The sequence below is a fragment of the Oratosquilla oratoria genome, chromosome 19 (assembly GCF_046742065.1).
Source record: "Oratosquilla oratoria isolate Oo_2021 chromosome 19, ASM4674206v1, whole genome shotgun sequence".
Taxonomy (NCBI): Eukaryota; Metazoa; Arthropoda; class Malacostraca; order Stomatopoda; family Squillidae; genus Oratosquilla; species Oratosquilla oratoria.
Window position 1 is genome coordinate 25980993 of NC_134795.1, and position 63947 is coordinate 26044939.

The 63947-nt window shown below is 39.5% G+C and overlaps 3 protein-coding genes across 4 annotated transcripts in view; 1 reads left to right on the top strand and 2 right to left on the bottom strand.

Moving 5' to 3' along the window:
* The window catches only part of scu (hydroxysteroid 17-beta dehydrogenase 10), a 13528-nt gene extending 2219 nt beyond the window's left edge, over positions 1-11309 (bottom strand). The window contains exons 1-2 of the mRNA XM_076202789.1: positions 11152-11309; positions 7582-7746 (exon numbers count right to left, since the gene is read on the bottom strand). Of these exons, the coding sequence (XP_076058904.1) occupies positions 7582-7746; positions 11152-11160 (174 nt within the window). The 5' untranslated portion in view covers positions 11161-11309. The remainder of the gene's footprint in view (positions 1-7581; positions 7747-11151) is intronic.
* An 11452-nt stretch (positions 11310-22761) lies between these two features.
* Positions 22762-28366, bottom strand: LOC143035811 (mitochondrial import inner membrane translocase subunit Tim22). Its single transcript, XM_076202795.1, has 5 exons — positions 28093-28366; positions 26290-26384; positions 25756-25851; positions 25533-25605; positions 22762-22914 (listed from the first exon to the last, which is right to left on the bottom strand). The coding sequence occupies exons 1-5, from the start codon at positions 28325-28327 to the stop codon at positions 22835-22837; spliced, it is 579 nt and encodes a 192-aa protein (XP_076058910.1). The 5' UTR covers positions 28328-28366; the 3' UTR covers positions 22762-22834.
* A 171-nt stretch (positions 28367-28537) lies between these two features.
* LOC143035809 (protein AATF-like) lies at positions 28538-52793 on the top strand. 2 transcript variants are annotated; one of them, XM_076202790.1, is made up of 9 exons: positions 28538-28830; positions 34888-35410; positions 39463-39647; positions 40087-40271; positions 41578-41648; positions 42127-42288; positions 44708-44900; positions 47440-47646; positions 52596-52793. In XM_076202790.1, exons 1-9 carry the CDS (start codon positions 28743-28745, stop codon positions 52725-52727), a joined length of 1746 nt encoding a protein of 581 aa, XP_076058905.1. In that variant the 5' UTR covers positions 28538-28742; the 3' UTR covers positions 52728-52793. The 2 variants fall into 2 exon arrangements, with proteins under 2 accessions (XP_076058905.1, XP_076058906.1); XM_076202791.1 differs by lacking the exon at positions 28538-28830 and adding an exon at positions 32444-32587.
* Positions 52794-63947: the final 11154 nt, after the last annotated feature.

A 63947-nucleotide genomic window follows, 5' to 3' on the forward strand; every position in this document is an offset into this window, starting at 1 on the left:
TGGCAGATAAATCACATGAGGAAAGACTAAAGCACTGGGTCTGCCAACTTTGAAGTATCAAAGAAAAAGAGGTGATATGATTACAGTATTCAGATCACTAATGGGGATAGATTGCATTGGGATTGGGGGGTGGTTCCATGATGCAGACACTGCAACAAACTAGATGTTGCGAGATACAAAGACGGGTCACTACGAGCATAGCTCCCCTTCCTGTATAATACAACTAGGTAAACACTAGGACCTTTACATTCCTCAGGGAGACTAGACTGCTAAGCCAGACAGTCTGAGGAACAACAACAACACCCATAATTGCAATAATATCCCAAATCAAGCCCTCTACACCACCTCTCCTGACATCACCTTCTGTTCCCCCTGTTTAACCCTAACAACTTCTTGGAAAGTGGTTGGAGCCCTCAGAACCAACCACTTTCCAATCATCACCAAAACACAATACACCCCAGTTGGCCAAAGACACACACACCAACTGCAAAAGAGCAAACTGAAAAACTTACACTGAAGTGACAGAACAACATTTTGAGACCCTGAACAGTACAGTAATCACATAGATACTGCTGTGCACACCTTCAATACAACCATAAAAAACACACTTAAATTTAATACCCCCACACCTATCCCTCAAAACAGACTAAATACAAGCACTTCACACTGATATCAATAACAAAATACATGAACAAAAAACACTTAAGTTGGTAAATATTTGTCAACACAATCAAGAAACATAAAAAAATGTACAAGACACTCAACACCATTACACTATACAACAGTATAGTGTTGCCTAGAAGAACACATCAGCTCATGGGAGTTACACCTCAAACAAGAAATATAAACGATTATGGAAATTACCTCAATGGCTTTAGGGAAGCTCTTAGATGTAACAGACCATACTGATAGCATGTATAGGTTAGGTCAGTATAAGAGAAGTGGCACATGTCCAATGAAAGTAAAGTTCAAATCATGACCCACGACAAAGTAATCAGTAAGTCTAGGCAGTTAGCTCACCTGCTCCCCATCCAATTGTTAGGTCTGGTGCCCTGTCAGTAAACCTCTCCAATCAGTTCTGTCCCAGTGAAATTCCTCAAGTCACTTCTTCCATGGTGGCTCCCCCCTGCTCAACAGCCTCCTTGATATTATCCAGCCACTTTTTTCTAGGTCTTCCAATGGCCCTTGGTCCTTCTGGTCTCCACATCAATGTTTTGTGTATGGTGTTGTCCTCCTCTCTCCTCATCACATGACCATAATATCTCAGCTGGGATCTCTCGATGATGTCAAGGATTGAGTCAACTCCCAGTCTTCTTCTGATATTTCCTTTCCAATCCTATCCCTTCGAGTGACATTATGAATAAGCCTGAGTATCCTCATCTCCATGGCCTGGATACGACTTCTGGTCTTTGTTGTTGTCGTCCATGTTTCGTAGCCATATAGGAGTGTTGGTCTTAAGATTGTGGTGTAAATTATCACTTTCACTTTAGATATTATTCTGGGGGTTATTAAAATTGGATACTGAAGACAGATTCTTTGCAGTCTTTTTCAACCTAGTTGTGATCTCTTCCTCAATGCTGTCTCCTTTTTCAATCACCGCTCCAAGGTACTTAAATTTGTGTTTGTTTCAAATGATGTTCATTTAAAGCAATTATGAACTCTTCATGTTGTCTGCTTACTACCATTACTGCACTCTTACCCAAGTTGATCTTCAGGCCACGGCTTGGTAAATAAGTTCACCAATCCTCAAGTTTAAACTCCAACTCCTTCAGTGACCACACCACCTCACAGATGTCATCAGCATATACAAGTGATGAACTGTTGTCTTCCATCTTTCTCATGGTGGAATCCATCAAAATCACAAAGAGCAAAGGAGACAGGATACTTCTTTGTCATACACCACTTGTTGTATCAAATCAGTGTTATCATATTGGGATGTAACTACACTTAGGCATATCTCATATGTAGCCTTGCTATTTCTAATTAGTTTGGGTGGGATACCACAGTGTGGATATGACAGCACTCTCCAAAGTTTTTGATGTGGTACCCTGTAAAAGCCTTTCTCTAAATCAATAAAGGCAACATATATGGTCTTAAGGGGATCAGTTGTTCCTATATGAGGTCTAAACCTATACTGAACTTGAAATTTGGGTTCTACAATTTCTCTCAATCTATGTTCAAGGACCCTTTCATGTTTTTAAAGAGTGGCAGAGAAGAGAGATTCCTCTATAGTTCTCACAGGAGTGCTTATCTCTTTTTTTTTTTTGTATATATGTACATATGCCAATGGCTTTTTCCCCCTTACAAGGGAGGTAGCCAAAAACAAATGCATAAAATCCACTCTGACCCATTCCATCTCCACATATTCCACTCAAAGGATTACAAAGGCGGAGCATACCGACAGGAGACCTTTTGATCCATATCTAGGTCGGATGTGAAAAAAAAATCATATTAATAATAAAATAATAAATAAAAACTATAATAATGTAAATAACAAATAAAATACATAAATAAATGCATAGGTATAGTTAAATAATAAACAAACAGGTAAATGGTAAATAATAATAAATTGACATATAACTAATAATAAATGAAAATCAGACAGACAAATGATAACAAAACAAAAACAAATAATATAAGATAAATTATAATCATTACAGCATCTTACTTAGGTATTTATCTAAATGATTCTTAAAGCTTCGAACTGAACTACGTTGCACTACCTGTGCAGGAAGTTTATTCCATTCATTAACTACACGGTTGGCAAAGATGTTTCTACCCACTTCCAAATTGAATCTATTTCTGGACAGTTTGAGACCATTGCTTCTTGTCTGATTCTCATTCAATGTGAAAATTTTGTCACTTTTGATGTTGTCAATTCCCTTTAAAATCTTAAAGACCTGTATCAAGTCACCTCTGAGTCTACGCTTTTTTTAGGGAGAACAGATTCATGTGTTTTAGTCGATTTTCGTATGATTTATTTTTGATATTTGGTATCAGTTTTGTGGCTCGCCGTTGTACTTTTTCCAGTCTGTCAATGTCTTTAATGAGATTCGGTGACCATACGGAAACAGCATATTCCAAATGTGGACGAACTAACGATTTATATAGCTTGTTAATGAGTGATGGACTTTTGAAATCAAAAGATCGCACAATCAGTCCCAGAATCTTATTTGCTTTCTCAGAGGCTGAAATACACTGCTTGGATGATTTGAGGTCGTTACTGATAATTACGCCGAGATCTTTTTCACTATCCACTTTTGTTAACAAATTTCCAAATAACTTGTAATCGTACTTACTGTTATTTTTACCTATGTGCATTGCCTTGCATTTACTTGTGTTAAATTTCATTAGCCACTTTTCAGACCATTGCTGTAATTTATCTAAATCTTCTTGAATATCTAATTGGTTTGAGTGATCATTTGCCACTCTGCACAGTTTTGTATCATCAGCAAATTTGGAAACAGTAGATTTTAATCCCATTCACCCCCTCTCTCCATCTTATCTTGGCTCTTCCTGGATGATGGGTCATCCCTGCATCTTGCCCACTCCCCTGGGTCAGAAGCAATGTAGCAAGACAGCACATCCATAGCAAGGCCACTTCATTTAATTGGTGACCCCCCCCTCTACATACCCTCCTGCAGAAAAAGAGAAGACAGAGAGAAATTCCTTTGGGTTGTATCAACATATCATTCACACATACTCTCTCATCCACCCCATCTCCCACCCACTCCCTTGCATCACAGCATCATCCATACACAACCATTATCCACTCACCCCTATCTTCTGTGTTCTCTCTTCCTCAATAGATATTCCACTCCTCAATGCCCCTTTTATTCCATCCATCTCATCCTTGGTTGCCCCTTGATGTTCATTCCTTCCACACCTCTTTTATTAATCTTTCTTTGTTTATTCTTTCCATATGTCCAAAGCATCCCAATACTCTTTCATCAACCCTATCTCCCAACTCCCTTTCCACCCGTTCTCCTCCTCACCTCATTGTTTCTCACTCTATCCTGCCTAGTAACCCCTACCATACTTCTCAGGCATTTCATCTCAAACACATTTAAATTTCTCCTCTCTTCCTCTTTTATGTTCCATGTTTCTACCCTATACAGTGCTGTCGGCACAATCACCTCTTCATACAATCTCCTTTTAGCATCTATTCCCAAATGTCTATTTCTCATTACACTTTTTAATCCTCCAAGGCATTTACTCACTTCTCTCAATCTACATTCTACCTCCACCTTCACTCCTCCCTTTCTTGTCACATTGCACCGAAGTATCTAAAGCTATCCACTTCCTCCAATCTCTCCCCCTAATACTCTCTTCCAATTTGCTGCCATATTCTTCCCTTGTACATCTCATCACCTTAGTTTTACCCACATTTATCTTCAACTTCCTTTTCTGCACACCTTCCCAAACTTTGTCACTAACTTCCTTAATCCCTCCCCTGATCCTGCTACAAGCGCAGTGTCACCAGCAAACAACAATTGGCTTATCTCCCATTTTTCTCCATTTTCTTTAACCATCTCCAATCCCCAACCCATTATCCCTGTGTTTACTTCTTGCAACACCCCATCTATGTATAAATTGAACAGCTGTGGTAACATAACACATCCCTGGCGAAGTCCCACCTTTACCTCAAACGACTCTGTTTCTAATTCTAACACAGGCTCTACTACTCTTGTAAAAACTCTTGACTGTTCTTAACAGCTTTCCTCCTATTCTGCATCAGGTCAGCCATCTCCTCGATCTTCCCATTCAAGGTTGAGACATTAGTGACTCCAAAGTTAAGTCCAATTCTCAGTCCAAAACCAACTCCAGGTGTGATCAACCTGTTCAATCCATTCCAAGGCCTTGTTATATGTTCACGAGCAAATAAGGTACACCCTATCAGCTTGCTAGGCCTGTCACAGGGGGCCCTTCTCTATTTATCCGGACTTGGAACTAGCATGAGGAGGAAGATTACCATACCCATGGCTTGGAAGTTAGCTTGAGAAAAGTTAAGAACTTGGATTAGGAAAGGCGCTAACAAAGAGGAATGAGCAGACATGAAGGCTTTTGGAGAAAGCCAAAAATTATAAAACGGAAGAAAAACAGCCTTTTTTCTTGGAAGAGTTGTCAATCAGAGGGTGAGGAATTGGTTTCTAAAATAAACAGGAAGGCAGTATTGCAAAGGAAACTTAGAGTAGCATAAGCTATTGTTAATGGTTTACTATCGGTTGGGTTGGGGATAAATGACTACTTAAGGATAAACAAGTCTGATATTTTGTGTCTAGTAGAGACAAAACCCCAAAAAAATTTACCTACAGCAGGGGAACAATACATACACCTCCTGTAGAAGAGACAAAGATATATTGGGTGAAGGAGTAATGTTTGGTGAGAAGTGACAAATCCAAGTGAAGGCAAGGCTGAGGCAATTCACCTAAATATTAATACTAAATGGCAAAATAAAAGATCCTTCATGGTGGCATATATCCCCCATAAGACAAGAGCTTAGAATGAAACTGAATATCAAGAAATGTTATTGGATACAGCTCGTTCCCTAAAGAAAAATTTTGGACAAAGTAACAATATAATCCTTACAGGAGATTTTAATTGCAATGAGGTCAACAGTGAGGAATGAGAAGAAAGTGGCAAAACAGGTTCCTTGGGAAATACCCAGTTAAGTATAGCAATGGAGAACACAATGACCTAATAGGTAAAGGAAGTGACCCTGGTAAGAGGAGATGACATTCCCAAGATTAGATCTGTTACTGACCAAAGAACCAGACATCATCAGCTCATTAAACTACCTTTGCCCCATAGGGAAAAGTGGCCATGGATACTCTATTCATTCAAGATATAAACTGCAAGGAATTCATGAGTACCATGGGAATATGGAAGAAATTAATGGGAAATCTTTCTTGGCATTTATAACTGGTGAGTACCGTATTTTCCGGCTTAAAATGCGCATCGGGTTATAATGCGCACCCATTCACTTCACTATCTCAGTACACAGATAACGCGCATGCCCGATCGCCATCTAGCGAGAGAATCGAGAACCAACTAAGAAAAAGTCGGAACTACATGTACCGGTATATGACTCATGTTGTGCGTTGGTCCCTTATTACTTTGTAGCTTAAATAGTTTGTAGGAAATATGATCTAAAAAAAGTTTATTGAAAGTAAAATATAACGAAAAGTTTCGGGATTTTTACAGAATGTTCATTTTATATCTTGAGGAAATAATTCGTCTTTACCATCTTTTAATTAATACTGAAACAAACTACAGACTGTTTCATTTTAGCTTTGAACCTGCAATGACAGTGGTGAAATAGGACAGTCTCTCATCGAGGTGACGTTTAGTTAATATAACTCCCGAAAGAGGGTGTTGTAGTCAGGTGTTTGACACGAGTTTATGAACGGCCGCAACGGAATTTGTACCATACCTAAAGTGAAGCAACAAAGCCAACATAAAAATTCAAACTAGGATGCTGTGAACATGGTCAAATATCATGAATATTGATCATGTTTCATGGTGTTTAGGCCTATTTAAACATGAAAAATAAGATTTGATAGATACCTATACCAAATATTTATATACGGTAGCCCATGCTGGCGTATTCTTTCGTGTCACCATGGCTGTTCTTCTTGTTCTCACGGAACGTCGCGGAGAAGTGTGCCGTCCCGACTTTGTGACGGCCAACATCGTCACGTTGTTGTGAAAAAAATTACACAGCCGCAGAATTTTTATCGTAGGCCGTAGATAATGCGCACCACCGGATAACGCGCACCCCCCATTTTTAGGCCCTTCCAACGGAAAAAAGTTGCGCACTATACGCCGGAAAATACGGTAAACAGACATGTGCCAAAGATTAGAGGAAGAAAGAAATAGAAACAGGATTGGTTTGACAAAAAGTGTGTGATTGCATAAAAGGCCAGGGGCATGCATGGCTTTGGGAAAATAAACGAAGAGCAACAAAACAAAAGAAGCTTCCAAACAAGCTAGGAATGACTATACATGGAGCAAGAAAGCAATTTTGAAAGAGGTGAAGTAGATAAATGGAAAGATAAACAAAAACTGTTTTACGTGTTTATAAATGGTAAATTGACACAGAGAAATAATTACCAAATTAATAGAGGGTGATGAAGTCTTTGAAGAAGCCTCAGCTCAGGCAGAAATAATGAATGAAAGTTTCCAATCACTCTTCACAAAAGGGAGCACTTTTTTTGAGGGGAGGAGAAAAAAAAAAAAAAACAAGTTTAGAAGATATAATTGTAGAAGTGAGGGAAGTGATCAATCTCTTGGAATCATTGGATGTGACAAAAGCTTCAGGACCTTACAGGATCTCAAAATGGATACTAAAGAATGTAGAGAACAACTAGTAGACATGTTCATTGAAAGAAGGCATAAAGTAATTTGATTGGAAAAAGGCAAATGTGGTACCAATTCACAAAGGTTAGAAATAAAGAGACACCACAAAATTGTAGGTCAGCATCACTTATGAGGCACTGTACATACCTTTGATTTTTATCATTATACTTAAGTTTTCTGTAATATCATGCAAAAATTATATAACTTCCAAAAAATACTAACATCAGTTGGTGAAAACACAGCATTGCTGCCCAGATTTTCAGCAACTTTAGCCCCTTCAGAAGAGGCAAGGTCACAGATAACCACTCGGCCACCCTGGGCAACAATTCTTTCAACTGTTGCTCGACCCAAACCTGAAGCTCCTCCAGTAACAAGGCTGACAACTCCCTGGAAAATTTTAATCAACGAGTTAGAGACAAATAAAATGGGTAATCTTCACATGGTAATTTTGAGGTGCTCAACATTCCCTCTTTTTCTCTGTATGTGGTGATACAAACCCAGCTGCAGGAACCAATGATAAGTACCTACAAGCAATGGTCCTGCAAGATGGACATCAGGGAGAACAAGTTCTCTGCTGCTGTTTTCACAACCCATCAACACCCTTAACAGCAAATGAAGGTAGCCTTGAGGGGCTGACACTGTCCATGACCAGGCCCATGATCTCTATCAAATGTGCATTCTCTCCATCTTTTCACACTAGGAGAGCTCCCATCTTCCTCTTACTACTACATGCCAGTGACAAAAAACTAATACTGTACATGGAAGAATCTCTTGCAAGTATCAATCTAAGAATGTTAAACATGGATCTTAAATCTGTGACTTTAGTACTAGGAGCAACATGAAGAATAAATTATTTGGTTTCACTACAGTAAGGAAGTGCTTAAAGTAATAGAGTAATAGAGCCTGTGTTAGAATTGGAAATGGAGAGAGCAAGTGATTTGAGGTAAAGATGGGACTGCATCAGGGATGTGTTATGTTGTCATGGCTGTTCAATGTGTATATGGATGGGGGTGGTGTGGGAAGTAAAGGCGACGATAATGGGAAAGGGACTGGAGATAGTTAAAGAAAATGAAGAAAAGTGGAAGGTGAGCCAGTTGTTGTTTGCTAATGACATTGCTCTAGTGGAAGGGTGAGAGGGGGATTGAGGGGGTTAGTGACAGAGTTTGGTAATGTATGCGATAGGAGAAAGTTGAAGGTAAATGTGGGTAAAAGTAAGGATATGAGATATACAAGGAGAGAGGATGGCACTGAGTTGGAAGCAAGTCTTAAAGGAGAAAGGCTGATGGAAGTGGATAGCTGTAGGCACTTGGTGTCACATGTGACAAGAAAAAGAGTGGAGGAAAAGGCAGATTACAGATTGAGAGAAGTAAGTAAATGCCTTGGTGGATTAAAAAGTGTCATGAGAAATAAGCATCTAGTTTACCTAGTTGTATTATACGGGAAGGGGAGCTATGCTCGTGGTGACTTGCTTTTGTATCTCGCAAGATCAAGTTTGTTCTTAAATTGTTGTATTGTATTGTATGAAGGAGTGAAATTGTTGATAGCTTTGTATTGGGCAGAGACTTGGAATTTAAGAGAGGTAGAGAGGAACAGTTTGAATGCATTTGTGATGAAGTGTCTGAGAAGTATGGTAGGGGTTAAAAGGTTGGATGGAGTGAGAAACGAGGAGGTGAGGTGGAGAGCAGGAGTGGAAAAGGAGATGGTAGATAGGGCTGATGAAAGTATTGGGATGGGTTGGACACAGAATGAATGAGTGAAGAAATATTAGTAATAGAGGTGTGGAAGGCAGAGGTATAGGGAGTGAATTGAAGGGGACAACTGAGGATGAGTTGGATGGAAGGGATGGAAGAGGCATTGAGCAAGAGGAGAATGTCTGTTGAGCAAGAAAATGAGAAGGCAGGAGATAGGGATGAGTGGAGAATAGCTGTGTATAGGTGATACTGGTACGCAAGGAAGACATGAAATGGGGAGTAGGAGATGCTTTGATCTGTGATCAATTTTGACCAGGTATATTTGTGCATACAACACATTCATAATCACGATCTGTGTTAGTAAAAATAACATAAAAGGAAAGGTCCTACATTGTTTTTGACATGCTGAGCTGATTTGTTGACCCATAAAACATTCTTATACCAAGTTGTATTTGAACTGGACCAACGGTTTGGATTTTATGGATAATTATATCTAAATTGACAACTTAATCATTGTCATGGCAACATGATTGGTGTTAGTAAGAATAGCATAAAAGGAAGGTCCTGCATTGTTTTTGACATGCTCAGGTGATTTGTTGACCCATAAATTTAAAACCTTCATATGCCAAGTTGTATTTAAATTGGACCAGTAATTTGGATTTTATGGATGATCATCTCTAAATTGACAACTTAATTGTTGCCATGGAAATGCAAATTTGGTATGATACAGATATCCCACATCGTTTTTTGACATGCCCAGGTGATTTGTTGACCCATAAAACCCATGAATTCCAAATTTCATTAAAATTGGACCAATGGTTTAGATTTTATGTGTATTTCTTTACCAAAATATTTACAAATTACCACCCTTAATTCTCCCTTTTTTATTTTAAACGAGTCAAGCCAGATTTTTAATCACAGAAAAAAATAAAAAATGAAAAAAGTATTTTGTTTGTAATGGAAAAGTCTTTTATATGCAACAAGAATTAAGGGGTTAAACGAAACCAGTCATGGTCTCACTACTTACCGACCAAAACCGGCCAAAACCAACCAAACCTGAACAAGGACGGTTTTTGCTCAAATGCACAATTTTGTATTAAAAATTAGCATATGGTTGCATTATTTTACCTATTTTCTTAAAAATGTGTGATTTCCATGTAATTTGATCAAAGAGAAGTTACGTTTTTATCCTCTGCAAAATTACCGACCACAGCTACGAATACCGTTCGTTTCACTAATTACCAAACAAAACTGATCAAATCCAAACAAGGACAGTTTTTGCTCAAATGCACAATTTTATAAAAAATAATTAGCATATGGTTGCAATATTTGACCCATTTTCTTCAAAATGTGTGATTTTCATGTAATTTGATCAAAGAGAAGATACATTTTTATCCTCTGCAAAATTACCGACCACAGCTACGAATACCGTCCGTCTCACTAATTTGTAGCTGTGGTCAGTAATTTTGCAGAGGATAAAAACGTAACTTCTCTTTGGTCAAATTACATGGAAATCACACATTTTAAAGAAAATAGGTCATATACTGCAACCATATGCTATTTTTTATATAAAATTGTGCATATGTGCAAAAACCGTTCTTGTTCGGGTTTGGTCGGTAATTAGCGAGACCAGATTGTTTCTCAAAAACCTGCCTTTTATGGCATATATATGCTGAATTTGGCTTGTCTGTCAGAGTTTTCTCAAGGCCTTGAAATTCTAATCTCATCTTGAATAGAAATTAACGACATGGCATACGGTGGAGCACTAATCATCTAATGAAACAATACCGAAAGCCAGCCCCCCAAAAAGAGTTGGTGTATTAAGAGTATAAATGTATTGTTTACAACTCCGTGAAAACAAATATTAATACCGGTATAAACTATAATTTACTCAGTATTCTCCAAATTGGAATCAATCTGAAATGCCATATTTCTTGTAATAGACCAAATTCACCGGTAGCGATTTATAAATAATTATAATCCCACCAGCAAAACTGCGAATATCTGATGCATATTTGCACCTTATTTATAAATAAACAGTTACAAAACGCGTATCACATTCTAAAAACATTAACTTTCATCTTATAACTCAATGTCTTACCTTCAGCATATCGAATTATTTAATTTTGCAGTTCCGTACTGATCCTGTCTTCCACTTAGCCAGTCCTTTAGCTCATTTGTTTAGTTGCTTGACTAGCATGTTTGTTTCGTACATCGTCACAAGTGATACAAAAATTCTCTATTTTTATGATTATGTGGCAACATTATCGTTACATCCATGATCCTGTTCACTGAATATTTTACTTTATAATAAGTACTTAGAATAAAACAGTACAACAGCAAGTGAAAAAATAGAAAAATATAGAATATCCAGTCGTTATGTAAATAAAAATATTCGAATTTATAGGTTGTGTAATAGATGAGATAATCTGTAGATAAATTAAAAGGAAGGTGAAGTACAATGACAATCGTCGGCAATACGACCTCAGTTTAGTGAATCGATGGCTGTATAATTAGGGTTAAGATTGAAATACAACAATTAAATATCAATCTGTATGAAATATGTATTCTAGAATGCTTAAGTATATGAAAGCATGTATAACAAATTATACAACTTTACTTTTTTCCAGTTAGATAGAGTGGTCTATCATTTTTTATATATTCGAAAACATTTTATAAAACATTGTGTAAGACTCGACGCTATAGGACTACCAATCGAGTTACCGATATATAATTTTCGTTACTAATCTTTTTTTATTCGTTACTAATCTTTTTTATTCTTTTCCCTGTGGTGGGGGAAAAGAATACTGCCACCAAGTTTCCCACTTGGATCGTAAGAGGCGAGAAGAAAGGGACGGGGAGAGGGACTAGGCATCCTTCTCCCTGTAGCCCCACGGGGCAGATTCCTAAAAAGAAAAGGAAAGGCATAAGGGGTGCTGGAGGGCCTCGGGCCAGCACCCTAAGGTTTGGGTCTTTTAATGTGCGTGGATGTGGTACAGATGAGAGTAAAAGGGAAGAGATAGGTAGTATGTTTGTGAGAAGAAAGATGGATGTGTTGGCTTTGAGTGAAACTAAGTTGAAAGGGAAGGGTGAGTGTAAGTTTGGGAGTGTAAGTGAAGAGATAGGTAAACAGGTAGTGGAGTGGAAGGAGGTTTCCTCAAGGATAATGTGGATGAAGGTGAAACTGGGAAAGGAGATGTGGTTCTTTGTAAGTGCATATGGGCCTGGCAGTGAGAAGAGCATGGAAGAAAGGGAGGCCTTTTGGATAGATTTAAATGAGTGCATAGAGGGTTTAGGAAGAAATGTCAATGTAATAGTACTGGGAGACCTTAATGCTAGGGTGGGAAATGGTCCAATCGATGGAGTGGTTGGGAAGTGTGGAGTTCCAGGAAAGAATCGTAGTGGAGAGTTGATGGTGGAAATGTGTCTAGGAAGAGAGTTGATGATAGCAAATACAGTGTTTCGGAAGAAAGTCAAGCATAAGTACACATGGGAGAGGGTGGTGGAGGGAAGGGTGGTAGATAGAGCGCTATTGGATTATGTAGTGGTAAATAGGATTATGATAGGAAGAGTTAAGGATGTACATGTGCTAAGGGGAGAGGGTGGGGGAATATCAGATCATTTTTTGGTGGAAGGTAAGCTGAGAGTGGAGGATAGATGGAGAAAGAGGAAAGGGACAAAAGGTAGGGAGGTTCTTAGAGTGAACTCCTTGAATGAAAAGGAAAAGGAGAAGGAGTACGAAAAGAAGCTGAAGGAGGAGTGGGAGGGAGTAAAGGATAGAGCAGAGATGGGTGTGGAGGAGGAATGGGGATGGTTCAAGGAGGGAGTCTTAAAGTGTGCAAGGATGGTGTGTGGAACAAGAAGGACAGGGGGAAATAGAAGAAAGGGTAGTGAATGGTGGGATGAGGAAACAAAGAAGGTTGTAGAAGAGAAGAAGCGAGCATTCACAGTTTGGTTACAAAAGAGGACGGGGGAGTCATATGAGACGTACAAAGAAAAGAAAAGAGAAGTAAAGCAAAAGGTAAAGGAGGCAAAGAGGAGAGCAGATGTGAAATGGGGTAGGAGTATGACAGAAAATTTTGAAAGTAATAAAAAGATGTTTTGGAAAGAAATTAAGAGAGGAAGAGGAGGCGAATCAAGTAGGGAAGAAAAGGTAAAAGGTACAGATGGAGAGATGATAATGGAAGAGATGGCAGTGAGGGGAAGATGGGCAGAATATTTTAGGGAGTTGCTAAATGTGAAGGAGGATAGGGAAGGAAAGATAGCTGCAGTGGGAAATGCGAAGAAAATGAGAGTGATGAGTGAGGAGAATGGAGGAGAAATAAGGAAGGATGAGGTGAAGGCAGTTGTAAAGATGATGAAAGCAGGTAAGACACCTGGTCTGGATGGATGCCATGCAGAATGTCTGAAAAAGGGAGGTTCAGTGATGGTGGACTGGTTGGTGAGGTTATTTAATGTTTGCTGGAGAGAGGGTAGAGTACCGGAGGACTGGAGAAGTGCCTGTATAGTTCCTCTTTACAAGGGAAAAGGGGACAAGTGTGTAGGGAAGGCTTATGGGAGGATCTTAATTGAGAGGATTAGGAGAGGAACAGAAGGAGTAATTGGTGAGGAACAGTGTGGATTTAGGACAGGTAGAGGTTGTGTAGATCAGATCTTTGTGGTAAGACAGATATGTGAGAAAGCTATAGGAAAGGGGAAGGATGTTTTTTGGGCTTTTATGGATCTGGAAAAGGCTTATGATAGGGTAGACAGAAAGGCACTGTGGGAGGTTATGCAGATTTATGGGATAGGAGGAAAGCTTTTGGGAGCTGTCAAGAGTTTTTATGAGAGTAGTAGAGCATGTGTTAGGATTAGAAATGGAGAGAGTGAGTGGTTTGAAGTAAAGGTGGGACTTCGTCAAGGATGCGTTATGTCGCCCTGGCTGTTCAACTTATACATGGATGGGGTGGTGCGAGAGGTGAATGCTAGGGTAGTGGGTCAGGGATTGGAGATGGTTAAAGAAAATGGAGAAAAGTGGGAGGTGAGCCAGCTGTTGTTTGCGGACGACACTGCGCTTGTGGCAGGGTCAGAGGAGGGATTGAGGAAGCTGGTGGCAGAGTTTGGGAGAGTATGTGATAGAAGAAAGCTAAAGATAAATGTGGGTAAAAGTAAGGTGATGAGATGTACAAGGGGTGAAAGTGGCAGTAGACTGGAAGTGAACATTAAGGGAGAGCGACTGGAGGAAGTGGATAGTTTTAGATACTTGGGTGCAAGTGTAGCAGGAAAAGGTGGAGTGAAGGTGGAGGTAGAATGTAGATTGAGAGAAGCGAGTAAATGCCTTGGTGGTTTAAAGAGTGTAATGAGGAATAGACATTTGGGAATGGATGCGAAGAGGAGACTGTATGAAGGAGTGATTGTGCAAACAGCACTGTATGGGGCAGAAACGTGGAACATAAGAGAAGAAGAGAGAAGGAGTTTGAATGTGTTTGAGATGAGGTGTCTGAGATAGGGTTGATGAAAGAATATTAGGATGGTTTGGACACATGGAAAGAATGAGTGCAGAAAGACTAGTAAAAGAGGTATGGAAGGCAGATGTGGAGGGAGTGAACATGATGGGATGTCCTAGGATGAGGTAGATGGATGGGGTGACGGGGGCTTTGGGGAAGAGGGGAATGTCTGTTGAGGAAGGACGGGAGAGGACAGAAGATGGGGGTGAATGGAAAATGGTTGTATATGGAAGATGTTGTGATGCTTGTGTTGTGATGCATGAGGTAGAATGGGCGGGGGGGGCGGGTGAGGTAGTATGTGTGAGGTGTCTGAGAAGTATGGTGGGGGTTACTAGGCTAGATAGAGTGAGAAATGAGGAGGTGAGGAGGAGAACAGGGGTGAAAAAGGAGCTGGGAGATAGGGTTGATGAAAGAATATTAGGATGGTTTGGACACATGGAAAGAATGAGTGAAGAAAGACTAGTAAAAGAGGTATGGAAGGCAGATGTGGAGGGAGTGAACATGAGGGGACGTCCTAGGATGAGGTGGATGGATGGGGTGAAGGGGGCTTTGGGGAAGAGGGGAATGTCTGTTGAGGAAGGAAGGGAGAGGACGGAAGACAGAGGTGAGTGGAGAATGGTTGTATATGGATGATGTTGTGACTGCATGAGGAGGAATGGGCGGGGGGGTGGGGGTGGGGTAGTATGTGTGAGTAAATTTTGACGCAGCCCGAAGGGATTTCTCCCCGTCCTCGCCTTATATGCAAAGGGGGACGGAGAGGGGGGGTCGCCGATTAAATGAAGCGGCCTTGCTGTGGATGTGCTGTGTCTTGCGACACTGCTTCTGACCCAGGGCGGTGGGCAGGGTGCAGGGATGACCCGTCATCCAGGAGGTGCTCAGATGAGAGGGAGGGTGGGAGGGGTGTGGAGTGTATTTAGGGATGAAATGGGTGGGAGTGTTTTTATGCCTTTCCCTTTTTGGCTACCTCCCTTGGAAGGGGGAAAAAGCCTTGGTATATGTATGTATGTATGTAATCTTTTTTATTTACCATCTGGTGACTTCTCCATCTTGAGTATTGGTTCTGGTGTATCACCCGTGTCTAATTCCCATGTATGGGGATTATCTATTATATGTATTGTGCAACATTTTCACTTCAGTTAAAGTGAAGTTGTACCTACCATAGATATTTGGCAACGAGAGGTCAAAGTTGGTCACTAGGCGTTCGGCGCAACGTCGGACCCCTTTTAGGCAGTTCGACACATGATTTGAAACTGACCAGAAGTGTTAATGATTCGTGATTGGGGAGTGATGTGAAATTTACCTCAATCACAGACCTCGTATAAAACCAATGGTGTGAAGTGTAAATGCGACTAAGCGTGTACTAAACCAAAGTGGGGTGCGGGACTACTCAACACCGCCAACTTAACACCGCCAACTCAACACCGGGAGAGGTCACCGATAAAGTTATTCCTTATTTACAGCTCATGATTATTATTATTTTTTTGCTTGTATGTATATATGTATAAATAAGTTTATTTAGAACCGTATATATTTGTATGTGTATATATAATGTGTATACTCTAACCGGTATATGTATGTACATATATAATGTGTATGTTCGAACCAGTATATGTGTGTGTATATATATAATGTACATATTTGTGTAAATGCATCTTCATACATAATTAAATGTATGTTCCTGTGTTTGAATGTATGGTTAAATGTATTCTTATATGCGTTTCTATATGCATGTAATATATATATATATATATATATATATATATATATATATACGCATACATATGTATGTATGTAGATACATTACACACGCACACACAATATATTTTTATGCGACGTTTTTGTTTGAAATTTCCTGGCCAGGAGAGGCTAATCAAGATGCATATATCAAAGGAGGATACCGTAAGTTAATCCTAAGGTTAAAAGAGACAAACAAATAGAGATTGAGATAATCTGCCCAGATTTATTTTGAAAGTATTTTTTTTACTTAATAAATGGCAATTTTTCTGAAATGGCAATCTTAACACTGGCTGTTTTCCTTGGGGAAATATTCCCAATGGTAATTTCCCCACTGGGAGTTTTCCTAGAACCCATCTTAAAAGTTAAATCAAACTAAAGTATATTATATTAAGAGTACTTTTTTATTTTGTATTTTAAAGGAAATAGAAACTTTAGATACTTAACTAAGTAATTTATTTGTTATATAACATTATTTGAAACATTAAAGATTAATAAATAAATACTTGGCTTGAATCTTAAAGAAAACTGCTACAATTTAAAAACATAACTTTTTAAAATTAAATATAAGCTATTTACAAAGGATACATTTTCAACATAAGTCTGAAAGGTAATGAAGGAATTTAATTAAAATTGTATGCAATTCCCCTCAAATATTCTGTGGGGGCTCGTTCGGAAAAAGTGTAAACAATATGCCGAATTCTATCATCTGCCTTCATATACTTCTTCAGTTTAGGAGGGGGTGGATGTCCCCCAATCAACCGATCTTCCATTTGTAATGTCCTTTCGTACACATTCCACATTTCAGGGGGGAGGAGTGGAGGTCTTCTGCCGTTTCCACGTCGATTTGGTCTTCCAATATAGTTATCTTCGAACCAATTCAGCAATGTTGCAAGTTCCTCATTTATGTCCACAGAGAGGGCATCAACATAAGTATCAATATGAGCGAGAGGAACAAATGCTAAACTTAATATCATCTTGGCTCTTAGGGCAAAGCTAGCGTCGTTGTTATACATAGAAGTGTAACCCATGGCAGTTATCTTTCTGTGCATATTTGGTGATAAATGGAAAAAACATCCTTTTATTTCAACTTCTGGAAAGACTTCTTTCATCGCTGTAAAGGCTGCGTGCTCAAAGTCGCAAATAATAGATGTTGGGCTTAGTGTGGGCTCGAGATCTTTCAGCATTTCAAACATCTTTGAATAAGTTGATCGCTGCTTATTTGGCAAAAGAGCATAGATAATTTTAATTACACCATTGAATTTCTTTGCAAGAATAATGTAAACCTGTGAAAATAATCTTGGTGCTATTTTAAAAGTTCCATCGCCATACCAAGTATCAGACGATTGTAAATGTTGCAACCAACTTTCTCTTCCAAAAAGCAGAATTCTGTGTAATCCAGGACCACTATCTCCAATCAGGAAATTTTCTTCTCTCCCTTCTTCTGGAATGTAAATCTTGTACTGGTGTGGCAACTCTAATTCTTGAAGATCTACAGGAGTCGGAGGGGGGGCACTTACGGCTCTCCTTTTGCGTTTAATCGTTTTTCTCATAGCTGAAGCATCAGGTAATGATCCAAGTGTAACTTGTGAAACATTAGTTAATATTTCACTTATTACTACACTTGGTTTTTCAAATTGTGTCTACGGCGCGTCTTTTCAAGGCTGTGTAAGCTTTAGCCACTTCTACATTGGATACAGATGAATTATGGGAATGCTTGTTTACTTCCTTGATAACAGACCCAAATTGTGTATGAATCCTTGCATTGCACCTAGAACCTTGATCACAACGCCAAAATTTTATATTATTATCTATTTTACTAAACTTATCAAACACAAACATATGTCCTTCGTATGCAAATTTCTCTTTTCCTCTTTGACTAAGTATTTCCATTTTGGGTGTGATGAAAAAATTATATATATATTTTTTCACAAATATCTTTCAAAATTTCTAAGTCGTAGACCGATGTAAAGAGATGGACAACCAACACTGGTATTGAGCTATGCTTGCTTCGTGTTACTACTGTGGCAAAGTTGGTCAATTTATATGACAAAAGAAGGAACGTGGCAAAGTGTCAGGTGTGGCGGGCTGTCACAGCGGGTGGACAGCGATTTGTCAGATTCAGAACCCGAGACCACAACGTCGAATTCCGTCTCCTCCCCCGTGGTCTCGGGTTCTGAATCTGACAAATCGCTTTCCCCTTCTTCTTCGCTATTTTGTTCACCACTTTCTTCATCTTCACTTGCACTGTATTCCGACAAAGAAACGGGCTGTCCTATTATCGGTTCGAACTGGTAAGGCTTTACAATGCGATGTTCGGCGATATCAAACTCCTCTTCCTCTTCTTCTTCCACCATACATACTATCCTTCCGAATTGGAATGCACAATGAGCCATTTTTGCGAACAAATTTGGATTAAAAACGAACATGAAGATGAATAACTCGATTGGAATGACTGAGCTGAAGTACAGCGTGTGTCTCTTTGTCCGATTGTTTGGCAACTGTGACGTCACCGCCGGTTCACCTAGCGGCGATTACTGGTACTAATTACAAATCGACTAGAACATCTCGACTTCGGAAAAGTGGTATGTGAGGCGAAATTAAAAGTGAATTTTCTGAATAAATTCTTCTGTAACAGGTAAAAACTTTATTTGTATGCTTTAAAAAAGTACTTTTTCGAGCAATACGATGATTTTTAGCGAATGGTATATCTGTTGATATCTGACCTTTAAATGAGGACGACTACGATGAGAAATTAGCTAGCCATTTAAAGTTTGTGGAAGAAATCAAGGACTTACAAGTGCAAGCAGACAAATACGTCACATGCCAGAGGACGTAACCAAAGCCCTCTCGACCTGCAAGTCCCAACCATCTAGGTGTTAGAGCTAAACTCCCCGACATCAAATTAGTAGAATTCCATGGAAATAATTTATTCTGGAACCAGTTCAATTCATTTTGCTGTAAATTCAGAAAAATCTGCATTTTCCCTAGTCTATTGTATATATATCTTGTTATTCTTCGTACATATTTTAAGAATAAATATAATCTTGTATAATATTAGTATTATTTACTTCAAAACACGACTGCTACCAGAATTTCAGCAATATTATTCAAATTAAAAGACCTGGACTTATAGGAAGTGACTCAACAGTGGACAGGATGGATGTAACTGAAATATTGCAATGCTACATGTACATGTATAGGCCTATTCACTTATGCAGAGGTTGGTCATTCCCAATCGGCCCCTCGTCATTTATAAATCTGTCAGTTCAAGAGCATATGGATTCAGGCAGACCACTGAAAATCCTATGTGCTGGGTGATGCATTGGCATCCGTTTGGGTCAAGACTTTCCTTCTTTTCTTGGATTGCGCTGTAATAATTTTAGCAAGGCCATGTAATGGGAAATGGGGGGTGGGGATAACTACTTCTTCTGCAAGATACAGGTTACCTGGAATGAAGTAAGAAGCTGAGCAAATGTTAGAATATTTGTAAAGAGGAGGAGCTCATCTATTACGGATGGAATCGGGCGGGACGTATGGCTCGACGCTACAACCAGGGAAACGGGCGACGGACGGCCGCTACGCAGGAAATGTAAGGACACCGTCCAGCCATATGCCGAATGTGGATGTCTGGCTGAGACCAAGACACGCGAGGGCACATCAATGTATCGGAGTTGGGCGCAGCTATAAAAGGGGTCAATTTGGCGCTGAAATGGGGGCTGCGTGAGATCGAAATCAGGAATGACTCGGCCACAGTAGCGGATGAACTCAGTGCTGACGGCTGAGAAGAGAGTACGAAAGGGGATGCAGAGGTCCTTGTGAAACGTCGTCTTGGGATCCTGAGGGCGTTCATAGACGAGTTTGGCATGAAGATGAGGGTGCGGATGCGCTAACTAGAGTGAAGAAAAGCTGGCTGAAAGTGCCGGAAGAACATGACGAGAAGTTTGAAGTGTGCGCTGCAGGGCCCCTCTGCGCGAAAGAGTTGCATGGAACTCATCATCTAGGTGTCGATAGGTCATTGTTCTTGGCAAGGAAAGTTGACCCAAATATATCGTAAGAAGAAGTCCGGCGGGCGGTGAGAGCGTGAGTCCGATGTCAGTCAATAGAGTCCGCACGCGGCGGGGGAACTTAGCGTAGGAGAAAACTGGAGGAGTTTGGTGGTTGATGTAACCCACTATCGGCGGGGCACGTACTAATCAATGATTACTGCGGCCCGGGACGCTTCGCCGTCTGGCGGAAGCTGAAGACGGAGACTGGAGAGGAGATTGCACGGGTAATGAATGAGATATTTCTGGAACGGGGCCCAATGGATGAAGAAGTCCTGATGGATAATAGCACCGCATTTCGGTCGGGGGTGCTGAAAGACATGTTGGACAAGTGGAGAACGAGACGCTTATTTCGGGCTGCTTACCGGCCGAGCGGAAATTAAATAGTAGAGCGGCACCATCGCACTATTAAGTCCACCGCCGAAAGTGAGCCAATACCACCCATAGAGGCAGTCTTCTGGTATAACATGTCCCCTAGGTCAGGCCAAGACGAATGCTCAGTTCCACAAAGAGCCTTATTTAAATATGATTGGAGACATCCCCGGGTAGGGCCGGGGTTACCAGCCAATACTGAAGTAGGCCCCTCCTCAGTACAGGTGGGGGAGATATGGGTGAGGCCAAAGGATGGTAAATGCACGTCACAGTGGACAAAAGGGATCGTGACGGATGTAAATTCGCGGAACAACATCTCTGTTGAGGGAATGCCGCGACATATCTTGGATCTTCGTCGTGTGGTGAGTGGCGGAGAAAATGAGGAAGAGAGTCACGACGTGGCGCTGAATGGGGGGGGTGGCGTCCCGGAGACCCCAGCGCGACAAGCGTCCTCCAAGATGGCTGCAGGACTACGAAGTAGGAAATGGAGGAGACGAAGCAAACGAAGAATGGGTTGATCTCGAGATCAAGGGGTGTGTGATGTGAATGTAGTGAATATGGTACAGACGGGGACGCGCGATTGGCACTCCCGGGGCGGGGTCAAAAGGTGCGCACAGTTGGTACCCCGGGGCGGGGATGTCCGTGCATGGGGGCCGGCCAGTGTCATCGGTGCCACCGGAGTGAGTGTGCGTCCTGAGCCCACATTGTTCCTCACCAATTACTCCCTCTGTTCCTCTCCCAATCCTCTCCATCAAAACCCTCCCATAAAATCTCTCACCACAGATGAATTTAGGATAAATCTGTCAATGTCTTTAATGAGATTTGGTGACCGTATGGAAACGGCATATTCCAAATGTGGATGAACTAATTATTTACATAGCTTGTTGATGAGAGATGGACTTTTGAAGTCAAAGGATCATGCAATCAGTCCTAGAATCTTATTTGCTTTCTCAGTCTGATATACACTGCTTAGATGATTTGAGATCGTTAACGATAATTACCCTGAGATCCTTCTCACTATCCACTTTTGTTAACGAATTTCCAAACAACTTGTAATCATACTTACTGTTATTTTTACCTATGTACATAACCTTGCATTTACTTATGTTAAATTTCATTAGCCACTTTTCAGACCATTGCTGTAATTTATCTAAATCCTCTTGAATATCTAATTGATTTAAGTGATCATTTGCCATTCCTTACAATTATGTATCATCAGCAAATTTGGAGACAATAGATTTTAGTCCCTGGTCTATATAATTTATATATACTATGAATAGAAGTGACCCAAGAACAGAACCCTGAGGAACTCCACTCATAAATTTTTTCCATCTAGAAGTTTTGCCATTTAAAACAACTCTGTTTTTGATCATTCAACCAATTTCTAGTTCAACTTAATAGGCTCCCACTTACTCTGTGTAAAGCTAATTTAGTAAGTAGCCTTTCATGGGGGATGGTATCAAAAGCTTTTGCAAAGTCTAGATATATTAAATCTATATTGTTTCTTTTGTTATAATTCAAGGTAGTGAGCCTCCCTGAGAAGAGTAATGGAATGATGTGGCAGCAGCAAAGTCTTACCAGGCCACTCCTGGAGCCTCAAGTTAAAATTGATAAAACTATACAAGCCAGTGAGATAGGGTTCCATACTAATACAAAAAAGATGCAATTCCATTTTTTTTTCTTAAAGAGATCTATGTGAAGCCCTAAGGACTGTTGCCAACTGCTGTGGAGCTATAAAACTTGAGGCAACAATTATCATGTTCACATGAACTTTGTGCTTTTAAATACTTCAAGAGGAACCAATGATAAGTAAATGCTGGTGATGGTCCTCCAAGAATACTGTTGGAGAGAATCAACTCTCAACTGCCTATCTTCAAGTGCATCAATAGCCTCACCCCTATCTGGAGATGCATAATCTCCTTGCTTTGTCACACATGGCCAGCTGACAACTGGTGACTGCTCCCCTCCTCCCCTTAGTCAGTAACAGAAAAAAGTCTAAAATTGTTTCCCTGTGAGATTTATGGGAGGACATGAAGACTGCAGGTTTCCAGTTAGTGAATATTGAAACAACAGTTACTATCCTCATTATATATTTTAGGAAATAAATCTATACACATTTTAAACAGAATAATACCTATAAAAATTGCTAGTGTCTCATGTAGTAATCTATAAGAAAAGAAAATACACCAAACCCAAATGCACCAAATACACCAGCCTTGACACCAGCTGAAAATAGAAAAAATAGTATATTAGTTTGCATAATCTTGATGGTAGATCTAAAACTCTTTCTACAAAGATAATTTATTCTATTCTATTTCAACATTAAACTGACACAATAAATTTCCATTATTTTTTTTTGTCTGCCTGCCTGTCTGTGTGTGTGTGTGTATATGAATCTCACCATGAAATGAGAGGGTGGTGGTGTTGTTATTGTTGTTCCCTACACTGTCTGACCGAGCAGTCCCTGTCTCCCTATGTAACACCATGGCTGAAGCTGGGTTTTCCCACAAATCCATTATAATGTGTATATTGTGTTGTTGGCGTGTGAGTCTGTGTACAATGCAGTCTTCCATAATGTGTTGTATAGTGTGGGGTGAAGTATTGCATCCTGGACAGTTATCTGCAATGCCATCCAACCTCTTCTGGTAGCTTAGAAGTGCTAGATGGTGGCCACATCACAGTCTGGCCAAGTGGACTCTGTCCTTATAGGGGAGAGAGGATTCAGGGGGATAGATATCAGGGGATCTGGCATACAGCAATGTGTTGTCTTTCAGTTTGTTGATGGAGCAGTGAGTGATGTGATTATGGATATGTTTCCGGAGGCTGGTGTCCAGTGGTTGTGGATGAAGAGAAGAGAATATTTGTGTGTGGTATAGGTATTAGGTGGTCTTGTTGCTATGGACTGTAGATCACCAACAATTCTATCCTTACAAGGGAGGTAGCCAAAAAGGAAAAGGCATAAAATCATTCCCACCCATTCCATCCCTGAATACACTCCACTCCCCTCCACCCTCCCTCTTATCTTATCTATAATATATTTTTTTTATACATGATGGTTTAATTAGTCTAAGGTGTAGTTTGGTCAATAGTCCTGTTTTCTATAGGAAGTTGTGGGGAAATAAGTGAGGTATTGATGTTTTGTTGCCCAGTATTTGGTGTTGGCATTGCTGTTGTCTTTTAGTTTGTTGATGGAGCAGTGAGTGATGTGATTATGGATATGTTTCCGGAGGCTGGTGTCCAGTGGTTGTGGATGAAGAGAAGAGAATATTTGTGTGTGGTATAGGTATTAGGTGGTCTTGTTGCTATGGACTGTAGATCACCAACAATTCTATCCTTACAAGGGAGGTAGCCAAAAAGGAAAAGGCATAAAATCATTCCCACCCATTCCATCCCTGAATACACTCCACTCCCCTCCACCCTCCCTCTTATCTTATCTATAATATATTTTTTTTATACATGATGGTTTAATTAGTCTAAGGTGTAGTTTGGTCAATAGTCCTGTTTTCTATAGGAAGTTGTGGGGAAATAAGTGAGGTATTGATGTTTTGTTGCCCAGTATTTGGTGTTGGCATTGCTGTTTGAGAGGGTATATGAAAGAGCAGGTAGTTGTAAATTCAAGTCTAGCAGTATGTGTGATATGCTGAGGGGAGCCTTACATTGGCAAATGTAAGGCTCCCTTCTTGTTACGAGGTGGTCCTGTGTGAGAAAGCAATGTCCTCTTCTAAGGCATACTTGCCACATATTTAGCATTACTGAGCAAAGAACTAAGTCACAGTCTGTTACTGGCAGTGGATTGGAGTCAATGAAGGGTGGATGGTATATTTTGAGCCACCCTATCATCTTCATTGCTGAGGATGCCTTCATAAAATGACAACTGAACAGGTTTGAAGTGGGTAAAAATCTGGATGAATGCTTGTATGGAACTTCATGAATCTGATATGATTAAATAGGATGCAAGGGGGATTCATGGATAATATTAAAGGTAAGCAAGCATAGTAAAGAGTTCAGCAGTGAAGACTGAAGCAATGGGGAGGGGGGATCCAGATCTTGTTTCAGTTGGGAACAATCTACAGTTTGAGCAGGAGTTATAGGTGCATATGTTGATGTTTACTGAGTGGGTAGACAGGTGGTTCTTCTTGGATGACTTCAGTTAGCATTTGATCTTGTGTTAAAGTGGCTAAGGTGAAGCAAGGGAGCACTGGAGAAAGTAGCCAGGAGGTTTGGTTTGGTACTGTTATGGGTAGGATTTTGTCATCAACTTCCAGTGTAGATAGGACTTCCATTCTTTTACCACATGGATGAGCATTACATAGACTTTTGTAAAATTCTTGATGAGTAGCTGAGATTTCAGTGGTGTGGGAGATTGAGTTTGTGCTCTTGATATGGAAGAAATATTTTTGTGATAAATGTGGTGGATATTCAAGGGAATGTCCACTTTAGGTGGGGAAGGGTAAATGAAGATGGGTTAGGAATAAATTTATTGTGGTCACAATGTCGGGATAATGAATTTATTTCCAACCCATCTTCCCTTACCCTTCCCCACCTTATATTTTATCATACTTAAGTCTCAAATTCATATACAGTTCCAACTTAGTCTTTATCTTTGATTTTCAATTAATATACTTATATTTGAATTCAAAAACAAAATATATTTGTAGTAAAAGACAGGACCCCACACATATAGCTCCTTTCCTATACATTATAATTAGGTAAATACTCAAGTATGTAAACCATCATGACCCATCCAGCACAACTTAAAAAAAAAAAAAAAAAAAAAAAAAAAAAAAAATGAGGTCACAAATCATTAACTGATATAGTGGGACAGGTGAAATATAATGACAAACCTCGAAGCCCAAGAATTCCACCAGTGATTCCACCAGCATAAGTTCCATTTTTCCAGTCTGTCTTTCCTCGATACTAGTAAAATAAAGACACAGAAAAGACCAGGTAATTTTAGGCATTAATATGCAATTCATCAAAATATTTTATGAACTCTTTACTATGAAATGAAGACAGGTTAAAGTAAAGAGTATATAAAAACATAACCAAATAAGATTTTGTACATACACTTTCAATAGCACATTCAACAGCTGAGAACATCAATCCTATGGTAGCAAAGTTTTTGCCATATGATAATGTTGATACTTTCAATTCTCTAAGTACCTGGAAATATAAAAGTTTACAATCATCATCATATCACATTTAAAATATAAATTAATGCAATGAGCATAATGGTGAATTTGTCATGTAGCTCATGTATTAATGGAAAAGAAATATAAAATTATAGAGCATTGGGTTCTTAAATCTAATCCTAGGGTTGCTCTACCCTGAAATTGTAAGGTCTTGAAATATATGTAATATTTGAATTAGGTAATTACTGTGCATAGCAAATACATTTCCACAAAATTTCTAATATCTGACAATTACAATAGTGATGCTTGAAGATATTAGGGAGGGCAACCCAACACTGTTTAAAAAAATGTGGGACATATTTCCTACTATGGTGGTCTTAAACCTTAGCTGACATATCTGTCATATTTCCACTTTTTTAAAATTGTATCAAATGTGAATCATAAGTAAATGCAAACATATAAGACACACCTCTCGAGCAGATTGAGTTGTTTGTTGTCCTGGCAGTGGTACTGTTGGAGACACACTAGCAGCAAACAACCCAATACCACCTCCAAGCACGAATCCTGTTGATATGGTTAAAAAAAATTCTAAGTAAAAATACTGTGCAGCAATATAGAAAAAAAAATTATTGTTCCCTGAAAGCTCAGTGATAGGATTGTTACAACTCAGAATCAGGTGTTTGAGAAGGGAAAATATGATAGTTTCATTATGAAGATATTACATGTTTTATGAAGATGGAAAATTTAATCAACCATTGTTTTGGGCTCTTTAGTAAGAAACTTGCGGCACCATGACAGTGGTTTCATATTCTTCCTTGGATCTATCTTATAAACAATCCACATATGCTTGCATCTCTTCTACCACCACCTTAACCTCTTTATCCCACCAACTTTCCTTTTGTTCACTCCCATCCTCCTCGTTCCACATATCATTTTTGCACATTGTGAGGAAAATTGTCCTCACTCCTCCTCCCTTCCCTGCCTCTGGCCCATCCCATGACTTTTGATCCAGGAGGCTCCCAATGGAATTGCTCATAGGGCCCAGCTATGTGAAAATCACATGCTGCTTGGCCACATGATTTGACCAAAGCTTCCTTGAGGCCCATGGGTGGGACAAAACCTCCTTGAGGAACTCATGTGCAGTACCAGTATCAGTCTCAGTGATGACTCAGCCAGAGCCTCACCTGACCATGTGATGATGAACACTGAACACTTTGAGAAACTCACAAGCAGTACCAGCTCCTTATACCCTATGTCTTCATGAGTCAGCAGTGTATAAGTGTTTTATGCCCAACTTCCCATGCATCACACTTTGACCTCACACCAATGAGGATCATGGGTCATGACCAGTTTGTGTACATAAAGACTGGACGAACATCAAAGATTCAGATCACCTCAAAGCACCACACTGTGAGCCTGGTTAGCTACCCTGTTGCTTTCTCACCTCTTTCCCCCTCCTCTGCAAGCAGATCAAGTTAGGACATGACTTGAAACACACAATTGTCACCTCCCTTGCTGTCTCTTCCCCTCCACCCTTTTCTTACACTAAAAGCGAGCCCTAACATTTAGTGCCCAATGTGGGGCAAGACTAGCCTAACATTTGGCTGCTAAAGGTTTGGCCCCCAACCCCTGGTAGGCATCTACATTTTGTTATACAGCCATGAAACAACTTCTTGAGAATAAAGTATGAGCCAAAGTAATTTCTTACAGTTTTCCTTCTCATACTATATCTTGTGCCAACATGACAAATGCCTGGCATGGTACATTCATAGTGTGTCTTCATTTGTGGCTGTCACCATGTGGCTTGTGTACACAAAGCTCCTACTCACAATTTTTGTGGCAACCCTTTTTTTTTTTTTGGTAGTGGCCAATGACCACAAAATGTTGCTTGTGTAAACCCAGCCTTACACTAACATTTACCTACCTCACCACACCATTCATGAACACAATGAACAGCCATGGTGACATGATACAGCCCTGATGCAGCCCCATCTTTACCTTAAACCACTTGCTCTCTCCATTCCCAATTCTAACACAGGTTCTACTATTGTAAAAACTCTAGACTGCCCTTAACAGCTTTCCCTCAATCTCACATATCTGCAATACCTCCTGTCTACCCTGTCATAAGCTTTTTCCAAATCCACAAAGTCAGACCCCCAAAAATCCTTCCCTTTTGCTAAAGCTTTCTCACAGATCTACCTAACCACAAAAATCTGATTCACACAATCCATACTTATCTATGTCAATAATACCAAAAATTCATTCACAGTACCTGCAGCACATGATAAACAAGCTTTAAAAGGGCAGCTTTCGAAGATAGCTTCAACCCGCTTCTCATCCATCGACTTGATTACTGTTGGGACAAAACTTTTGGGAATAATAATATTTTCACGCTGTCTGCGTTGATGGGTAACAAGAAATTTAGCTATTTCATCGAGCTCTTTTGCCGTAAACAATGTAGTTTGTGTACTAGTATCATTTCCCTGAGAGCTTATGTTTGTCTCCATGTTTTCTGGGTATGTTTACTACTTTACATCAACATGCAGACGAAAAGTTTTAATTTGGTAAATTTATTCCTCACTTATATATCAAATAGTCTTTGATCAATATATTGGTATATGTATAATTTTCAATAAAATAAATTAATAGGTAACTAAGAAATAAAATTCTCTAAATATTTGTTTTAATTTTCTCTTGTTATCAATACGAGGCTGAGAACATGTTTTTCTCATCGATGATCACTGTTTACTTTACACTTCGCACACTTGTTCTCAAAACAGGGACGTGTGTGTGAAACATAAAGTTCTATAAGTACTAATATTGGACTAATGAAAAGAAAATCTCTGACAAGAAAACTCACTTAAGCCTAACACAAGGCTCGCTATCTATTTGATACATTGTGTGTGATAGTAACACAGGAATATGAGCAGTTCTCTGAAGTCATACGTCGAGAAATATCTTCTCAATCCAGCAGGGAGTACTAATGTAGACGACGATGATGGAAATGAAGGTCAGTATAAGTATTTGGTATTTGGTAATGTCATGAGGTCGTTCTCATAGCTAGCTGCCAGACCTGATATGTACATTAGGTCCACTTGGTCTGATAAGTAGTTGGAGGTCCGATCATCATCATATTTATGAAAATCAAAATGTTTGCCAGTCACACAACTGCAATCTTACCTGTATATAATCGACTAACTCTAATCATTCTGAGCGTTTTGAACCTTATACTGTATAAAAATACCCTAAATAGAGATTTTGGGGTGAAATTTTAGTTGTGCACACCTATCATCCTATACAATACATCAATAGAAATTTACCGGTAATCAATTTTTAAATTACTTACTTTACTTACTTAGTGAAGTTCTGAGGTCGATCCTCACAGCCGTAGTGGACTACCGCTGCTGCCAGTCCAGTTGTCCTTCCTTGCGAGGGTCAGTTGGTCTGGTAGTGAGTTTTGAGAGAACCTACTGATGGCAATGTACAATGTAGCCTGGCACTGGAGGCTCGTCTGGTACCTTCTGCGGGAACCTGTCCAATGCATGTTTGAAGCTGTCCACCGAGCATTTAGTTTTCTCTCTCACCTCTTTTGGGAGGGCGTTGAAGATTTTTGAACCCTCATGTAGCTAGGTCAACATGAAAATGGAATTCCTGATATTTGAGCTGAAGTAGTTCTCATGGGATGCAAAAAGTCGCTATGAGTATAATGCAATTTGAATTATCCATCTAGCTGTCCTTGTTCTCGAGATATTGCATTTTGAATGGAATTAAATCGGGCCTATTTTGTCCCCGGAAATCGGGCCGAAACGTGCGGTCTGACGAATCGCCGATCGAACGTAAACAATGACGGTTTTTGCTGACAGGCACAATTTTATATAAAAATTTAGCATATGGTTGCATTATTTGACATATTTTCTTTAACCCCTTCCTTAAGATGTGTGATTTCCATGTAACTTGATCATAGAATTACGTTTTTATCCTCTGCAAAATTACCCACCACAGCTACGAATACCTTCAAATTACATGAAAATCACACATTTTAAAGAAAATAGTTTGAATAATTCAACTATATGCAAGCTATTACACTAATAACACAATAGTAACAAACTTAATAGTGTAATTTGATCCATACCACCATTGATCATAGATAGCGGGGAGGACGAATCGTATCTGTGGTCCGTAATATTACGGATAAAAACGTAACTTCTCTTTGATCAAATTACATGAAAATCACACATTTTAAAGAAAATAGTTCAAATAATTCAACTATAAGTCTATTACACTAATAACATAATAGTAAGAAACTTAATAGAGTGAAGTTTGATCAATACCACCATTGATAGATAAGATGGCGGGATGGATGTTGATGTTGTTATCCGATAATCCGACCCGATAGAAAAAAACTAATTAAAACCACCATTTTCTTAGTTCTACCATAACACGCTGCCTTTATTTTGATATTAGAATAATCCGCGATACTAGTAGTTTTTCTTTATTATGGTCAGTTGCCACAACCCTAAATTTGTTAGCTCATTTTTTACGTTGAAACATATACCAATTTTTTATTTACTGCTGAATGCAGGCTGCCATGTTTATCTTATGTTTTTATTGACCGACATGTAACTGATGATGTGAATGTTTGAAATTTACTACGATCATAGTAAATACACTCACACAACATTTTTATTAATTAAATTTCCCGCAGTATGTATATTTGGCCGTTTGAATGGCGTGCACATAAAATGACGCGCTATTGTGCTCGTCATCGACGGTGGCGCCTCTGGTGGTGTTTGACCTACCTACCTCATGACCTAGGCTGGATGCCAGTAAGGTCTTAAGCCTCTCTGGGGCTCTTGGTGGGAGAGTTTGTCTCACAAATTTGCGCCCATGCCTTACACTGTGGTATGGCTTGATTGTAGAGGGCATGATGGTCCGATAGATCAACATAATATGTGATTTTCTTGGCAGAAATCAATAACAAAAAAGTTGCTAAAGCCTATTTTCTAATGAACGAAGTCAGAGCAGTTGAATGATATGCCATGTGCTGATAGGTGCTGAGGTTGAAGAAATGAAAGGATAAATTAGTCTATTCTAACCTAAACTAACCTACCTAACCTAACCTAACTTAACCTCTTCACTCCGCGGCACATCGCATGTCTGGCAGCATTAGCGGGTCTCACTAATTGCCGAACAAAACCGATAAAAGCCGAACATACCAACAAAACCCAAACAAGGACGGTTTTTGCTCAAATGCACACTTCTATATATATATGGTTGCATTATTTGACTATTTTCTTCAAAATGTGTGATTTCTATGTAATATGATCAAAGAGAAGTTACGTTTTTATCCTCTGCAAAATTATCGAACACAGCTACGATTCGACCCAGCCCACTGTCTATGATCACTGGTGGTATGGATCAAACTACACTCTTTTAAGTTTCTTACTATTGTGATATTAGTGTAATAGACTGCATATAGTTGAATTATTTCAACAATTTTCTTTAAAATGTGTTACGTCATACTGGAGAGGCTAAAACATAACTTCTCTTTGGTTAAATTACATGAAAATCACACATTTTAAAGAAAATAGTTGAAATAATTCAACTATATGCAGTCTATTACACTAATAACACAACAGTAAGAAACTTAAAAGAGTGTAGTTTGATCCATACCACCAGTGATCATAGACGGCGGGCTGGGTCGAATCGTAGCTGTGTTCGGTAATTTTGCAGAGGATAAAAACGTAACTTCTCTTTGATCATATTACATGGAAATCACACATTTTAAAGAAAATAGTTCAAATAATGCAACCATATATATATAGAAGTGTGCATTTGAGCAAAAACCATCCTTGTTTGGGTTTTGTTGGTTCGGCTTTTATCGGTTTTGTTCGGTTTGTTTGGCAATTAGTGAAACCGGCATTAGCTGCCCGACGTGCGATGTTGCATCATAATAATCGCATTATAAAAGATAAAGTCACTACTCTATCGCTCGTTCTCTTTCACCCGTGAATTTTGATAACCATAGAAAATATGATGAAGCCAGGTTAGAGAGAATGAGGGTCACGCAGGTATGACTACAATATAATCAAGACGCCGACGTCGGCATCATCGCATACCCACTTGCTCCTCATGACGCCTACATAGGCGTCACCATATGGAAGTGGTTAACCTAACATACCTATTTTAATTAACCTATGTAACCTAACCAGTGTTTAGTAATTCGGTACCTCAAAGTCTAAAGATCATCTGGGTTGTCATCGACACTGATGCTGACGGCCTGATTATTATTGTACCTCAGGCAATGAACAGACGATGCCAGAACCCCATGATTTCTCATAAAGGTATTTGTTCAGTTGTGCACAACTACGCAATATATCATTAGAAAATGAAATATTAACTTTGTAAATTATAATACATGAACATAATATGCGATTTTCTTGGCGGAAATAAGAATAAAAAATACCTTGCTACAAGCCAATATACTAATGAATGAAGTCACTAGCATAGGGTTGGGATGCCATCTTGTCATTTGTCAAGTGTTTGTTGTCTGCCCAGTCTAGTTGAGGCATGGTGCACGCCCTTGGTACTTCCGCCAGGACCTCGCAAGGTATATATTCTTGAAGAAATGCTATGGAGCTGAAATCCATGCATTCCTTCAAGCTTTGAGAAACCTATATACCCCGCAATCAGAAGGAGTGATTGAATATGCTGTCAACATCCTTGACGATGATGACGACGATGATCCGGATGACCTTAAATCACAGGTACTGATTTACTAAATACACGATAGGTTAAGTTAGGTAAGAATAAACAAATTTATCATCCTTTCATTTCTTCGGCGTCAGCATCTATCAAAACAAACATGGCATACCATTCGTCCGGCGCGACTTCATTACTCACGAAATCTGTTTTAGCAACTTTTTTGTTTTTCATTTCTGCCAAGAAAATTGCATATTACATTTATATATTATAATTTACAAAATTAATGTATAATTTTCTATTGCTATATTGTGTAGTTATGCACAACTGAACATTTACCCTCATAGTCTAAGGAAGCCCTATTGTCTTTGTAGCAGCACTTATTAACATCACCTGGAGTAGGAGAATACATGGTCCACAACGTGTAAGCTGTCATCTGATAATGACTGGACTGACATGGCGTCCGTACCATATCCTAGCGGCTTTGTTTGTTAGTAAATTTGCTTGTAGCAAGGTTTTTTGTTTTTGTTTTTATTTCCACCATGAAAATTGCATTTTACATTCATGTATTATAATTTACAAAATTAATATTTAATTTTCTAATGGTATATCATGTAGGTGTGCACAACTAAAATAATACCATAGATTTTTAGAAGTGTGCACTCATGGATTATAGCAATAGAAAATTAGATATTTTGTAAATAATATATTACACCAATATAATAGATATTTTTCTTGGCAGAAATCAATAATGAAAAGTTGCTTAAAGGGGTACACTAATGAACAGAGCCATGACAACTGCTTGAGATCCATCTTTGTTTTGATAAATGTGGAGGGCAAAGAAATTGGTAAATTTTTAGAATTGCACACTTGTGTTATATAGTAATAGAAAATTAACCACTTCCATACGGTGACGCCTACGTAGGCGTCATGAGGAGTAAGTGGGTATGCGATGATGCCGACGTCGGCGTCTTGATTATATTTATTGTAGTCGTACCTACGTAACCTCCATTCTCTCTAAACTGGCTTCATCATATTTTCTATGGTTATCAAAATTCACAGGTGAAAGAGAACGAACGATTGAGCACTGACTTTATTTTTTTATAATGCGATTATTATGACGCAACATCGCACGTCGGGCAGCTAATGCTGCCAGATGTGTGATGTGCCCCGGAGTGAAGAGGTTAAGTAATAATTTTTTAAATTATAATACATCAAAGTAATATATGTTATTCTTGGCAGGAATCAATAATAGAAACAGTTGCTAATAGGAAAAAGCTAGAAACAAACAAACATAGCTGCTTTGACTACTTGAGATGCCATCATTGTTTTGGTAGAGGTGGAGGTCAAAGAAATTAAAGTATACCCAACCTACCTACCTAACCTAACCTGCATTTATTAATGTGGTACCAATAATTCTAGAGGTCATGAGGCTGTTGTTTTCTTCTCTGACCTCCAAATCTGTCAAAAGAAAGATGGCTTCTAAAGGAGTCAACACAACTTTGTTCGTTTCTGCATATCTTTTAGCAAATTTTTTTTTATATTTCCGCCACAACACATTTTTCCTCTTCTGGCTCTGGTCCTTAAGGGTGCCACATACATATTAGCTGCATGCTACTCATTAGATTTTACCATACAATAACATACAGCCAATATCTCAGACTGGGTATTGGTATTGATCTACCTTTCTGGTATTGATGTACCTTTCAGAAAATCTTTCATTCATTCAAAGAGTGTACTTGGTAGTCCTCCACTATGCTTCAGTTTCCATTGTAGTTAGTTATGAGATACTTTGTTGAAGTTCTTCTCTAAATGTAGGTACATACAATCCACCCAGCCCTCTCTATTGCAACACATAACTACTTTCAAATAACAGCTTAAGAGGTTGAACATATGATTTTCAAGATATGAGGCTGAATTGACTATCAAATTGTTCATCTTTTCAAGTTATGTAACCAATCTTTCACAATTCTTTCAATTTTACTATACAAATTGGTACAATGTTACCTCTACTTTTAATGAACTACAATTGCTTCCTGCATTTTAAGTGTCCCGTTTAAAATACCATTGGGCCCTGAAGCTTTTCTCACATCCAGTACTACCAAAAGCTTACTTCCTTCACTATTACATTTATATTCTCTAACTCTGTATTGTTCAGTAAGAAATACAGGATGTTAGTCAACAACTAGGAAGATACAAGACTCGCACACTTCTGATATCTGATTGTACCACCAGCACACAACACAATCCTTGTGTTTCCTTTGTATTTTTCACACTGAATTCCCTGGTGCTTAATAAGATTTATAGTAAGATTTGTTGACCTTGTTATATGTTCTTGTTGTACAACTTTCATTTTATTTTTCAGAAACCAGGGCTAAAGTTGTGGACAGCATTGCAAATGATGAAGGTCTTGGTACAAGTGGGGTGACCTTTAGCAAGTTACGAGCCAGAAATGCACCTCTCTTGGTAGATATAGACCCAAGATATAAAGGAAAAAAAGTGTCAAGAAAAGACCTTAAGAATGAAACTGAGGAAAATAGAATGGACTCTGATTTGATGAAGTATTATTTAGCACCAGATGACAGTGATAATGAGGGTGATGATACTGATAATGAGGGTGATGATGATGATGATAGTGGAGAAGATAGTGATTCTGAGGGTGAAAAACAAGATGATGATGCTGAGAGTAGTAGTGAAGTGGGAAATGAAGAAGAGGAATGTAATAATGAAATGAGGGGACCTACTTCAAGTGAAGGAAGACATGGAAAGGATTATGTTAGTGAAAGTGGAGAAGACACTGATGTCTCCGATGACGAGGATGAGGATGAAGACAATGATGTAATCCAACAAATGAAGGGACAGTTGGAAGGAAGTGATAGTGATGGCAGGTGAGTTATTCTTTTGTATTGTTATTATATGCCTTTTTCATTTTGGCTACCCCCTGTGTAAGGGGGAAAAAGCCTTTGGTATATGTATGTATGTATTGGTATGAAAAGAAGTTACCATACCCATGTATAGTTTGAATTTTTTATGTTAAAATTTTTTACTCAAAAAAATAGGACGGGTTCCCAACCAGTGGGTCGCATAGCCTTAGCAAGGGGTTCACAGATGTGCTAGAAGTTGCTTAGGATAATGTTGATTTCAACTTGTCAATTATAGCTTCTATGCTTGTATGTATATATTGGTTTTGCTTCAGTGCAGAAAAAAACACACAGTGGTCTAATGTCATTTGATGATGTTGTATGCATGCCTGTTAGTACAAGTCCCTATTTACCTAGTTTTATTTTATGGGAAGAGAGCTATGCTCATAGTGACCTGTCCTTGTATCTTTCAGCATCAGGTTTATTCTTAGATTCTTGTATAGTTTTTGCGCTCACTGTTTCCTCATCCAATTTATTCCAGATATCCACCACTGTGTGTGGAAAACTATTCTTTTTCAGATCTCTTCTATAACTATCCATTTTAAGTTTCTTTTCATGTCTTTTTGTTTTTCTTTTATCCCACTTTTTTTTTTTATTGAATCATCTCTATCAAGGACTTCCATCTCTTTCATAATTCTATAGATGGTCAGTAGATCTCTTTCTCTTCTCTGTTCCAGAGTTGGTAGTTCAAGTTTGGACAATCTTTGTTCATATGTCAGTTTGGAGAGTGTTGGTGCCATCTTTGTCATTGCTCTTTGAATTCTTTCTAATTTCTTTATATTTTTTTTAGTATTGGGTGTCCATAGTGTCACAGCATACTTGACTATGGTAGGCTTTCTAGTAATGATGAAAAGGTGGGGTTGCATTATACACCAGGTATATGAAAAATCCGCTTATTTACAAAAAATTGGGGGTCGCAGTATACACAAAGTTGGCTTATACATGAGTATATATAGTATTTAAAAGGATCATGTTGGTGAAATTGAAAATAAGTTATTGTAAAATTGAAAGTTGTAGTTAATGCTGCAGTATTAACTGCATATTATCATGCAGCCAGTGCTTTAGAAACTGTTTTAGGGAGCCCATATGGATTGGAGCCATACATCATTTGTCTGTGTTAAAGTAAAATCTCTACTCATAGATGAGTGATGCTACTTTTGTACTAAAACTGACCTTCATGCAGTTCCCTTGAAACTGTCCTATACCACTTTTATGGTTCTACCCCCTCTTATCCCCTGTGGTCTTTGGGTGGGTGGGGAGATCCTACTACCATGGTTCCTGTGCAAGTTGTAAAAGATGACAAAGTTGGACAGTGATGAGACTAGGGATCCTGCTCTCTTTTAGTTCATTTTATGAGAAGTGAAGGCATAAGTGGGTGTGGGAGAATTAACCAGAACCCTAAAATTTGGGTCATTAAATGTGCATAACTGTGGTACAGATGAGAATGAAAGGGAATAGATTAATAGTGTGCTTTGCAAGAAGGAAGATGGCATTAAAGTGTAACTGCTTTGAAAATTAAATGTCTAATTTTACCAGAAAATGTTTTTAGTACTTCCCAAAGTCAGTAATACTTAAATGAATCACACAAGAACTTTTTTTTTTTCACTGCAATTTTAAATTACTTATCCTCTCTCTAAAACAGTATCTGCTTCAGCCATTTTCATAAGACCTACATATGGTGCCATCTACTCCGCAGTGATGTCATGAGTTGTGTTCATTCTTCATGCATTGCCATTGTGTTTGATGAATAATGATCATGTCTAGTGCTGCAGGCTATTTGTAATAAAATTTAGGAATTTGTAGCAGGGTCAGGAGGGATTGAGGAAGTTAGTGATAGAGTTTGGGAAGGTGTGCAAAAGAAGGAAGTTGAAGATAAATGTTGGTAAAAGAAAGGTGATGAGATGTACAAGGGGAGAAAGTGGCAGCAGACTGGAAGTGAGTATTAAGGGAGAGAGACTGGAGGAAGTGGATAGTTTTAGATACTTGGATGTGAATGTAGTGGGAAAGGGAGTGAAGGTGGAGGTAGAATGTAGATTAAGAGAAACAAGTAAATGCCTTGGTGGATTAAAAAGTGTAATGAGAAATAGACTTTTGGGAGTGGATGCTAAGAGGAGATTGTATGAAGGAGTGATTGTGCCGACAGCACTATATGGGGCAGAAACATGGAACATAAGTGAGGAGGAGTTTGAATGTGTTTGAGATGAGGCTGAGAAGTATGATAGAGGCTACTAGGCTAGATAGAGTGAGAAAAGAGGAGGTGAGAAGAACAGGGGTGGAAAGAGAATTGGGAGATAGGATTGATAAAAGTATTGGGATGGTTTTGGACATATGGAAAGAATGAGTGAAGAAAGATTAGTAAAGAGGTGTGAAAGGCAGAAGTAGAAGGAATGAACATGAGGGGGCAACCAAGGATGAAATGGATGAATGGGGTAAAAGGGGCATCTTTGCACACCTTGAGACTCCCTCCTTGAACCATCTCCATTCCTTCTCCAGTCCTAGTTCTACTCTATCTTTTATTCCCTCCCACTCCTCTCTCAGCTTCTTGTACTCCTCCTTTTCTTTCTCATTTAAGCAGTTCACTTTAAGCACCTCCCTACCTTCTGTCCTTTTCCTCTTCCTCCATCCATCCTCCACTCTCAACCCACCTTCCACCAAAAAATGATCTGGTATTCCCCCACTCTCTCCCCTTAGAACATGTACATCCTTAACTCTTCCTACTCTTCTCCTGGTTACCACTATATAGTCCATTAACTCTCTGCCACCCTTCCATCCACCACCCTCTCCCATGTGTATTTATGCTCAACTTTCTTCCTAAACACCATATTTGCTATCATCAACTCTCTTTCTAGACACATCTCCACCATTAACTCTAAACTACAATTTTTTCCTGGAACTCCACACTTTCCAACCACCCTGTCTATTGGTTCATTTCCTACCCTAGTATGATGGTCTCCCAATACCACTACATTGATGTTCCTCCCTAAACCCTCTATGCACTCATTTAAATCTATCCAAAAAGCCTCCCTTTCCTATACACTCTTCTCACTGCTAGGCCCATATGCATTTACAAAAATCCACATCTCCCTTCCCAGTTTCACCTTCATCCACATTAACATTGAAGAAACCTCCTTCCACTCCACCACAGACTTATCTATCCCTTCACTTACCATAATAATTTAGCCATCCCTTCTCTCCCTCATCCTCTCTTCACTCCTGATACCCTCCCAACTATACTACCAATAGAAGGTAAGTACAGCATATTTTGGGTAGAGGTCATCTGGCTGAATCCCAAAATGATGGTATGCTGATATTGATGACTAAACAGTGACACCAGAAACTGCTGCAATGCTCTCCTGTAGGTGAATTAAGTCAGTTTATTGCTATACAGATGCTCCTCAACTTACGTTTTAGTTACGTTCCGAACGGCCAAACGTAAGTTGAAAATGAACGTAAGTTGTTACTGTACTATACATCCGTAAATTCTATTACCGTATCTTACAAAACACCCCTAAATCATTAATTATACACATAACATTGTAAAATGATAACATTAATTTCAAATAAATTAAATTCAAGCAACATAAATTGAGATGGTGGAGGAGGAGAGGAGGAGGAGGCAAGGCACTTTCAGTCTGTCGTTTGTGCAATGTAAACAATGGACGCAGCGTCATGCGTGAGTATCATTTGAACTATGGAGAGTGCGCTAAACTAAAAAGTTCACTCAAAAATTTTTTTTTTACAATTTTTTTTTTTTAGTCAGTTCAAACGTAAAATCGAAAAAAAGTAAAACGAATGAACGTAAGTAGAGGAGCGTCTGTATAGTGTAAAAAATCATAAAGGCACCCAAAGGGTTAATCAAGATGGAATGAATTTGTTGGTTAGTGGTTTGGTTAATCCTTGTCTTGGTTGGAGCTCAAATGAACAAGTTATAAAACTCAAGAGTTACATTGGGCAACTGGGAAAACTAATTATCTTTGTTATTGTCAGTAGTGATGTGTTGGCTTTCTTGTTATTTACAGCATTGATGATGAAGATTACAGCAGATATGCAGATAAGGATTATGAGGATGATGATGATGATGAAGATGAAGAAAATGAAGAGAAAAATAGTGAGAGTGAACAAGCTTCAGGTGGTATAAAGAAATTCAGTGACCATAACACTTCGGAAGAAATATTGAAAGGTCAAGCAATTCAGTCACAGTTAGGTCAGTTTATAAAGTGTTTTAAAACCTGTGCATTATTTAAATTTACCCCATTTGTACTTTTATATATTTATACATTTATTTAGAATACTTTGTAAAGGAATTTTTTTTTATACTTAAAAGTGCATTTATTTAATATACTTTGACTAGGGAGACCAGACTAGGTTATAGATAGCTACAGGTATGTGACCATATGGGTATCAGTGGCCGTTTCAAGAACCTCTGTCAATATTGATTGGGTAGTGTACAAAAACATATTAAGAAAACTAATGTGGGCTGAATTATATAAGACTTTAAGGGAAAATGCCATGTAATTATCTCATTCTTCATTTCAGTGTTTCTTAGAAAATTCTGCAGTATAGTGTATAACATCCAATACTATATTATTTTTTGTTGACAGCTGTCATTCCTCTTAAATTCACCCATTAATACATTTGACTAGGTCTACACGATTCACTATTTGAGTGCAGGATAAGCTTGCAAAAAGTACTACAGAGTGCAAATCAACTCCCTCAGCATGATACATATAATGCGTTCCTGAAACTGAAAGATGCTGAATACACCAACAATCTTACTTCATCTAGATCAGCATGCAAGAAATTGCTCACTACTTTGCTTGATCTTCAGGTGGGTATAAGGTATGCTATTGTATGAGAGAGACATTTATTAGTGTAAAAGAGATCAATCTATTGTCCTGATTCTCCCTTAGAAGAGATCAGCAGTCTTGAAGAAACTGGATTTACGAACCCATTCAACCTGTAAGACATTCATAAAAGATTTTGTGGAAACGTTTGCAATGAGTGGAGGAGATTGTAGCATGAAATGCTCTTTTTTCTTCTGTGTTGTGGTAACATCTAGAGCATTTAGTATCTTGCAAGGTTGATTCTGTGCTGATACTATTTTACAGAAGAAACAAAGCAAATCAAGCTCTCCTTCTTACACTCATTCCAGACAGCTCTACAAAATCTCTTCACTGAATGACTTATGGACTGGTGACTGTTGAGGTCTTTGCTTGCTATGTGGTAGTCAATGAGTGGTTGGAGTTGGTATGTATGTCTATGGGTATTCATGTGGCTAATACGTAGATGTCAATCAAAGTACTATCCCAACTTATTTCTTAGAGACCTGTACCCCTAGGAAATTGGCCAGGGCCACCAGTTCACCTCACAAGTCATCCATTGACAAGATTTTGTGATGTTAGCAGAAGCAATAAAAGGAATGTATGAAGGCAGTGGTGGTGCCAATTGTGTATGGATTGAGGATTGTAAGAGAGAAAGTCAATTTGAGGCATTGGAAATGAGGTACTTCAAGCTATGTGTGGAGTAACAAAATGTAAATTAAGCAATTTAAAGAATGGTAGGATTCATGAAGGGTCCAGGGTATAGGTGGGATTAGGAGAAAGTAGAACAGGCCAACCTAAGATGGCTTGGTTGTTATAAAACTAGACAGGGAGTAAGTATCTTCAAAATATGCACAAATTCGTGATACTGGGAGTGAAGGAAAAAGGAAAAGATAGGTGGATGGAGTACATAAGAGCTCATGGTCATTATGTTGAATAAGCAAAAATTTGAGTGACAGTGTAATGGAGAATGTGCAGACTAATGGAACAACCTGTTAAGAGGGGTGCTTTGATGATCAACTGGCAGTGTTACTAGGAAAGTGATTACAAAGGATTACAAAGGCGGAGCATGCCGACAGGAGACCTTTTGATCCATATCTAGGTCGGATGCAAAAAAAAAAAAAAAAAAAAGTTGCATGATTTAGCTGGGAAGGAGTGAAAGAGATGCATTTGATAGGAGTGAAAGAAGCAAGGATGTTCCTTTCCTATATTTAGCTACCTTGTTTTGGAGGCAATAGCTGATTGAATTAAAAAATATATATATATATATATTGTTTGTGTAAGTAATGTAGATTTTTTTCTCATACTAACTAGGAAAGTTTTATGAAGAGCTTGAAAATACAACAGGCTTCAGGCAAGAAGTTAGTAAAAGGACACAACAGTAGGTATGGTATCAGATCTTTACTTTAAATCAGCATTTCTCAACCAGGGTTCCCCTGAACCCTAAGGTTCCGCAAAAGGTCCCTAAGGGTTCCGTGAAAATAAGTGAGATAGGCTAATGTGCTTTTGAGTTTTTATTTGATTTCATATACGTAATATAATTGAACACACACGACATATTCTTGGTTAATGTAATATAGACATCATCATATTTAACCTATTATTACGATGAAAAAATGAGAAAGATATGGTATATGTGTTTGTTTTTTTGTGCAGGGGTTCTTTGAGATATGCAATTTATGTTAAAGGTTACACAAGGGTAAAAAGGTTGAGAAACACTGCTTTAAACATATATACACCATTTGGGTCAGGGCTTCTTTATTTTTTCCATAATAGATATGAACTACAAGATTCATGTGTTTATATATACAATAAGATTGATGATTTTTGAGGAACTAGAGTACATAGTTTAATTTTACACAGTGATGAAGAAATAACAAGCAGTGAAGATGAAGAAGAAAAGGTCCCAAGCTCAGAAGCCCAAAGTCAGGGTCAGAAAAGAAAATTCTCTTTGGAAGATTATGAAGATGTGCTAGCTAAGAGACAGGCAACACTACTGCCTTTCCGAGATGAAACCATCACTCAGTAAGTAGAATTGACTACATATACTAATGAAATAGATTGTAAATTTACCTGTAGATACTGTAAGACACATTATGATTAGTTGGAAGAGGCTGCATGAAGTAGATGGTATTTAAGTATTTAGGGGTGCATACAGCAGGAAATTGTAATATTTCCATCACTAGCACTGATTTATTGGCAACAAAAAGAAACTCTAATAACCATCTATAAACAGTTCATAAGAACCAACATAGACTATGCCTCCACAGCATGGTTTCCAGTAATCAGCAAATTGAACACAAACAATTTACAAACACTGCAAAATGGAGCTCTGAGAACACAGTTCTATGCCAAAATCCTAAACACCATAGACCCGTGACATTACATTTCACAAACACCACCAACAAAACAACAATAAAACAGAAAATATACCAACCTACCACACAAAATCTCCACACATACACACCCAGATAAACAAGGCCTTCAAGAAAGACTGTTAAACTCAATACTCCAACAACAGTCCCCAGATATAAGCCCAACAGAGAAAACCCTCACACACCTGACAAAGACTGCACTGTCATGGCTGTACTCAGGCCACCATCCAGCATTAAGACAGTACCTGCACAGAATAGGTCTAGCCACAGATTCAAACTGACCTATTTGCAACTACCATACTAAAGACACAGAATACTATGCCCCAAACACAAAATCTCGTCTTTAAGTGACTTATGGACCTGTTTGGGGTCTGTTGCCGGGTTCCTGGAGGCAGCAGGTCTTCTGCACAGAATAGGTCTAGCCATAGATTCAAACTGACCTATTTGCAACTACCATACAAAAGACACAGAATACTATACCCCAAACACAAAATCTCGTCTTTAAGTGACTTATGGACCTGTTTGGGGTCTGTTGCCGGGTTCCTGGAGGCAGCAGGTCTTCTGCAAGAAAGACCAAGGGTAATGGATTGATTGATTGATTGCAAGGAATGGAAAAGTCAGGGTGGAGGTAAATTGTAGATGAAAGCAAGTAAATGTTTTTATGGGAATGAAAAATGGCATGAATTACAGGCATCTGGGGATGGATGCAAAGAGGAAACTATATAAGGAGATGATAGTGCCTATGACACTATACTGAGCAGAGACTTGGAATGTAAGGAAGGCAAAAAGATGAAATTTAAATGTATGTGAGATGAAGGGTTGGAGAATTATGTTTGGGGTTGTGAGGATGGATAGGGTGAGAAATGAGGGGTTGAGATAGAGAGTGGGGGGTGGAGAGGTAGCTGACAGTTAGGGCTGATGAAAGAATACTGGGATGTGTTAGACAAATGGAAAGAATGAGTGAAGAAAGGCTAGTAAAATGAGTATGAAGGGCAGAGGTGAATGAAGTGAATTGAGGGGAAGACTAAGAATTGGATGGATGGATGGGGTGATGAGTAGAGAATTGTTGTGAATGGGTGATAAGCTGACATTGGATTCCTCCTCATCCCCTCTAATTACCTTGTTGATGGGTGAAGAGAGAAGGTCGCCATGTAATTGAAACACTGGGGGGTAAACCAGTTTGGGCTGTCGGGTCCAGTTGTCAGTGTCTTGCCACATTGCCTCTGACCCAAACAATGACTAGTGGTACCACGTAACCCATTACCTGCTGCATAGTCAGATTGTTGGCAACTACGAGTAAACCAGCTTCCCCACGGTCACCCACCATTGAGGGGGAAAAAGGAAACCATTAAAATGGCGCTGTTTGAGTCTGGCTATCCAACCTTATTATGGGTCACTAACTCAGATGTTTGCGGTTTGTGGCATCCTCGTAGGGCCTGGAGATTCCAGGAGGCTGAATGATGAGTAAAAGCAGCAATGACTGCAACAGCACTATAGGAAAGAGGCCAAACGCAGAGTATGGGATCCAATATATTTGATGTTTCGCCTAGCAGGGCTTCTTTTATATATATATATATATATATATATATATATATATATATATATATACATACATATATAATTTCTTTCCTTTCTAGCTTCTTTGAAAGAATTCAGCTTATTGAATATTTCAAAAGATAAGAGGGAGGGAAGGGGGTGGATGGGAGGGAAGTATGTTGGGGATGGAGTGGATGGGAGTTGTTTTTAAAACCTCCTTTTTTTTTCTCTTCTTCTTCTTCTTCTTCTCTTGTAAGGGAGTAAAAGCCTCTGGTATATGTATATAAAATTTGTATTTGAATTGATGAACTTTGGCAGTATTTTTGTCAGTTTTTCATACATCTTTTTGTACCATCGAAGCATATGCCTTTCATATAGAGAAAATTGCCCTCACTTTTTCCTTTTTGTACCCTCTAGGCTTTGTTATGGTACAGGGGATCCCCTATATACAAATTACAAAGACAAGTGAAGATATTTTGTGATTTTCTTGTACATTTCCTTTTAACATTTTACAACTTTAATCTTTCTTAAAGGTGGTATGAGAAAACAAAGCTGCTGTCCAGTCAGAAAGGTTCCAACAAATTCAGCGGTTTTGAAATGTCAGCTCTCCAGCAATTGCAGAATATTTTATTGAATAAGGAAAAGCTTGTTCAGCGCACGCAGTTGGTCGGAACAATGCGGGGAAATACCCAAAGAGTCTTGGGCACCAAAATTGAAGACACAGAGGTAAGAGTTTGCACACATCTGCTCTTCTCTTTGCCCCCTTTATTTTATGCTTTACTTCTCTTTTCTTTGTACCTCTCATATGATTCTCTCCTGTCATCCAGGAGGAGCCAAGAAAAGGGGGAGGAAGGGGTGGTGAATGGGAATGGAGTATGTGGGGGATGAAATGGGTGGGAGTGGATTTATGTCTTTGATTTTGGCTACCTCCCTTGTAAGGAGGAAGAAGCCCTTGGGGTGTGTGTGTGTGTGTGTGTGTGTGTATATATATATATATATATATATATATATATATATATATATATATATATATATATATATATATATATATATATATATATATATATATATATCCTTTCTCCAGATATTATAATTTCTTTTGCACATTCGAGTGTCAATATTATGATTTGGCATGATTTCAACCAAGCACATAATATTTTCCTCTCTCCTCCTCTTTGAATAGTCACTTATTTTCGGTTTTGCTGATATACTATCTATATTTCTGTATGCAATATTAAGTATTGTTTCTTCTTCTTTCCCCTTTCTCATCTAGGTATTAGTTTACATACCACTTTCTGATCTACTACTCTCCAATAGAATTCTTTTATCTCCTTGTCAGTTTTTTTTTTTTTTTTTTTTTTTTTATGGAGCAGTATTCTTATTTCTCTCTTTTGTGTCTCTTTTTACCTATATTTTCTTGAATATTCCTACACTAGTTTTCATGTATTATCCATTTTTCTAGATACCATATTTTGAGATTGAATTTCATTTTCATTGAACTTGCACCGCCTTGTTCATAGCTTCACACTCAATAAACTTTTATTTCTTCACTTATGTTTTTTTCATCTCCCATTGTACAGTGTGGCACAGATAAATCTAGAATTCTTACATGGCAGTAGTTGCTTAATGTCACAGCATAGTGAGGTTTTAAGAGTACCATTAGAAAGCACTACACCACATTAGCTTTCTGGCTATTGACACACAAGGTGCATAGTAATCAAAATGTCTTCAGATTACAAGTGTCGAGCTGCTGTTATGGAGAACCTTTGTACAGGCCACAAAGCCAAGGCAATAATTGAATAGTTTAATTACCCTAAACCCATGGTGTACGACCTTGTAAAGGCATGTGGGGCCTCAGACAACAAGGGCAATTTCAGGCCAGAACTCAAGAAGGAGAACCCCAGGAAGAGCACAAGGAAAAGCACTGAGGAAATGGGCACCAGCATGTGAACAATCACATGTACTGTCAAAGAGGACTTGAATTATAAATCTAATGTGCTCAAGAGGCACCAGTGCCACTTGTGTACCGAAATGTGGAAAAAGAGGAGGAAGCTGATGGCATTGGCCTAGATTAACAACCTGAAATATATGAGGAATGGGATGCTGGAAGTTCTTTTCCGATGAGATGAGTACCCTAATAAAGTGCCTATCATCATGCACTCTAAGTATCTGGCCCATGTCATGATGCTTGGCATAGTTAGCAGCAAGGGAGATATCATGGAGCCTATCTCAGTCTCCGATGGCCTTTGCCTTGGTGTCAATAGCTACTTGAGGCTTCTGGATGAGTACATCAAGGCCTGGATGGACAGGGTGGCTAATGGGAGGTCCTACATCTTTCAACGGGACTCCACCCCCACCTGGTCAGAACTACCGAAGCCTGGCTCTTTGCCCACATGCCATAACACTGGTTGCCTGACTTATGAGCCCCCTCATGGCCCCCTCCTTCACCACCAGACTGTAATCCTTTAGACTATTTTATGTGGGGCTTTTTGAAGAGGTAGGTGAGCAGCAGGCATTTTAACACCAAGGAGGCCCTCAAGGTTGCCATTGTAGACACCATGGCCAACATGGACAGGGATGCCATTGCCACGGTCTATGCCAGATTCTGATCCCACATGGAGATAGTGGTGGCTGAAAATGGTGGCAACATTGAGTGATTTTTGTACGTGCCTAATTGTGTATATAGTTTCATTGTAATATATTTTTATATAAAAAGTGCTATTTTTATCATCCATTACTTTTTTCCGGATATATCTGCACCACACTAGTTCATATTATTTTGTTAGCTTTTAATTGTTCCTAATTGTGATCAAGATGGGGCAGCCTTAGATAAAACATTCTTTGTCCTCTACATGATAGTTGGATCAAGAGCAGTCTTTTTCTGTAGCCACAGGCATTTTGTATTGGTACTGTTTTAGTGCTGGAGGGTGATGTGAACACAATCATGCAATTGCAGTTTTTGTTTTTCCATTCATAGAAGAATACTGAGCCACTTTCGCTTTCCGTGGTTTCAGCTGCTCTTCATAAATCTTCCCTGTAGTAGTCCTAGGACACCACTTCTTTTTTGCTCCTTTGGTAGGGAATAAGACTGCTGCCACTGTGTTCCCATATATGCATTTTAGAAGGTAACTAAATGGAGTGATTGAGACTGGGGATAATCCTTTCCTAATTTTTTCTCCCATGAAGAGTCAAGGTATGCTCTGACTGGCAACCTAACAAGAGGAAAAAGCCATTGTGTACAATATTTTTCATTCTTATTTTTCAGGTTAATGCTGAAACATACGATCCTGAAATATTTGATGACACTGATTTCTACACTCGTTCTTTGGAAGAAGTTTTGAAATCTAAAGTCTCCTCTTCAGAAGATATGAATGTGGTGTCCAGGAAGTGGGTTCAGATACAGAATATGCGAAGGAAAGCAAAGAAAAGAGTGGATACAAAAGCAAGCAAAGGGAGAAAGATTCGATATGAGGTTAGTATTTATTTATTTATTATTTTTCTTATTTATATATTTTATTTATTTATTTATTTATTTATTTTTTTGTTAGTGCACTGTAATAGTATTTTGGCTCCAATTTTGGGGAAGAGGGGAATGTCTCTTGAGGAAGGACAGGAGAGGACAGAAGACAGGGATGAATGGAGAATGGTTGTATATGGATGATGATGTGATGCATGCGGTGGAATGGGTGGGGTGATGGGAGGTGGGGTAGTATGTGTGAGCAAAATTTGACGCAGCTCGAAGGGATTTCTCCCTGTCTTCTCCTTTTATGCATGGGGGGACAGAGAGGGGGTGTCACCGATTTAATGAAGCGGCCTTGCTGTGGATGTGCTGTGACTTGTGACACTGCCTCTGACCCAGGGCAGTGGACAAGGTGCAGGGATGACCCGTCATCCAGGAGGTACTAAGATAAGAGGGAGGGGAGTGGAGTGTATTTAGGTATGGAATGGGTGGGAATGATTTTATGCCTTTTTCTTTTTGGCTACATCCCTTGAAAGGGGGGGAAAAGCCTTGGTATATGTGTATGTATGTAATTTTGCTTTTCACTATATGGCTGTAGTTTGATTCCAATGCACTGGCAGTTTTTTTTTTTTTTTTTTTTTTCTCTCTCTTAACATCTTTGTTTAATTTGGAGGTTATTATTAAGAAAGACTTTATAGAGCAAAAGGCTAAATAGATAAACTGAAATGTCTTACTGTTATGACTATATGAAGTATGATCTGCATGTATACACGAGACCACTTTTCATTTAAAACCAGAATTTAACACTTTCAGCTTGTTGATATATGCAATGGATTTTATGCCATAAAAGGTGGGCAGTATTTTGGCTGAGGGGGCCAGACTCCACACAGTAGGGGCTTATAAGGGAGGTAGCAAGCCAAGGCTTACACCTATCCTGTTCTGTTCTCACCTATCACCCATTTGTTTCCGTCATAGCTCTCTTATGTTTTATATCTCTGCCCCATACAGTGCTGTCAGCACAATCATCTCTTCATGCAATCTCCTAGCATCCATTCTCAAATGTCTGTTTCTCCACTTTTTAAACCCCAAGTAGATTGCTTCTCTCAGTCTACAATCTACCTCCACCTCCACTCCTTCCTTCCCTGCTACATGCAACCCAAAGTATCTAAAGCTATCCACTTCTTCCAGTCTCTCTCCTTCAATACTCACCTCCAAATTGCTGCCATCTTCTCCCATTGTACATCTCATCACCTTACTTTTACCCACATTTACCTTCAACATTCTCCTTCCCAAACTCCTTCATTAACTTCCTTAACCTCTTCACTCTGGGGCACATCGCATGTCTGGCAGCATTAGCTGCCTGACATGCAATGTTGCGTCATAATAATCGCATTATAAAAAATAAAGTCGCGCTCAATCGTTCGTTCTCTTTCACCTGTGAATTTTGATAACCATAGAAAATATGATGAAGCCAGTTTAGAAAGAATGGAGGTTACGTAGGTACATACATACATACATATACCAAGGCTTTTTCCCCCTTTCAAGGGAGGTAGCCAAATAGGGAAAGGCATAAAATCACTCCCACCCATTCTATCCCTAAATACACTCCACACCCCTCCCACCCATTCTATCCCTAAATACACTCCACACCCCTCCCACCCTCCCTCTCATCTGAGCACCTCCTGGATGACGGGTCATCCCTGCACCTTTCCCACCGCCCTGGGTCAGAAGCAGTGTCGCAAGACACAGCACATCCACAGCAAGGCCGCTTCATTTAATCGGCGACCCCCCCTCTCCGTCCCCCCTTGCATATAAGGAGAGGACGGGGAGAAATCCCTTCGGGCTGCGTCAAAATTTGCTCACACATACCACCTCACCCCCCACCCCCCTGCCCATTCCTCCTCATGCAATCACAACATCATCCATATACAACTATTCTCCACTCACCTCTGTCTTCCGTCCTTCCTCAACAGACATTCCCCTCTTCCCCAAAGCCCCCTTCACCCCATCCATCCACCTCATCGTAGGACGTCCCCTCATGTTCACTCCCTCCACATCTGCCTTCCATACCTCTTTTACTAGTCTTTCTTCACTCATTCTTTCCATGTGTCCAAACCACCCTAATATTCTTTCATCAACCCTATCTCCCAGCTCCTCACCTCCTCATTTCTCACGCTATCTAGCCTAGTAACCCCCACCATACTTCTCAGACACCTCATCTCAAACACATTCAAACTCCTTCTCTCTTCTTCTCTTATGTTCCAAGTTTCTGCCCCATACAGTGCTGTTGGCACAATCACTCCTTCATACAGTCTCCTCTTTGCATCCATTCCTAAATGTCTATTCCTCATTACACTCTTTAATCCACCAAGGCATTTACTCGCTTCTCTCAATCTACATTCTACCTCCACCTTCACTCTACCTTTTCCTTCTACATTTGCACCCAAGTATCTAAAACTATCCACTTCCTCCAGTCGCTCTCCTTTAATGTTCACTTCCAGTCTACTGCCACTTTCACCCCTTGTACATCTCATCACCTTACTTTTACCCACATTTATCTTTAGCTTTCTTCTATCACATACTCTCCCAAACTCTGCCACCAACTTCCTCAATCCCTCCTCTGATCCTGCCACAAGCGCAGTGTCGTCCGCAAACAACAGCTGGCTCACCTCCCACTTTTCTCCATTTTCTTTAACCATCTCCAATCCCTGACCCACTACCCTTGCATTCACCTCTCACACCACCCCATCCATGTATAAGTTGAACAGCCAGGGTGACATAACGCATCCTTGACGAAGTCCCACCTTTACCTCAAACCACTCACTCTCTCCATTTCCAATCCTTACACAAGCTCTACAACTCTCATAAAAACTCTTGACAGCTCCCAAAAGCTTTCCTCCTATCCCATAAATCTGCATAACCTCCCACAGTGCCTTTCTGTCTACCCTATCATAAGCCTTTTCCAGATCCATAAAAGCCCAAAAAACATCCTTCCCCTTTCCTATAGCTTTCTCACATATCTGTCTTACCACAAAGATCTGATCTACACAACCTCTACCTGTCCTAAATCCACACTGTTCCTCACCAATTACTCCTTCTGTTCCTCTCCTAATCCTCTCAATCAAGATCCTCCCATAAGCCTTCCCAACTACACTTAACAAGCTAATTCCTCTGAAACTACTACATTCACACTTGTCCCCTTTTCCCTTGTAAAGAGGAACTATACAGGCACTCCTCCAGTCCTCCGGTACTCTACCCTCTCTCCAGCAAACATTAAATAACCTCACCAACCAGTCCACCATCACTTGACCTCCCTTTTTCAGACATTCTGCATGGCGTCCATCCAGACCAGGTGCCTTACCTGCTTTCATCATCTTAACAACTGCATTCACCTCATCCTTCCTTATTTCTCCTCCATTCTCCTCACTCATCACTCTCATTTTCTTCGCATTTCCCACTGCAGCTATCTTTCCTTCCCTATCCTATCCTCCTTCACATTTAGCAACTCCCTAAAATATTCTGCCCATCTTCCCCTTACTGCCTTCTCTTCCATTATCATCTCTCCATCTGCACCTTTTACCTTTTCTTCCCTACTTGATTTGCCTCCTCTTCTTCTCTTAATATCTTTCCAAAACATCTTTTTATTACAGTCGTACCTCGGTACTTGACCATAATCCGTTCCGAGGTGGTGGTCGAGCACCGATTTGTTCGAACACCGAAACCAATTTTCCCCTTATCACTGTCTTTCTTTGGACCCATTATTAAGGGCTAGAGCAACACGAAAAAGTTTAAATCTGGGAAGAAATACTCGAACAAACTGCGTACGTCTTACTCCGCTGGCGGTCTGAGTCGAACTGACGCTTACCCGCTGTTCGAGCTAGTCGAGTACCGAAAATCTGTTCGAGGTCCGATGCATTTTCTACTCGAATTTTTTGGTCGAGCACCGATTTGGTCGAGTATAGAGGCGGTCGAGTACCGAGGTACGACTGTACTTTCAAAATTTTCTGTCATACTCTTACCCCATTTCACATCTGCTCTCCTCTTTGCAACCTTTACCTTTTGCTTTACTTCTCTTTTCTTTTCTTTGTACCTCTCATATGACTCCCCCGTCCTCTTTTGTAACCAAACTGTGAATGCTCGCTTCTTCTCTTCTACAACCTCTTTGCTTCCTCATCCCACCATTCACTACCCCTTCTTCTATACGTAGGTACAACTACAATAAATATAATCAAGACGCCGACGTTGGCATCATCGCGTACCCACTTGCTCCTCATGACGCCTACGTAGGCGTCACCGTATAGAAGTGGTTAATCCCCCTGATACTGCCACAAGCACAGTATTGTCAACAAACAACTGGCTTACCTCCCATTTTTCTCCATTTTCTTTAACCATCTCCAATCCCCTCCCCATTTCCCTTGCATTTACCTCCTACACCACCCCATCCATTTACATATTGAACAATCATGGAGACATTACACATCCCTGGCGAAGTCCTACCTTTACTTCAAACCACTTGCTCTTTCCACATGTTATTGTAACACAGACTCTACTACTCTCATAGAAACTCTTGACTGCCTTTAACTCTCCTCCAGTCTGCAAAACCTCCCAGAGTGCCTTCCCATCCTGATTACATACATACAACCAATGGCTTTTTCCCCCTTACAAGGGAGGTAGCTAAAGTCAAAGGCATAAATCTATTCCCGCCCATTTCATCCCCACACTCCACTCCCATTCACCACCCCTCCCTCCCTCTTTTCATGGCTCCTACTGGATGACGGGTCATTCCTGCATCTTGCCCATTGCCCTGGGTCAGAAGCAGTGTAGCAAGACACAGCACATCCATAGCAAGGCCACTTCATTTAATTGGCAACCCCTCCTCTCCATCCCCTCATGCATAAAAAGAGAAGATGGGGAGAAATCCCTTTGGACTGTGTCAAAATAAATTCCCTTTCTTCTTATAGGTCTTCAGCAAGCTCCAGCAGTACCTTGCGTCCAGTCATCAACCGGTCATGGAAGATGGAGCAATCAGTCTGTTATTTGGTTCTCTCTTTGGCAAATCTTTAGAGAAAGTTAAGAGTGGGACCATATCATGAAGATGTTTTCCAATACAAGACTGTTTAGACTGAAGTTTTCCAATACAAAATTGTTTATGCTAAAAAGTGTTTATTTTTTCCCATGATGATACATTCATGACATGATTGACTTAGGTAAAGATGTTGCTACCTAGAGTGTATGTGTATATTGCTCACCCCTAGTTATGATATCCCATGGTCAAATCCAGCCAAATATGTAAACTGCAGCCAAGATTACCCTGCATCATCTAGAAATTGCATTGTATGCCATTTGAAAAGGAAACCTAAAGACATGATCCAGGATGATCAGACCAAGAGTTGCCATATGTGGAAGGACTACAGTCGGTGGGATCAATGGCAAGTACCTACATTTGGTGGTCCTGCAAGATGGACAGTGCAGCTGCCTATTTTCAAAACCCATCAACCCCCTCACTTCCATCAGGAGGTGCAGCCCTGAAGGTCACTCAGTTTCCAGAATGGGGTCAAAGTCTTCATATCAATTTCAGCTGCATTTCTTACATTTCACATGTGGAGAGCTGACAACCAGCAACTGTTCTCTCCCAACAACTTTCAGCCAGTCTCACACTGATACAACACTTAGAACAGTCCAAAGTTTCTTCCCAATGAGATCCAGGGGAGGTTCTGTGGGATTTCAGGTTTTCCACTTAGTGAAATGTGAAGCAGCAGTTGATTTTGATTAACAAACAACATGATGGATCCTACTTAAGCTTTCCCTTTTAGGATTTTAAGGAGTTATGCCTACCTTCATCAACTAGAAGCAAGGTGATAAGATGTACAAGGGTAGAGGATGGCAGTGAGTTGGAAGAAAGTCTGAAAGGAGACAGGCAGGAGGAAGTGGGTAGCTTTAGGTATTTGGGGTCACGTGGCAGGAAAGGGAGGAATGGAAGTGGAGGTAAGTTGTAGATTGAGAGAAGCAAGTAAATGCTTTGGGGGATTAAAAAGTGTTATGAGAAATAGGCAACTGGGAATAGATTCAAAAAGGAGATTGTATTTACCTAGTTGTATTTTACAGGAAGAGAGCTATGCTTGTAGTGATCTGCTTTTGTATCTTTCAGCATCCAGTTTGATCTTAAATTCTTGTATAGTTTTTGCACTCCCTGTTTCCTCGTTCAGTTTGTTCCAGATAACAATCACTGTGTGGGAAGCTATGAAGGGATGATTGTGCTGATGACATTGTATGGGGCAGAGACTGACTTTAAGAGAAGCAGAGAGGAAAAGTTTGAATGTGTTTGAGATGAAATGTCTGAGAAATATAGTAGGGGTTACTAGGTTGGATAGAATGAGAAACAAAGGAGTGCAGGAGTGGAAAAGGAGATGGCAGATAGGGCTGATGAAAGATTATTGGGATGGTTTGGACACATGGAAAGAATGAGTAATGAAAGATTAGTAAAAGAGGTGTGGAAGGCAGAGTTGGAGGGAGTGAACTTGAGGGGACGACCAAAGATGAGATGAATGGATGGGGTGAAGGGGGCTTTGAGCAAGAGGGAAATGTCTGTTGAACAAGGCAGAAAATAGGGATGACTGGAGAATGTGCATAAATGATACTGTAATGGAAGGAAGGGAAGGATAGGGGGTGCTTACGTGTGATTGATATTTTGACGCAACCTGAATGGATTTCTCCCAGTAGTCTCTTTTTCTGTATAAGGGGACAGAGGGGGGGGGGTCACTAATTAAGTGAAGAGGCTTTGCTGTGGATGTACTCTGTCTTGCTGCATTGCGTTTGACCCAGAGCAGTTGGTGGATGCAGGGGTGACCCATCATCAATGAGGAGCTGAGATGGGAGGGGTGAAAAGGAGTGAAATGGGTGGGAATAGGTACATGCTGACTTGGCTTCCTCCCTTATAAGGGGGAAAAGCTCTCTGTATATAGATAGAGATTCCCACTCTTAAACCCATAGAACATTCTAAGTACACATAGGAACAACCCTATCCTCATTACAGATCTAACAAGGAGTTTCCCAAAATATAATCTCTGCATTCTTCTTTTCACTATAGCTATTGAGTATGTTAACAATATATTTCCTCCCAAAAATAATTGCCAGCTTACATGTCAACAACATAACCCTGTTTAGTCACAATCCATCCTGTTCAAACTCTCTGCCATCTCCAGAAAGCTGTAAACTAAGTATACCTATAGGTAGAAGATCATGGATTCTATTTCTCTACCTGGAAATCAGCTACCATGCACCCTCTGAAGTGGACTTTGATGCAAAGATACTCCATTGATGCAACTAGGAATCACCTCCATACCACTGGTAGAACAAACCTAATTTCTTGGCCTGATCCTCAACAAAAGACTAATCTGGACTCCTCACCTGAAACAACTACAAACTTATTGCCTCCAAGCTTGCAATCTTGTAAGTATTGTCTCACAAAAGTTGAGAAGTAGACAAATAATCACTCTGGAATCTACACCAAGCCCTCATACAGAGCAAACTTGACCCTACTCCACAATACTGACAGTCCTTCAAATACCTATACACTCCCTCTGTCTACATCTGTCATCCCCACTACTTCATTTCCAACAGAAAGGACTTCTACTCCACCACATGCTTACCTATCTCTTCACTTACTAGTATAGTTACCCCTTCTCTCCCTCATCCTCTCTTCACTCCTTAGAACCTCCCAACTACACTCCCAAACTCACACTTGCTCCTCCCTTTAAACTTAGTTTCACTCAATGCCAACACAAACATACTGCCTATCTCTCCCCTTTTACTCTCATCTGTACCACATCCATGCACATGAAAAGACCCAAACATTAGGGTACTCGTTGGAAAACTCCTAGACCCTCTTATGCCTTTACATTTTTTAGGAATGTAGCCTTTGGAGCTACAGGGAGAAGGATGACTAGTCTTATCCCCATCCTGTTTTTTGTCACTTACGACTCAAGTGGCAGTATTCTTTTCCCCCATCACAGGGTTAGGTGAAAAAAGGAAATAAATATTCAGAGAAATGGTACAGGGCAGTAATAAGGGGATTAGGGGATAGTCGCATTATAATAAAGTATCATCATTTCTCTAAGAACAGAAATTTCCTCCGATACAGACAAAATGTGTGGCTCTGGTCATGAGGGGCGCCCCATATAGACCCTACAGTATCGCATGCTACTTGGCCACAATAACACGCAGCCAATATTCCAGACAGGGGTGTGTGTGTGTATATACAAATATATATATATATATATATATATATATATATATATATATTCTCTCCATCTGAATTCTTTCATTTCCTGTACCACACCTGTGTTGCTGCTGCGGCTTTGCATACGTCACTCTTGAATTCATATCCTAAGCGAGCGATGGCGTAAGCCATGACGTCATTCTTGGTTCACCAATAGGAATCCACCGAGGCTGAGTCAGAGATCAACCTCTTGAATGTATTGTATGCAGTGGAATGTGATGCCCACACCTACTACCACCTGATATATATGATTTCGCCTACATCTCTTGTGGACTCGAGGAAAATCTACACCTTAGATGATGATGATGATGAGAGTAATAATAGTGACAATGAGTTATGAATTGGAAAAGGAAATCATACACACTCAAATGACGATTACTAAAGTTATTTGAAAAAAATATATAGTAGAACTTGTTTGATAGTGCTTAATAGAATACCTCTAAATGCATAGTGTAAATTTTGTTGTCATTTCTAAAATTGTTTTAAAATAAAAGTTTCGCGGCTGACGGTGACTCGCAGTCATGGGAGCACCGGCATGGCGGCATCAGCCACAAACACGTCCGATGCTTTTGTTTTTACTTAGTGAGCAGAAGAGAACCAGTCAACAGAATATGATAATAATTAACAACAAGATGAAAAAATGTATTAGTGACAGACAGCCTCATAATAGTTTGGGTAATACATACACTAAGGGCTTTTTTCCACTTACAAGGGAGGCAGTCAAAGTCGAAGAAATCAATTATCCACTCCTACCCATTTCATCCCCACACACTTCACTGCCATGGACCACCACTCCCTCTTTTCTTGGATCCTCCTACATGACTGTTCATCACTGCATCTCGCCCACTGCCCTGGGTCAGAAGCAAGACAGCATATCCACAGCAAGGCCGCTTCTTGAAGTCTCAAAGTACGGGTAATGATAGTGGCAATTATATTATTATGAAAAGTAATGTGGTTCAGTAGTTAACGTACGGTAAGTAGCCCGTCATCTTCAAATTATGGATTTAGATCTTTCTCAATTGCTCTTGTTCAGACTCGATTGCCATCCATTAGTAGAGGGGAATATAATTCATGAAAACGTAAGTAGGGAATCTAAACCACTCTTGTGTCAAAGGGAATTCACACAGATGTCTGGCGGTAGTCAAAACAAAAGGAAGATTGTCATGTATCTGTCACGTAAACACGTATGGTGTTTGAAAGATATGCCTAATAGCCCATGTTTTTTTTTAACAAATTTAATCTTTAAACATGCTCACAAATAATTTCAGTAGCTTAATGAAGCGATAGAAAAGGAGTTATAATAATTTTTTATATAGGTATTTATGACGTCATTATGACCTCATGGTATTCATGACGTCAGGCTCCATGTATGTTCTCGACGAGGATCCTGGTTTCCAATGAAAAAACAAAACAAAAAATGAGTGCGTGTGGAGGTACTGAAGCGTGAAAAGTGCACACGACTCGTGTGTATTCAGTACTGGTGTCAACAGTCATAGTTTTCATATTAGATAATCAAAAACAGCTTATAATAAAACATAAACTAATAGCAAACGTTGATATAGGGAAATGTTGGGTAAACAAATTTCTAATTGTAAGCCAGCTGTTTTCTTTCGTCTTGCTCTTGGTCGTAAGGGATTGACGTCATATATCTGCCGGCAAGGGATGACGTCATGTCTGAGGTGGCTATGATTCAACGATGACGAATGAATGACGAATTGTGAACTCTGTTTTCGAGGAAATTTCAAATGCCACTGCCTGAAGCACCAGTGTGTGTGTGTGTAATAAGCAGTGTTGGAGCTGTGTTTATATCCATTTACTTCCAATTCGAAAATTACCTAAATTCGTGTATGCTGGCCGAGATTATATTTTCATCCAACTTGTTCCATAAAGCTATACCTCGATGTGGAAAGCAGTACTTTCTAACATCTAGTAAGTAATCTTGTTTTTGTGTTTTTAAACATTTTACTAAAACCTCTTGTTGATCTCTCAAACCATAATTCACCAGTACAATTTTGCGTGATTGGTACTTATGTGCTTGCCTGTAGGTCTTGTCTCAATTTTAACATATAATTTTAGTATGTTTAATTTTAACTTATCATATTTCATTTACGTAGTCGAATTTACCAATGAATTTGGTAATTTATTCCATGAGTTAATGCTTCCTACCATTTTCGTTTTTTTTTTTATCCAATAATCATGTTTTTTCTTGAAAAAATATAGTAGTACCTACATTTTCCAAACCTTTTATGATGTTCAGTCTCGATTCGATATCTTCTTTCTTAAGTTGTTAATTAAAAAAATATATCCACGATTCTCCAGCCATTTTAAAGATATCATGATAAGTCCTTAAACATGGAATATTCCAAAATTATCTACACCTAGTCACATCAGCCGTGTACATTGGGAGAAGTTTTTACCAATCAACCAAAAAAGTGGTAACAATAGTAGTGTAATGTGTAGTTTCGAGTACTCTAGCTCAACTGATGCTAAAAGTTCATTGACTATGCTGGAAATGTCTTTCAAAATTTTGCTTGAGTTAAAGATAAAACTCTCGTAATGATATATCAAATCATCTATATATTCTTGCGATATCAAAATATGGGATACTACTTTGTACGACATAGTGATACGTCGTATTCGAATCCAAGGCAATTCATGTTATTATATTATACATAGCACAGATATAAATTCAAAATTTGCCTGACTGCATATATTTAATTTCATATATATTCATGAGCTAACATTTATGGTTACTAAATTTGAATGAAATTTCACTAATTTGCAATATATGGCAACTTTATTCCATGATTATACGCCAATGTCAGTATGTTATTTGCAAATAGAACTAATTAAAACCATGGTCATACCATGCTACATTAACATACTTTACCTGATCTATGATTAATTTAGAAGGCTGAATAATTAAGTCTAATGCTTTCTTGGTAACTCTTGCAGGCTCTTTGGAGTGGAAACACGTGATGAGAGTCGGAGACTCCAGGTGTTGTATTCAATGGGAAGAATGCAGCCTGGCGGCCATATTGGATCAGTGCCTCCACAAATGCAAAATGTTGTAAATCCCAGCCAACATTGGCAAAACCTCTTACCCTAACTTGTTCTTACTCAATCTGACATATATATGGTACAATATATACAATACATACTTATAGTATAGCCTTCTCCCCCATATAAGAGACTGGACGAGTCAAAACATGCTCCCACACCATAAGACTTAGTAACCCACCTACCTTTTATTTTCCAGCTCATTAGAGAAGGGTCGCCCCATCCGTGGCTCAAACACAGCGATCCCCATCTCCGTCCACTCATCTGTGGGGTAGACGAAATCATCTTTTTGGTCCGCGTCTTCCCTTCATCCATTCAGTCTCCATCCACACCTGTCTATTTCTACTCTCTGCTCCATTTACATGCCACTTGTCAAGCCCCCACCCATTCATCTTATTCTATGCCTGCCTTTCAGGCTCACTTTAATTAATTTTTGTTTTTCATACTCACTTTGTTAGTTATTCCTCATTTTTTCTATATGCCTAAACCATCTTACTCTTTCTTCTGCGTTTTCTTCTGTTAAACCCACCCACACGTCCTCCTTCACTACACCAACAACTTTCTCTCTCTCTCTCTCTCTCTCTCTCTCTCTCTCGTACCTGGAAGATCTCTCTAGCATCTTCCTCGTATAATTTTGACCCTTTCTCCGAACATGGCCAAACCACGTGCGCTGTCCTTCAAATATACTAATTTATTCTTCTTCCAGGCGTCGTCACTTCCATTGAAAAACATATCATCTTCAACTTTGATACCTCCAACTCTGCCACCTGTCTTTTTGTCACTGGTATCGTCTCTATACCGTGCATAATGGCCGTCCTCACTATTGTCTTGTAGACTTTGTTTTATATTACTCCAGAAGCCTTTCTGTCACGGACCACTTCTGTCACCCTCCTCCACTTAATCCGTCCAGCATGCACTCCCTTCTCTACCTCTCTACCTCACTCCATTACTTTGTACAGTTAACTCCAGTCATCTGAGTCCATAGTCCTTCGCCTCCTCTATTCTTTGCAGTCTCGTAGTTTCCGTATCATCTCTCAGTTACACACAAGTACTCAGTCTTTCTTCTGATTGTTTTCATTCTCCTTCACTGTAGTGCATATCTCTCCTTCCAGCTTTGCCTCGACCTCCTCCCGGCTCTCATCTTGGTACAATCCCACATCTACATTGAAACCCTCATTCCTATCGTGCTCCTCATAGTTATTACATTCTTGTAATGCATACCCTTTATCACCCTCGCATACTTTTCTGCCACCCCTGACTTCCTCATATAACATCAAAATTCCTCTCTCGGCACTCTACAATAAACATTCTCCAAGTCTACAAACACAAAGTGCAACTCTTGGGCTTATTTGTACTTCTCCATCAACGTTCTCAAAGAAAATATTGCATCTGAGGTGTTCTCCCTGGCATGGAACCAAATTTGCTCCTTACTGATCCTCATTTCTCTCTTCAACCCTGCTCCATCCAATTTTCCTATATTTTCATCGTATGACTAATCATTTTGAACCTCTGTAGTCACTGCATCTCTCCTTTGTTCTTGAAAATCGAAACCAGCAGAATTGTGTTCAATTCCTCCGGCTTCCTTTTGTCCTCCATGATTTTGTTAAGCAATCAGATTAGTCATGCCAGTGCCATCTCTCCTAAACTCCTCGCGCCTCCACTAGTATGCTATCTGGGCCTATTGCCTTACCACGCTTCATCCTCTTCATCATCTGCATGTCCCTGCATGCCTCTCGCGATTTCTGATTTACTACCTTCACCTCCTCCACTCTTTTCTCCCTCACGTTTTCTATGTACATCAACTCTTCGAAATACTCCTTCTACCTTCTTCACACCCTCTCCTCACTTGTCAATACATTTCCGTCTGTATTTTTCATAATTCTAACATATTGCTGGTCACGCCCAGCTCTTTCATCCCTTCTCTGCTATCCAGCCTCTCGTACAGCTCATCGTATGATTTTTCTTTTGTCTTTGCCATCTCCCCTTATCTATCTCAGTGCTATTTCACATGCCTCTCACTATCTTATATTATCTTGTACTTCCTCTTCCATCATCAAGTCTCCTTATCTTAATTTTCTGTGCCGATGCCACTCAAAATATTTCCGTTGCTTTCTCTCTAACCTCCTCTGAGATAGATGCCCATTTGTTAACTCTTTCACTCGATTTCTGACTCATCCACTCTCCAACTTTCCTACTGTACTCTTCCGTATTTGGTTTCCGCCACCTAATCTTTGGTTCAGCCCTCATTCTTTGTCTTCACTTCTAGACTTATCTTACTAACAAACACCCGGTGTTGTTTTGTTATACTACAAGAAATATGGGAGATAAGGCAGTTGTTGTTTGCTGACGACATTGCGCTTGTGGCAGGATCAGAAGAGGGATTAAAGTTAGTGACAGAGTTTGGGAAGGTGTGCGAATGAAGGAGGTCGAAGATAAATGTCGGTAAAAGTAAGGTAATGAGCTGTACAAGGGGAGATGATGGCAGCAAATTGGAAGTGAGTATTAAGGGAGAGAGACTGGAGGAAGTGGATAGCTTTAGATATTTGGGTGCGAATGTGGCGGGAAGGGAGGAGTGGAGGTGGAGGTAGAATGTAGATTGAGAGAAGCAAGTAAATGCCTTGGGGGATTAAAAAGTGTAATGAGAAATAAACATTTGGGAATGGATGCTAAGAGGAGATTGTATAAAGGAGTGATCGTGTCGACAGCACTGTATGGGGCAGGAACATGGAACATAAGAGAGGAAGAGAGGAGTTTGAATGTGTTTAAGATGAAATGCCTGAGAAGTATGGTAGGGGTTACTGGGTTGGATATAGTGAGAAATGAGGAGGTGAGGAGGAGAACGGGGGTGGAAAGGGAGTTGGGAGATAGGGTTGATGAAAGAGTATTGGGATGGTTTGGACACGTGGAAAGAATGAGAGAAGAAAGATTAGTAAAAGAGCTGTGGAAGGAGTGAACATGAGGGGTCGATTTAGAATGAGATGGATGGATTGGGTAAAAGGGGCATTGAGAAAGAGGGGAATGTCTGTTGAGGAAGGAAGAGAGAAGATAGGGGTGAATGGAAAATGGTTGTGTATGGATGATGTGATTCATGGAAGGGAGTGGATGGGGTGGTGAGGGAGTAAGTGTGAATGATATTTTGACGCAGCCTGAATTTATTTCTCCAGGTCTTCTCTTTTTCTGCATGAGGAAACGGAGAGGGGGGGGGGTCGCCGATTAAATGAAGTGGCTTTGCTGTGGATGTGCTGTGTCTTCCTACATTACTTCTGACCCATGGCAGTGGGAGAGATGCAGGGATGACCCGTCATCCAGGAAGAGCCAAGACAAGAGGGAGGAGGGTAGTGAATGGGATTGGAGTATGTGAGGATGGAATGGGTGGGATTGGACTTTATGCCATTGTTATTTGGGTACCTCCCTTGTAAGGGGGGGAAAGACGTTGATATATATATATATATATATATATATATATATATATATATATATATATATGTGTGTGTGTGTGTGCGTGTACACATATATGTATATATATATATATATATATACATATATGTATATATATATATATATACATATATGTGTGTGCGTGTATACATATATGTATATATATATATATATATATATATATATATATATATATATATATATATAATAAACACACACACACACACACACACACACACACACACACACACACACATATATATATATATATATATATATATATATATGTATATATATATATATATATATATACTGTATATATACACACATATACTGTACATACCAAGACCTTGCGAGGAACGGGCCTTGGAAAGCTGTTTTCCAGAGTGGCGATCCGTGACAGCGTTAAGTATATATAATTAGCCTCCACAAAACCCTGTCATTTAAATAGGAAGAAGGACATCCTACGACTTAACCACTCTTTTACCGGTTGACACTTATGCTGACGGCGACCAAACAATCTGTTTTGTTCATTGCCGTAGCATCCTCCTCGATAGCGAAGAGTTTACAGCCAATTTATTAAATGTTTGCGTGTCAGGTGTTTTTTTTTTTCTCATGGTTTCACCAGACTACATATTTCATACATCTCCTTGTCTTCCCTCCCTTGTGTGCCTCTAACCATAATGATTTATTTTTATTTTTATTTCATTTTTTAATCTATTTATCTATTTGTTTATTTATTTATTTATTTTTGATATTTGAGGAATTTGATGTACTCGACCGAAAACTCTGGAGGCACCAGACTTATTTAGCAAAATTCTATTTTGATAAATTTCCACCTCAACTTCAACCTAAACTAAAGTATGTTAAAGTAACCTAGCGTATCATGACGTAGTCTAACCTAACCTAATCCTAAGCCTAATCTAACCTGGGGAGATTTGGTGAAATAACTTCCGCAAGGAAATTCGTCGAAATGCAGTTTTAGAAAACGTAATTTGTCGAAACGCAATTTGAGGAAATGGGAAGAGTTTTATTGCGCGTTTGTATCCTCACCAGTCCTGTCTTGCTGGTCTGGCGCGCGCCGGTGAACGCTGCTTCTTGCTCATCATTTCTCTCAAAACAAAGATGTGCATTTCCACATCATTTCCCATAGTTACCCTCTCTAGTACCGGTTGATTTTTGTCCTTTTGTCTTATTCAGTTACCTCTGAGACACCCGTTCGGTTTTTAGATAAATGAACACCAATCAGGAAGCGGCGATCACCGAGGGAAGGCGGGGGCAGAATGGGGAGGGAAAATGCCATCCGGTAGAGAAAGGAATGAGTAAATTCATTCGCTGCTTCTCAAACCTTCTAATATTGTTTTTTTTCGTGGCTGCAGGAAGTTTTACATAACCGAGGACGACCACATCCCACCGCACCTCACAGAACGAGGATGTCAACAGAAACCCATAAGTTTCATAGGTTCGCAAGGGCTATACATAGTGGTGAGGATCATACGTCAAGAATCGCATAGGTGTGTCTGGACACGTCATCATT

Coding starts and splice junctions, on each gene's coding strand:
- LOC143035809 (XM_076202790.1), top strand. CDS start 28,743: ATGAGCAGTTCTCTGAAGTCATACGTCGAGAAATATCTTCTCAATCCA. Junction 40,272..41,577: donor CTACTTTGCTTGATCTTCAG/GTGGGTATAAGG, acceptor CATACTAACTAG/GAAAGTTTTATGAAGAGCTT. Junction 42,289..44,707: donor CGAGATGAAACCATCACTCA/GTAAGTAGAATT, acceptor TCTTTCTTAAAG/GTGGTATGAGAAAACAAAGC.
- LOC143035811 (XM_076202795.1), bottom strand. CDS start 28,327: ATGGAGACAAACATAAGCTCTCAGGGAAATGATACTAGTACACAAACT. Junction 25,606..25,755: donor TTGAATGTGCTATTGAAAGT/GTATGTACAAAA, acceptor TTATTTTACTAG/TATCGAGGAAAGACAGACTG. Junction 22,915..25,532: donor TGGAATTCTTGGGCTTCGAG/GTTTGTCATTAT, acceptor TTCTATTTTCAG/CTGGTGTCAAGGCTGGTGTA.